Raw genomic sequence first — 72,089 nt, 5'->3', positions numbered from 1 at the left:
TAAATGTGGATACTTGTAAGATCCCTTCCCCAGAGCTCAAAAAATGAATCTTTGCAGTTCCAGGCTTGGTCTTTGTTTCTAGACTCCATGTTTACAATAATGGAGGGCAGAGAAGTAGACGCAACTGCTATGCCATGATAAATCTCCTTTACCTTGATTTGAAAGAACAGACTGCTTATAAATATCTTGCCCATTATGAGCTACCTAAAGTCTCTTATTTCCTTAATTTGCTATTACTTGTCACGTTCTACAACAAATAATTCCAATGAACCTTGGTAATAGGGAACTTGCTTGCCTGGTGGCTCAACAGTAAAGAATCTGCCTGCCAATGCAGGAGACATGGGTTCGATCCTTGGGCTGGGAAGATCCCCTGGGGAAGGAAATGGTAACCCACTCGAGTATTCCCATGGAAATCCCATGGACAGAGGAGCCTGGTGGGCTCCAGTCCATGAGGTCACAGAAGACTCAGACACAACTTAGTAACTAAACAACAACAGGGAACTTGGGGCGGGGGTTGCTGTAGATATAGAGTTTTAAAAGTCAAGATCCAAGGAGATGTTAGGGCAAGGCCATGTCTTGTCCACTATGACGTCACCCTGAGATGGCTTTGTGTCTACAGACGTACATTTAGAACACCACGCAAGTACGTAGAATCAGACCATGTATTTATGAATGAATCGCATTTGTTTCTTCCACTATAGAATCAGTATCAAAGAGACATATGTGCCAGATAAACACCACATAAATGCAGATCTGATGAATAAGTAGAGAACAAATAATGGGTTTTCCATAATCACCTGCAAATGCCCAACAGAGAAATGAAACCTCACAATATTCAACCTGTCATTATCTATTACATGTTCATACTAAGTTGTCACCACTCAGCAATACCTAAAGATCAAATCTTCAGCTTTGGGCAGTATTTAGAACATTACCTTGTACAAAATAGGCGCTCAATAAATATCTGCGGTAGAGGGAAGGAGTGAGTTTGCAGCAGGACACAAGTGAAGCTAACAACTGCACCAATTCAACTACAAGGCAGATAATTCTTTAAAGTTACTCAGTCAGTTTGACTCAGAAAGGGTTTATTAACTGCGCCCTCTCTGGCTTCTGCAGAGTTTAGTACTATTATATGAATCTGAAACACACTGTTGCAAAATTGTCATCACTCTTTTAAGTGAGAAGTTGTTCATCCCTCTATGTAGTGGGAGATACGGTAAAGAAGATGGAGGAAGAGAGAGATAAGGCAAGGTTAATTTCCTGACAAGGAAATACAAAAACCTCATCCTTTCACCTTGAAAGCCCTCTAACTTCAGGCTGATGCTAGAGGCAAAGGGGAGGGAAAGCAGATGAGTGAGCTCAGTCATTTTTGGCACTTGCCAAAAAAAAACTAAATATTTTCCCCAAATGTTTTACGTTCAGTAATACCCAACCAGAATGTGCCAAGCCTGTTTTCTCTTAATTTTTCAAACCCATGTGTGTTCCAAGGGAAATGTAATCCATGTGTCTCTGATTTGCTTACATTTAAATCATTATAAAATGTTAAAGTTTTTTTTAAAGATGTCCAAGATATCTTTTGTTTCTTCTTCATGATCCTCCTTCAGATTCTCCTCAAGAATAAGGCATTTTGAAGAGTCAATGGAGACAATGCTGAAGATAAATTAAACAGGCCTCAAGACTTAAAATCTCTGCATAGATTTTGTCTCTGTATACAGAAAAGCAACAATTTGACCAATCATTAGTAATAAAAGAACAAGTAGAGTTCTTATGATAAATTTGCTAAATTGACTTGTTTCTTTAGAATACCCTTTGGATCTTTACAATTAGGCCTGGCCAACTTGGACTCTTTTCTTTGGGTACCTTCTTTAAACTACTCAAATGAGATACCAAAATAGCATTTGTAAGATAAAACTCTCTTAAGGATATGGAGGAGAATCTGCCTGCCAGTGCAGGGGATGTGGGTTCTATCCCTGGTCTGGAAAGTTTTCACATGTTATGGAGGAACTGGGCCCACGTGCCACAACTACTGAGCCCACACTCTAGAGCCCGTGAGCCTCACTACTGGAGCCTGAATGCTCTAGGGCCAGAGAGCCACAGCTAATGAGGCCCTGTACTGCAACTACTGAAGCCTGTGTGACTAGAGCCCATGCTCTTCAACAAGAGAAGCCACCACAATAGGAAGCCCGTGCACCGCAACTAGCGAAAGGCTGCATGCAGCAACCAAGGCCCAGCAAAGCCAAAAATAAACAAATAAATACAGCAAAGGGTACGTGTCCAAAAAAAAAAGTTCTATGACTTTTGACAGTTGCTAATGAAGCTCCAATACTTCGGCCACCTGATGTAAAGAACTGACTCAATGGAAAAGACCCTGATCCTGGGAAAGATTGAAGGCAGAAGGAGAAGGGGATGACAGAGGATGAGACGGTTGGATGACATCACTGACTCGATGGATATGAGTTTGAGCAAGCTCCAGGAGTTGGTGATGGACAGGGACACCAAGCGTGCTGCAGTCCATGGGGTCACAAAGAGTTGGACACAACTGAGCGACTGAACTGAACTGAGGAGAATATAAAAGATGGGTGAGTATTCATCCACTAGAAGAATTAAGTTATTACCTCAGCTAATATCTCCTAATAATCATAAAAGTCAAGCAATTATTTCATCTAATAATCTATCCACCACAACTTTTATGCTAAAGATTCTAAGGCATAAAGAATTAGAGAATCACACTGTGGAAGCTAAATCAACTAAGTTTCCATGGTATGAATGGGGTGCCTCTAAACCAGGAAGTCCTAAGTTAATGAGAAGTACCTCTAGTCCCCTTTCTGCCATTTCTTTTACTGCAGGCTCTCTCAGTAGCTGAAGGCAATAGGAGAAAGGGTGGCAGAGGATGAGATGATGAGTAAACTCTGGGAGACAGTGGAGGACAGAGGAGCCTGGCATGCTACAGTCCATGGGGTCACAAAGAGTCAGACATGACTTACCAACAATGACAACTCTCTCAGTGGTGGTCATACAGTACAGAAAAAGTTAGGTTCACAGTGAGTCTGCAGCTTTAAAAATAAACACTAATAAAACACTTAAAAAGAAAAATTTTGCATTTCTTATTCCAATTGGAAAATGACAAAGCAATAAAGCAAATCTTGTTTCTAAATCTGTAATTTAAGAAATAAAAGAGCTTAACAGCTATTACCTTAAAGGCAGCCAGAAAGGAGGCGAGCTCCTGCAAAGTGTTAATAGGCAAAGTGAACCTGATGTTTAAGGAGTAAGCACAGAAATAAAAGAGGAGTAGGGGCAATATGCTAGATTAGTGCTTATCTGTTCTCGTTTGTCATTTCATACTCCAAACAAATTGCAAATATATTTCATCAGCTTAATCTAAAGTTGTGGCAGTTTCATCTATATAAAGTAAAGCCTCCATCTTTCTTTTCTATCAATGGTCTACAAGGAGGCAGTGCGTGGTTTGCAAACACTACTGAACCTCATAATGGTTCAGTAGAACTCAACTGGTGGCCATCCACGGGGAGAAGCAAGGGGAAGAGCAGCTTCACAGACTGGCAATAATCTGGACCAAGTTGACTAGATTCTGGCCTCTGATGCAAAGAGGAAAGAGGAAGCTGCAGAGACATCCAGACCCCCTTTCATACACCTAGTTTCTGACCCAGATTTGTGACACTAAATTTATTTTACTGAGAAAAAGAACATCTTCATTGGTTTGCAATCATGTTTAGCCTTATCATGAAAAGCCTCAGATACCCTACTCTTTGGAGTAGCCCACCATTACAAATCATAAAAATCAGACAAATCATTTGTGATAAAGCTAGAAAATACCACATCCTTTCAGGATTACTTAACATTGCTGGATGTGGTCCAGCTAAGGTCTAGCCACATGTTCAGCACGGTCTAGGTAGAACCTGGGAAAAGAAGGCTATTTCATTTGACCTTGACTCTCACAGGCAGGAAATTGATTTTAACAAGGCAAAATTTGCTTCCTTTAAAAAATAAAAAAGAACTAACAAAAGCCCTATTCATGATTTTTTGCATTAGCATCCTTTTTGCTTTTTGTAACACTGATGACTGTTCTCCTTGGAAGTCTTGTCTCCAGGGACACTTTTCTGCTTCTCTTGTTTCTCTTCTCAAGTTCTTCTTTCTCACAACATCCCCATTGCCTCTCCCTGTTCTATAGAGATACACACTGATTGACAGGAAGTATTTCAACAGACTCTCAATTGGACACCTTGTATCCACTCCTTAAGAAATTCATTTGTTCTCTTAGTTTTGATAGGTTGGGGAGATTATATCAGGTCTACAGTTTCTAGGATCACAATTTTCTCTCCAGTTTTCCAGTTATCACTGATTCTTAAACACCAACACTGCATTCTTAGGCATGTATAACTGTTTCATTAAATAGGTTAGAATCAATGAGGTACTGTTGTATAGCAATTTAACTTTCCCCCACTACTATCTTTCATTGCTCTCTGCAGAGGCAGTTCATCTGAAGGAGGCAATACTTTGTAGTAGGAAGCTCAGATCCAAGAGAACCAAACCATCAGAATCCAATCCCAGCTCCTAGCTCCCACAATTAATTATAATTAATGTATACGTTAGTGAATATAATATACATTTAACGAATGTGAATACTTGAACTAATAATTAGAACAGCATTTGACATGTATTAAAAAGTATTATAATGTACAAAGAATAATGTATTAAAGTACTACATAAACATTAGCTATTATTACTGCTATCATTTCAAGTAGATCCTATAATTTTTTGCAGATACTTTAAGAAAAAAAAAAGACCCTCATTTTCTGAATTTTGAAAGTCCAATTACTCATCCAATTCAAAGTACACAGTTAACCTGAGCTTTTACAAATCAGCAGCGGGGAAATCAGACATCATCAATGCTTTTTAGTGTTCTTCTAACTTTCTCTTCAATATTCTTTTCCTATTCAATATTTTTTTTTAATCTCCAGGGTCAGGGTGGGGAGGGAGAATTAGAGATAAACGGGAAAAGGCCTTTTGCTTAGCTGATTCTGACTGAAGTTTCTCCTGGTAGTGAAATGCCCTTTGTCAGGGCAGACATTCAGCTGCCGCCTCTTTCACTTCTGGTTCTTTCCCAGGAATTCTTTAGACTAATCTGGACTTCACCTGATGCTGGGAAAGACAGAGGGCAGGAGAAGAAGGGGGCAACAGAGGATGAGATGGTTGGATGGAATCACTGATTCAATGAACATGAGTTTGAGCAAACTCTGGGAGATAGTGAAGGCCAGGTAAACCTGGAGGGCTGCTGTTCATGGGGTCGCAACGAATTGAACACAGCTTAGCGACCGAACGAAAATAAGCCCACATCTGAGATACCTACATTACATAAAACAATGGTACATTAAATTAGTCCTGGACTGTCATGGGATACACTGTTGTCTCTGCACAATTACTAATAGTACCTCCCCCTACTTTACTCTTAAAACTGCCCTGGTTTGGAAAGCAAAGTATACAGTCACCTTAACACTGTATAGGGCTTCCCTGGTGGCTCAGACGGTAAAGCATCTGCCTGCACTGCAGGTGACCCGGGTTCGATCCCTGGGTCAGGAAGATCCCCTGGAGAAGGAAATGGCAACCCACTCCAGTACTCTTGCCTGGAAAATTCCATGGATGGAGGAGCCTGGTGGGCTACAGTCCACGGGACTGCAAAGAGTTGGACACGACTGAGCGACTTCACTTTCTTTCACTTGACACTGTACAACTGCTCAACTTGTAGTTGTATGACTGCATACTCCTGAGCTGACCTTTCCCACCATGTGGATCCACTATCCTCCAGAGTCTTGTTGGAATCTACCACTTCACCCATCCACCCACCCACCCACCCACCCAATCAGCAAGTTTAAGAGACAAGATTGCACAAGAGATTTTTAGAAGCCAAGCCTGGAATTGGCATAAACCATTTCCACTCGCATTCCATTATCTGTATGATATATAGTCACATGACTCATGCTTCTAACTTCTAAATACAAGGGAAACTGAAAAATCTAATTTTTTGTCTGACCAAGAAGATGGAAGCAAGTTGCTATCTTGCCAGCCTCTTCCACAGTCCACCGTCTGGTCACCAAATACCCATTTTGATCTTCCTCCCACACACAGACCACACCTATCCACTCCCCAGAAGTACAACCCCAAATCCTCACCAGTTACAGATTTCAGATCCAAAATTTCAGGTGATGTTCAATACACCATCAAGTCTGCAAAACATTCCTTATTGACTGATGCCCAATTGACTAAAACAACCTGTTTTCTGCTCTTCCTTTCCCCACATTTACTCGATACTCAATATAGTCAGGGGTAGAACAGAGACAGGATTAACTTCAATAAACACCCCATCCAGAAAGAGGAGAAATGGGGTACATATGGTTGTCACTGGACAGCATTCTACTGGCCACCTGTTCTGTGTTCTGGGGTGGGGCAGAGTTTATTGATTTAATCTGGATTCTGTTCTCTCTGAGGAGCCCCCTCATCCACAGTTCTTCCTGGTCCTTGGCTCTGCTCTGCGGGAGGATGTCCATCTAAAGTGGATATATTGAGGAGCATGCCCTCTGTGAAGGCTCTTAAATAACTGAAGCTATATTTCACTCATGAAAATTCTGGGTTCCAGTGTTTCTAAACTAGTATTGAGTTTTGGGTGGAAATTCATTCCCTCAAATAGTCAGTGGACTTCTAATCACTTTGCTTCCTCTAAGTTCCATGTTCTGCATACCAGTAACCACACCCCAGGTTATTTTCTAGACACAGTACAATGTGGCATTTAAAAAAGACTTTGAAGGAAAAAAAAATCCCAGTAAAATTTCTTTGTTGAATGAAATGACTCAGGGGGAAAATCAAATTAAGGGTGTGGTCCTCCCATTCAAGCCAGTCAACTTCAAGATAGCCAACACTAAGTTGAAAGAAGTCAGGCATACTGACAAAAAATGAAATAAATGAGGCCAGCAAGAGATTTAATTAACTCAAGCTGCTTTAACAAATCCTCTTTCACCTAAATTGCCTCCGTTCCTTTTTTCAGATTTGCTTTGTGGGAACACACGTCTCTTCAATATGCTTACAAACATACCAGTTAGATTTTATTATTCACACGGCAAAAGTTGTTAAATACACAGCTGCTACTCTTGGTTTGAGAAATCCAGGTGTGTCAAGGGTAGCATGTCTGTGAATCTTTTGCTTTGTCCTATTAAGAACATCATCATTCATGGACGGAACGAGGAGGAGGTGTGATATCAGTAATATGTCCCCTTTATCAGGAGATTAACATTGCCAGCTGGTATTTATCAGTCCACCTGTGCTCTACACAGTTCTAGTGGGGCAGTACTTTTAAATGTCTAAGCTTAAATTAAGTAAAGTGGACCTATTAACTAAAACATCAGAATCAGAACAAAAAATACATAGCATTTAATATTTAATAAAATCTTATAATTTGGAAAATTGGGAATGTCAAACAAATTGCCTTGTGTTACAATATGGAAAAGGGGAAATAATTTGTAAATTAGAAAACTTTTACAAATTAATTTTTATCTTCTGTGAGATATTGAAATAGACTGAAAAAAATTTTAAATACCAAAAATAAAGTCACTTATAATGACTTTGATAAACAATACTGGTTCAGTTCCATCAGCTATGGGTAACATAAACATGGGTAACTGTACTAAATCTTGATATATAAGGAAAGGGCTTCCCCAACGGCTTAGCAGTAAAGAACCCACCTACAATGCCAGAGACATTGCAGGGGCCACGGGTTCAATTCCTGGGTTGGGAAGATCCCCTGGACAAGGAAATGGCAACCCACTCCAGTATTCTTGCCTGAAAAATCCCATGGCTAGCTCATGGGGTTGCAAAAGAATCAGACACAACTTAGCAACTAAACATTAGGGAAGGAAGAGAGGTAGGGTCTAGTTTCCTTGATAACTGCATATGGCTAACCAGATTTACATGGTTAACCAGATTCAGGGCTTCCCTGGTGGCTCAGCTGGTAAAGAATCTGCCTGCAGTGAGGGAGACCCGGGTTTGATCCCTGGGATGGGAAGAGCCTCTAGAGAAGGGAATGGCTACCCACTACAGTATTCTGGTCTAGAGAATTTCACAGTCCATGGGGTCGCAAAGACTCAGACACGATTAAGTGACTTTCACTTTCACTTTCTGGTTGAATAACCAGATTCAAATGAGATTAAAACAGGATTTATGAAATTAGCTTTTATGGAGAGCAATTATATGTGACTCTGTCAGTTGTTCAGGAGCAGCTTGACTGTGATTCCTGTGGATCTGAATTTATAGTTGCTTTATGGAGTAGAAAATGCTAACCATAGTGAGGGGAAGGCATGGTGAATATCAGACACTATTCTGGGTACCATTATTTTAATTAGTAGGAACACTATACTTTATTTAGACAATTAACAATACCGCCACTGAATACTGGCAGAAGAAGAATGATGCGGATTCAGATATTAAACCAATAAATTACAAATATAATATCAGTGGCAGGAACTCTCAAATAGTTTCTCAAGAGGTCATTATAAAGCTACTGAGATAAGTTTTACAGGATGAATCAGGTCTACCAGGCAGACATGATAAAGACAGGGACCCCAATGCAGTTGGAACAACATATATTGAGACATGGACCCATGAAAGCCTTACATTTTCTGGAATTACAAGGATAAATGAGATAGTGAATACCACTGGCGAGAGTTGAAGCCTGAAAAGTAAATGACTGGTAAGATTACATATTACCATGGGTGATTTGTAGACTACCAAGACACATTTGTTCTCCAACCAGTGGGCAACAGAGATTCATGAGGGATTTTAAGGAGATGAGTAGCTTTTCTAAAAGTAATTTTGACAAAACTGTATAAGATAATCTAGAAGAAAGTGAGACTGAAAGTAATGAGAACATTTTATAGCTATTTTGTGAGCAAGAGAAGATGAATGCCTGAACTAAATCAGTGGTGGTGGGAACAGAGAAGAAAGATACTCAGGATATATTCAGGAGGCTGGAAAAGTCCAAATTTAAATAAAAATTGAATATGGGTAGAAGAATCAAGGAAGACTTGATGTTGATGACTGACAACTGGTGGATGATGGTGGCATTAATTGAGATATAAAATACTGAAAGGAAATAGGCTTGAAGATTGCAAATAAAAATATTCATTTGAAGCAAATCAAGGTGACTATCTGGCAGACCAGTAGAGGTATCTCTTAGATATCTGGAAATGAGCACCCAGAGCTCAAGAAACAGATGCAGTAGGAGCAAAAGATCTGGGATTCAGCAGTGTGGGGGAATTCGAAGAAGAATTTGAGAGGCTTCTGGGAGACTGGATAAAAGCAGGTATCAAAGAAGTAGATGAAACTTTTCTGAGACATTAGGTAAGAGGTGGTAGTTTGATACTTTTGGTTGCAAGTAATTCCTGAGCTGATGTGAAGAGCCGACTCATTGGAAAAGACTCTGATGCTAGGAAAGATTGAAGGCAAGAGGATAAGAGGGCAGCAGAGGATGAGATGGTTGGATAGGGCTAACGACTCAACGGACATGAACTTGAGCAAACTCCAGGAGATAGTGAAGGACAGAGGAGCCTGGCGTGCTGCAGTCCATGGGGTCACAAAGAGTCGGACATGACTTAGTGACTGAACAACAACAATTACTGAGCTAGGTCTCTGGCCCCTCTCCTTTCTCCTGCTCTCTGCCTACCTGTCCTCACACTGTGCCTCTGCACCTACACCACAAAATAGGCAGGAAAGGGAAAAAAACTGAATCAGTCCTCTTGGGACTACTTAGCAGCTCTTATCCGTGATTTGATAAGAGAGAAAAGCTGAAGCTACTGATTAAAATCATGTCAATCAGTGAACTGTAGGATTCTATTATATTTAGACAGATAATTTAAACTTATACAAACATTGTTTTTAAGATTCATCAAAATCCCACAAAGATATCTAAATCCCTAATTTCCCAGGATAGAAGAATGGATTATTTTTATTTTTATAATATACTACATGAACACTATATAGATTGAGGAAACCCAGATACCAATTTCTTTCAGCCAAGAAATGCAAACTTATCAGTAACTGTCAAGCCTCAGAAAACACACTGGCCATCAATGAAACACCATATCTCTTAAAAGACTTCAAACCCTGGTGGTTTAGTCGCTAAGTCGTGTCCAACTCTTGTGACTCCACGGACTGTAGCCCACGAGGCTCTTCTGTCCATGGGATTTCCCAGGAAGGAATATTGGAATGGGTTGCCATTTATTTCTCCAGGGAATCTTCGAAACCCAGGGATTGAACCCAGGTCTCCTGCACTGCAGATGGTCTCCTGCATTGCAAGCAGATTCTTTACCAACTGAGCCACTAACTGGGAATCTCTTCTATTCCCAATGTCTAGCATACTGCAGATAATATGCAAGAAAAAATGTTTTTATTTACTCTGTTAGGAAAACACCACTCCTGTGGTGAAGTACAGATATTTCTACCTTCCCTGCCACTCTTCTCATTTACCTATTTCTCTCCCTCCTGAATCTAGGTTGATTCTGACTAGTCTGACCAATAGGATGCAGCAGAAGTAATGGTGTGCTGTAATAAATCATGGTTCATGCTTTAGTTCACTCTGATTACTCTTAGAATAGAGCCATTAAATGAGCAGTCCAACTTCTCAAACAGAGCGAGGAGGCCACGTGAGGCAATGCCTGAAGCTAGACTGGATGCTCCAGCTCCACTCCTTCCAAGGTCCCAGCAGAAGCATCACCAAATTATAGGGTGGTCTGTACTGAAATAAAAGATAACTAAGACCTCCCTGGTGCCTCAGATGGTAAAGTGTCTGCCTACAATGAGGGAGACCCAGGTTCGATCCCTGGTTTGGGAAGATCCTCTGGAGAAGGAAATAGCAACCAACTCCGGTATTCTGGCCTGGAAAATCCCATGGACGGAGGAGCCTGATAGGTTACAGTCCATAGGGTTGCAACGAGTCAGACACGACTGAGCGACTTCACTTGCACTTGCACTTTCAAGACAACCTAGATATCCCTTCAAGAAAATTGGAGATACCAGGGGAATATTACATGCAAAGATGGGCTCAATAAAGGACAGAAATGGTATGGAGCTAACAAAAGCAGAAGATATTAAGAAGAGGTGACAAGAATACACAGACGAACTCTACAAAAAAAATCTTCATGACCCAGATAACCATGATGGTGTGATCACTCACCTAGAACCAGACATCCTGGAATGTGAAATCAAGTGGGCCTTAGGAAGCATCACTGCAAACAAAGCTAGTGGAGGTGATGGAATTCCAGTTTAGCTATTTCAAATCCTAAAAGAGGATGCTATGAAAGTGATGCACTCAATATGCCAGTAAATTTGAAAAACTCAGCAGTGGCCACAGGACTGGAAAAGGTCAGTTTTCATTCCAACCCCAAAGAAGGGCAATGTCAAAGAATGCTCAAAGTACCGCACAATTGCACTCATTTCACACATTAGCAAAGTAATGCTCAAAATTCTCCAAGCCAGGCCTCAATAATATGTGAACCATGAACTTCCAGTTGTTCAAGCTGGTTTTAGAAAAGGCAGAGGAAACAGAGATCAAATTGCCATCATCCGCTGGATCATCAAGAAAGCAACAGAGTTCCAGACAAACATCTATTTCTGCTTTATTGACTACGCCAAAGTCGTTGACTGTGTGGATTACAATAAACTGTGGAAAACTCTGAAAGAGATGGGAATACCAGACCACCTGACCTGCCTCTTGAGAAACCTGTATGCAGGTCAAGAAGCAACAGTTAGAACTGGACATGGAACAACAGACTGGTTCCAAATAGGAAAAGGAGTATGTCAAGGCTGTATATTGTCACCCTGCTTATTTAACTCATATGCAGAGTACATCATGAGAAATGCTGGGCTGGATGAAGCACAGCTGGAATGAAGATTGCAGGGAGAAATATCAATAACCTCAGATATGCAGATGACACCACCCTTATGGCAGAAAGTGAAGAAGAACTAAAGAGCCTCTTGATGAAAGTGAAAGAGGAGAGGGGAGAAGTTGGCTTAAAGCTCAACATTCAGAAAACTAAGATCACGGCATCTGGTCCCATCACTTCATGGTAAATAGATGGGGAGACAGTGGCAGACTTTATTTGGGGGGGCTCCAAAATCACTGCAGATGGTGACTGCAGCCATGAAATTAAAAGACCCTTGATCCTTGGAAGAAAAGTTATGACCAACCTAGATAGCATATTAACAAGCAGAGACATTACTTTGCCAACAAAAGTCCATCTAGTCAAGACTATAGTTTTTCCAGTAGTCATGTATGGATGTGAGAGTTGGACTATAAAGAAAGCTGAGCACTAAAGAATTGATGCTTTTGAACTGTGGTGTTGAAGAAGACTCTTGAGAGTCCCCTGGACTGCAAGATCCAACCAGTCCATCCTAAAGGAGATCAGTCCTGGCTGTTCATTGGAAGGACTGATGCTGAAGCTGAAACTTCAATACTTTGGCCACCTGATGTGAAGAGCTGACTCATTTGAAAAGACCCTGATGCTGGGAAAGATTGAGGGCAGTAGGAAAAGGGGACGACAGAGGATGAGATGGTTGGATGGCATTGCTGACTCTATGGACATGAGTTTGAGTAAACTCTGGGAGTTGGTGATGGACAGGGAAGCCTGGTTTACTGCAGTCCATGGGGTCACAAAGAGTTGGACACCACAGATCGACTGAACTGAACTGAAGACAACCTTTGACCGAAATGCTGAGTTAAAAATAAAATGGTTTCACAAAAGGGAAATAAGCATAATTGCATTGAGTCATTTACTTGCAAGCTGGTTTAAACTTTAATATTATTTTCTTTTTTAATGGAGATACTGCTATTCATTAATTCACCCATTCTGCAAGAATTATGAAGTGCTACATCACAGTAGAAATTCTTCTAAGATGCTTGGATATCTAGCTTCGAACAATACAAGAAAGGTCCCTGCCCTCATGATGAAGCTTACGTTCTAGTGAATGGTGGGAAAACCACATAAGTGAACAGATAAATGAAAAGAAGATTTTTAAGTACTGACAAAGCAAGTCATGTGACAGAGAGTCAGGGAAGGGACCATTTTAGCCTTCTTTGAGGCTTGAAAATGGTTGAGAATAGGGTCATTTGAGCTGAGACCAGAATAACAAGAAGTTATTGAGAAAATCTATATAAGAAGTGATGAGAAAATCTGAAGGGGAGGAAGAACAGAAGACAGATATCTGAACAGAAGAAACCATTCATGCCAATGCACTACACAGGAATGCATTAGGCTTACTGGAGGAATAGAAAAGCCAGCATGTCCATAGCAAAAAGATCAAGAGGGAAAGTGGTAGAAGATGACGTGAACAGCAGGCAGAGGCCAGGGAAATCATGCAGGGATCTTGTGGGCCACAGAAGGTAGTCTGGGCTCCATTCTATGTGAAATGGAAGACTGTGGAGGACATCACTACAGCTGTCTTTAATTGACTAAAAGAGTGGGCCCTTGGAAAAACTTTTCAACTCAGAGGCTAAGGACCTATTTCAAGGATATCCTCAATTGACATGAAGGAAAGGTTACAAAGAACTAAGACAAAGAAGACACCATAAAGGAACTCAGCTCTTCCAACTAAAGCAGCCACTATAGCAACAACAGAGCAGACAGAATGCTAAGGTAAACAAAAACAACATAAAAAACTTAAGGAAGAAGCCAAGTCTGCCAATTCTGTACTACCAGTGATAATAGAGGCTTACATCTTTGTAGCACCGAAGAATTGATGTTTTCAAATTGTGGTGTTGGAGAAGACTTTTGAGAGTCCCTTGGACTGCTAGGAGATCAAACCAGTCAATCCTAAAGAAAATCAACTCTGAATATTTATTAGAAGGACTGATGCTGAAGCTCCAATAATCTGGCCCCCTGATGTGAAGAGTTGACTCATTGGAAAAGACCCTGATGTTGGGAAAGACTGAAGGCAGGAGGAGAAGGGGGTGACAGAGGATGAGATGGCTGGATGGCATCATTGACTCAATGGACATGAGTTTGATCAAACTCCAGGAGACAGTGAAGGACAGGGAAGCCTGGTGTGCTGCAGTCCATGGGGTCACAAAGAGTCAGACACGACTTTATGACTGAACAACATCATCTTAGTATGGCAGAGACTATACAGGACTCACATTATTTCACCTGATCCGTTCAGCCACTCTGTGAGGAAGGTGATGGTATTATCCCCATCTTAGAGATGAGAATCAAGATTCAAGGAGGTTAGGCCATTCCACCAAACCACACAGCCCAGGATAAAATGCAGATCCTATGTTCTAGCCCTTGTTCCTCTTGTTAAATCACACCATCTAATCACATCCTAAGCAAAGTACACTTTGATCCTATTATGTCACTCTCTCTGGCCTGCAAGGTTTCTGCAGAGAAATCAGCTGATGGCTTTACGGGGATTCCCTTGTACATGACTCTTTGCTCTTCTCTTGCTACCTTTAAAAGTCTGTTTATCTTAGCTTTGGTCATTTTAATTATGATATGTCACAGTGTGGGTCTCTTTGGGTTCCTCTGTGCTTCCTGTATCTGGATATTTATTTCCTTCTTTAGGTTTGGGAAATTTTCAGCCATCATTTCTTCAAATATGTTTTTAATACCTTTCTCTCTCTCCTCCTTCTGGAACCTCTATAATGCAAACACTGGCAATTTTAATGTTATATCAGAGAGCTTGTATGTTGCTAATGTTTTGTTTTTGTCTGTCTATTTCAACTGTGTGATTTCTATTATTCTGTCTCCCAGATCACGTATGAATTCTTCTGTAGAACTTGGTCTGCTATTCATTCCTTCTATTGTGTTATTTCAGCTACTGAATTCCTTCTTATTGGGTCTTTTTTATATTTTCTAATTCCTTATTAAAGAGTTTACCGTGTACATCAACTCTTTTGCCTAATTCAGTTATCATTTTATTACTGATGCTTTGAATTCTTTATCTGGTAAATTGTTTCTTTTTTTTTTTTCCTATTTTTTCTTGTTCTTTCAATTCAGAGTAGTTCCTTTGCCTTTTCATTTTGTTTAACTTTATGAATTTCAGATGAAACCTACTGCAGTCTTGAACAGGCAACTTTATGCGGGAGCATCCCAGTACAGACTGTGTGTGCCCAGGCCTTTGGTGGGAGAGCTGGATTTGATGTTGATTGAAATTAAGTCTTTCTTTAGATATACTGGCAGCTACCGCCTGGATAGAGTGAAGCAAAAGCTGGCACCTGATATGGCAGGACATCCTCTCTGCTCAGTGGCTGCCACAGTCCGGTTGGGGGTAGGGTCTGATCCTAAGTTGCTGGAACAAAAAGCCCCAAGCATCAGCCCAAGCTGGCTCCCTTCTCTTTGCTGTTGTCGTGTTAGTTGCTTAGTGGTGTCTAACTCTTTGAAACCCCATGGACTGTAGCCCACCAGGATTCCCTGTCCATGGAATTCTCCAAAGAATATTGCAGTGGGTTGCCATTCCCTTCTCCAGGGGATCTTCCCGACCCAGGTCTCCTGCATGGCAGGCAGATTCTTTCCCAACTGAACCACAAGGGAAGCCCTAATACACAAAGTGACTCATTGTGACCCCGTGGACTACAGCCCTCCAGGCTCCTCTCTCCAAGGGATTTCCCAGACAGTACTGGAGTGGATTGCCATTTCTTTCTCCCCTTCTCCAGGGGATCTGCCCAATCCAGGGATCAAAGCTGTGTCTCCTGCACTGCAGGCAGATTCTTTATCATCTGAGCCACCAGGAAAGGTGTGCTTTACCCTCTCTCCACACTCGACTCTTGCCCCAGAGGTGAGGTGTGATGAAACAGTGGGGGCTTTAGCAGGCTTTCCGTTCAGGACCAGATGGTCCCTGTGCCCCGTGGTCATCTTCGCCCCTGTTACGGTTTTCTCAGATCCAGGTCCATGCTGTGACACAGAGGGAGCGGGGCCAGAGCCTTGGCTCAGCTGCGGCTAGGGAGAGACAGTCGTGGGAAACCCACCAGCCACCAGGGCAGACCCCTCTCTGTCCTACTTTTTGTGCAAGCCATCGCACACGTGCACCTCACAAGTGCAGTCCAAGCTTCCCACAGCCCCTCTGCTGATCTCAGCAGTCCTCCCAAGGGTGTGTCTTCTCCGGGTAGGACCTTGGGATTGGGGCATCCCATCTGCAGCTTAAATCAGTCACTCCCCAGGGCTGGTGTCTGCCAACATATTCTCCCTTTCTTCTGAGTCCCCTCAGGGGCAGACATCCTAATCTGATTGATTTTCCCTCCTTCCGAGCCGATCATATAAGTATCTTTCTTACAGCCTTGGTTGTACAGGAGTCCCTCCACCAGTTAGTTTTCAATAAGAATTGATCCTCATGTAGGTGTATTTTTGACAGGTCTGTGGGCCCCACATCCTCTCACTTCTCCATCTTGATCCAAAATCCTCATGTGATTTCTGAGGCAATTTCTAGACAATTCTTTGTCCCTCAAGAAATGCTTAATGAGCAGCCATATCTGGGCAATGAGATATTTTTTAATACTGAGGTTACAAACATCCTACACACCAAAATATGTTTAATTATATAGCAACAATATATGTTGTGAGGGAATCCATATCATATATTGGTATAAAGCTTATTATGTATTTTAAAAGCAATAAATCTTAAAATGCTTTTGTCTTATAAAATATAACAGGGTATTTTATTCATAACCTGACAACATAGTATAAAAATTCCAGTCTATGTATCACTGGGTCACTTTCATAATAAATTCTTCAAAGCTCAGGGATTCAAAGCTATAAAAAAAAATGTATTTGCTTTTCTATATAACAAACTTTTCCTCCCTAGTGGTATTTAACTAGTCTCTACAGAATTCACAAAATGATATGGCCTCAAAATTTTAAATTATATCCAGAAAGACCATGATACTTATTTCATCCCTGTAGACTATTTGTTTTTGACATGATTCAACTTGTTTTGTTTTCTAGTGTTGAAAGGGGTGGAAAAATTGATCCACTTAATGAACATTTCTGAAACATATTAACACAAAACAAGTGCAAAGGAACATGCTTTTAAAAGTTGAGGACTGGAAGAAACAAAGCCAGCTGTTAAGGGCAGGAGAGTGGGGGAATGAGTCTACTGAAAACATGAACACAGTTTTGCTTCAAGCATTAATATTTTCACTCTAAGTAAGCAATAAAAGGCCACTTTGGAAAACATCTGTCAAATATTTGACACTGATTTGAAAAATAAAGAAAATAAGTTCTGGGGAAAGGAAATATAGAGTAACCAACCAGAGTAATATTATCAATGTCACCCAGAAGCCCGATGTGTAAGGCACCAGGGAGACTGCAGAAAAGTGTGTGCACACGAACGACCAGGAAGTCACCTGCAGAAAGCACAGTTAGGAGGCCAGGTGGGACAGAGAAAAGATGTGATCTCAACACACGTGAGTTCTCCTAGGCCTATCACTAATGAACAGAAAGACTGGGGCCGCCCATTCTCAATTCCAAAATGGAGGAAGCAGCACAAGATGACCCCTATAGCACTTTCTAACTCATTCCGTAATATCACGAGACAATACACAGAGGAAGTAATCATAAGGAGGATAAAATAGTGATATATCAATCACCACAGGTTTGAGAACTTTTAGGTTGAAAGTTGAGAGTTGAGAAGTTCCCTAGCAATAATACGGCCCCACATTATAGCTCAACCTATAATTACTGGCATTTGAGTCCCTCCTTATTTCTAATCATTACTATTTGGTCACCAGAAAATTTATTCCTCATCACTAGGCTATCCAAAAGTGTTAATATAATAACACTCACTTGAGATGTAGCAAAGAAGATTTCTACATCTGCAAGCAAGTGCTGGCACTTTACATGCAGTTTCTTCCTCAACAATCCTGCAAAGAAAGCATTATCACCCTAGTAATGCAGATGAAGAAGGTGAAACTCAGAAATTCACTCTGCTCCTGAGCAGAGTTTTACAGCTGGTACACCTCCCCCATACCATCATTTACTGCCATCACAAAAATTAGGAAAACACTTAATTGATGGAAAATATAGTTTACACTACATGTATATAAATCATCGCATCTTCAAAAACATTCAAGAAAATCTAATTTGAAAACTTAATTTCAAATCTAATTTGAAAACTTAATTTCAAATCTAATTTGAAAACTTAACTACTCAATTCGTAGTTATTTGTTTCTGGTTCATCTGCTACTGCTCCCCAACAAAATGAAATTATCTGTGCTGTTTGTTCCACTGAACTAGAAGATGATTAAAGACAGGATATGTGTATGATTCCTGTACATATTTCCAACCTAGTGCTCTGCCTACCAAACAGTAGAGTTTAACAAATGTAGACCTAATTAGAAATAATTAGGACTAAATTTATGGAGTAAAACAGTAGTATTAAGAAGATGCCAGGCATGATGTCAGTTTGTTTCATGTATTTTCCTTTTGTCCCTTTTTTGTTTATTTGTGAATTAGAGAAAAGTAATTTATCACCCCTTTTAGTGATAAACCATGTTGAGTGGGCCCACTATGTTGAGTGGGCCACTAGGATTCTCTGTGAGCCTAGGTTGAGAAATAGTGTTCAAAGATAGAAATAGAATCTAGGTTAACATCCTCCTTCAAGATGTAGTGAGTCTTGTCTCTGGAGGACAAACCAGAGTGAAGGCTTGTTGATCCCTACTTAGTTTGTTTTCTTTTACACGTCATGGTGTGCGTTACTCAAATACATCTCCAGCAATGGCTTTTCACGTTCCCTTTTCTTCCACATTCTCAACCCCACCCCCACCGCAAGACAGGAGGAAATTAGCTCTTCGGATGACTAGCTAATCTCATGTCCCCTGGGACACATTAGGGATTCTCAACGGGGCAACAGTAGTGAATCTGGCTGATGATAGCTGGGTTGAGTAGTTAGTTGACCTACCTGCTGATGAGCTCATCCCCGAAGCCATTCATGACTCTAACAGATGTTCAGGCTTCACTGAGTTCTATCTTCTTTCCTCAGTCTCCAAAGCCAACCAGGATCCCATGGAAATCTGTTAAGGAATGCGGCACACACAACTATAACACGGAGAACAAGGAGAAAGACATCCAGAGGACCTGCTACTGTGCAACATCCTCACACCCAAATCACACTACGGTAGCTGCACACGCCTTTGCTGAGGAAACAGCGTGCACAACTGCATGCGCTGTCTGTGAGAAGAATGAAGACAGAGGAAGATTTACACTGAGATCAAAATGTGCCCACCTACATGGAGGGAAATTTTCATTATAGCAAATGATCGTGGTGATTCTGAAAGAGCTAAATTGACAGTTGCATAGACCAGTACCCCTTCTTTATCTACAGGAAAAGTATTATCTATGAAGCTAGTTGTCAAAGCAGCTCTTAAAACCTCACTGGAGCAGTTCTTTCTTCCTCCAAAGATAAGCGGATAGCTCACACATTCTGGTGCACAGACACCAACTGTTGCATAGAAATTAAGATACAGTTATCAGGCTTTGGTGGCACTGGATGGGAGCTTGTAGACATTCTGCCAAGATGAACTACTGATGTATTTTAATCCCTTAATTATAAATTATATTATTGCTGAATTTGAATGTATTATTGCATATACAAATATATATATGCTTACACAAATACCTGTTCATTTTGAGTTAAATCTGGAGATCAAAAGCTAAAAAACTCTGTTCATATCCTAATATCTCCCTCATCCTGGTTAATGATTTTCTAGGTACTTTGCTCTGGTCCAACTAAAAAGAAAGCCATATATTCCTAGATTTTATTTTTATCTTCTAAGAATATTTTCCAAGCACACTTATCAGTATTTGTAAACCAAGAAGCAATTATTATACTACTGTAACATGTGATTTAGAAACTGTACAACTGTGAATAGTCTATAATCCTAGCTGAATATTTCAGTTTTTATGGATACCGTAAGTGAGATACAGACCAACTACATATACACATCTAGCCAGACATGTGTTTAATAAGAAACTTTTCTCCAACAAAAATGTTTAGGTAGTCTCTTGCTTTGAGGTTAAAGCTCCAATGATTTCCAGTCTTGTTTTTGTCACAACCCAGTGAGTTTCCAGATTTTCAAATTGCATTACAATTTTTTTCAAATAAAATATGAAATTTGGAAAAGCACTCATGTTTTTTAATATTAAAAAGGAATATGTAGACTCTAGATTTTAGTGGGTGAAAGGTTATAAAATCAGACAACTCCTAAAGGTTTAGAAAAAACTGGACAAGAGTCTGAGGGCATGCACCCTTTAAATCTTCACAACTAAAACAATGAGACAAAAAAAAAGAAAAAGAAAAACCAAATCCATCAATAGGATTGCTGCTTAGGTCAAACAAAAGCTTATTCTTTTAGGTATAAAATACTTTCTATTCTGATTATTATTCCTAATCCATTCTCCATGTTTCTTTAAGTAGAGCAATTTCCTTTTAAGTGGAAGTAGTTGCATCTTCACATCTATTTGAAAATGCAATTAGATGGAAATATAATACACTACAGCTGGAAAATGAACCATCCATTTTTCCTCTTCCCAGACAAGGTCACATTGCTGAGCACACTCAAGTTAAGCGTGATACAGAAGTTAAGCCATAAATCCAATGAGATGGGAAACTTTGGCACCCAAGCCACAGTAAGGCCCAGTGTCAAAGGGGCTCACACTTGATTCTGTCAGCCTCGTTTAAAAACTCTCATTTCTTATTAACAAATAATCCCTCTCTTAGAAAAAAAAAAAAAAAGATACAGCATTTTACAGATAAACAAAAGACACTGTCATTTTTAAACCAAAACATATTTAGGGGAAAAAATGTAAGTGAAACTAATTTGCTACATATGTTTTATACATACAGTACATAAGGGGGTTTCTCCAACGCCATATGGAAAGCATCTGAACTTGTAAGACAATGACCTTCATAAATCACTCTAGGCTCCAACTCCAAATTATGTCTTGTTCCCTCACTCATGGGACAGTCACTATATCTCATATAAATTCATTATGTTATATGTGCACAATAATCTATCTCTACCTTTATAAGGAATGATGTCATAAGACACAGGCAAGGTTTTGTACAAAAGGGAACAAGTTCCCCCACCAGATGGGCCAACATACAGTACCGCTTCTGCAAACACAGTATGTTTCATAATGCAAAGTTATCCACTTCGCTCAAAGGAAATACAAATTAATGGAGAAAGAAATGAGCAATCTAAGAACAAAATTTTTCTGAGCCTTCCTAGTTTCCTCTTATTCTGAGGTAAATGTAAAATAAAATACTGTATATCATTTCACATACTTTGCTTTTACCTATTGCCCATGTATATTCATTAAAAGGGAACCTATGTTCTCTATAGTAATTTCTGTGCATATTGAATCACTAGCTATGGTACTAACAGATTTTTCTCTAGGTAAATGTCTTGCCATGACCAAGGCAAGAACTTAAATTTAAACTTAATTTAAAGCTTAAGGGAACAGCAAGTTTTTGCCCCCAACTGATGGAAGAGAAAAAGAAAATAGGTCTTCTCTACCCTCCAGCCTCTTTTCCCATAGAAAGATGCCTTTTACTAACTTCCTTTTTTATTAATTCTTCCATGAGTTGAAGAATGCAGGTCTATCTGTTCCCTTATTCAGTTCCAGTCTCTTGGAGAAATAAGTACTAAGTTCAGACAAATACAACTGCTTCATTCTTCTTCTTTAAGAATTAAGAATATTAAATCCATAATCTGAGATGAAACAGGAACCATGTGTAAACCTAGGAAAGGACTACTTTTCAGTCCTTTTAATGGTCTCATTCTCCATCTAGCTCTCTCTCTTACTCTAGACCAGGGATCATGCACATATCGTAAAGGCATGAAGGGGACAGGCCTAAGGCCACAAATACACCTCCTGGATGAAAAAAGTGAACATTAACGGCTAGAATGGGGAGCTATTATGAGAATGACAACGTGGAGAAATGATGCTCCACATAAAGTGGGCAGCTCTAAAACACTGTTACAAGTCAGAATTGCTTTGGGGGTGGAAAAAACACTATATGTGCCAACCATGCACAAGTTGAAATATTATGTCTATGGGCTTGTTCAGGCCCATAAAACAAAAGTATATGCCCTGAGTTAGAAAGCCATATTTGCTGAAGGAAGAAAGTATAGCTGGAAACACAAGATCCCAATTAACTGGTCATTAAATAATGCTAGATGTTGTTAAAAATATCTGAAAAGATCAATAATGACAAGGCAGTGGACTATAATAGCATAAAAATATGAGTAATTTTTACCTTTAATATTCAAATTTTCCATGAGACTATAAGGAGTAAAATATTTAATACTAAAAACTCATGGTTGGATTTATCATCTACTGTTTTTAAATATCAGATTAAGGCATTTACAACCCCTAATTACAGAAAGGATCCTGAAAAGCCTGCAAACTCATATGATTACACACACAGAGTACTAAATGTAAGGAAATGCCATGCAATCTGTTTTTTTTTTTTTTTAACTGTTATAATTTTGCTGGTTCTCTTAAAAAATAAAATGTCTAAAAAATAAATGTTCTTAATGTCCTTGTTTTGTTCAATCACTTGCCAGAAATTCAGTACTATTAGGAAGAAACAAGTCTGTGCACAAATGCTATATTAAAAATTATATAGATTCCGGCCCTATTAGGAGGAATTTAATAGTATAATTACATTATATCATAGAATATCATCATTTCTTTTTGAATAATTTTATTTTAATCACTGGGTATACATTTATAAGATCAGGTCACTCAATGTATATAGCTTAGGGCTTCCCTAGTGGCTCAGAGGGTAAAGCATCTGCCTGCAATGCGGGAGACCTGGGTTCAATCCCTGGGTCGGGAAGATCCTCTGGAGAAGGAAACGGCAACCCACTCCAGTACCCTTGCCCAGAAAATCTCATGGATGGGAGAGCCCAGTAGGCTACAGTCCATGGGGTCACAAAGAGTCAGACATGACTGAGTGACTTCACTTTCAATCCTATATTTTACTTTACTTTCACAAATTGCTACCACTTTTAAACATTTGATAAAATCACTGCATCCTCCTCCATTATAGTCTTTAGGGAGTAATAGGGTTAAGAATTATTACACCTTCATCATAAATAACTAGAAAGTTAGACAAAATAGTGAAACAACTGTTTTCAAACAAGGATGACAATGTAGGATTCTGATTCCTTAGAAAAGGGAAACAAAGGAGGTGATCTTACAATTTTCCGTATTTTGACTGGGGACAATTTTCAGACCATAGACTAGGATGGCAGAATGCAAACAAGGCATGAGAGTCTTGCTGAATTAAGGAGACAAATCAGAGTTCAGAGAAGCTAAAATATCTAAAATGTAGAGGATAGAATAGAGAAATTTTAAAGTTCTAGAAATCTAATTAAGAGTTCCCTAAGACTTTGACTGAGAAACACATTTTGGTGCCTACCAGACTGATGGTCATCATGAAGAATTCCACAATTCAGAGTGAAGAGACCTCATTACATACATGGGAATTGAGTAGACATCCCAAAGATTACACCTCAATAGAAGGGCTTAACTAGCCACAGAATAAAGTCTACTTCATACTTGCCCTAAAGACTTTAAAAGCAACCCTTGAAGGAATCAACAGAATCCACAGGTATCCTGTCAGCCAGAACAAAGTCCAACAGTATTTAAAGACCACAGAATGGTCATCATTAAAATGCCTAAATATAACAAATGCTGGAGAGGGTGAGGAGAAAAGGGAATCGTCTTATGTCCTTGATAGGAATGTAAACTGGTGCAGCCACTATGGAGACTAGCGTGGCGCTTCCTCAAAAAACTAAAAATAGAGCTGCCATATGATCCAGCAATCCCACTCCTAGGCATATGTCCAGACAAAACTATAATTTGAAAACATGAATGCACCCCAATATTCATAGCAGTATTATTTACAATAGTCAAAACATGGAAACAACCCAAATGTCCATCAACAGGTGAATGAATAAAGAAGATGCAGTATATATACACAATAGAATACTACTTAACAGTCAAAAAATGAAATAATGCCATATGCAGCAGCAGGGATGGACCTAGAGATTATCATAAGCAAAGTCAGAAAGATAAAGACAAACACCATATGATATCACATATGTGGAATCTAAAATATGACACAAATCAACATATCTACAAAATAAAAATAGACTCTAGACTCACAGAGAACAGACCTGTGGTTGTCAAGGGAGAAGGAGGGTGGGGGAGGGAAGGATTGTAAGTTTGAGATTAGCAGAGGCAAATTTATACATAGTATGCATAAACAACAGGGTTATATTGCATAACACAGGGAACTATATTCAATATCCCGTGATAAACCATAATGTAAAAGAATGTGAATATATATATAGCGATATATATATATAACTGAATCACTGCTACATAAAAGAAATTAACACTATTAATCTATAGTTCAATAAAAAAATATTTAAAGGTCACAAGAAAATTAAGCAGTCAACAACAAGACTCCACAATGTCTGGCATCCAAAGAAAAACATTTTTAGACATGGAAAAAGAACTTCTAGACATATGAAAAAAATCAACAGAAACATAAGCAGACATGAAAGAGATGACAGAATTAGCAAACACAGTTAAAATGGCTAGTTTCAATACTTTCAAAGATTTAAAAGAAATTATGGCTACAATATGCAAACAAATGAAACATGAATAGAACTTCTAGATATAAAAAGTACAGTATCTAAAACAAAAAAAAAAAATAGACACAGATGAACAAAAGATGAATAAACTTGAAGAAGAAACAATAGAAACTATCCAAGTGAAATCCACAGAGGAAGAAAGACTAGAAAAGGAAGGTAGTGGGGAAAGCCAAAGTTAGTTTCCTGAACAACAATATCAACTGTTCTAATCTATGTACATCCGGAAACACAATTACACAACAAAGTAGGAGAGGGGTGGAATAGATGAAAGACGAATGGCTATACACTATTTTCTAATTTAATGAAATCTAGAAACGCAAAATTTCTAGAACTCAACAACTCCTAAACAGGATAAGCACAAATAAAACCATCAAGCCACATGATCAAATTGTTGAAAAGCAGACATAAAGAGACAATCTTAAAGTAGCAGAGGGGGAAAGGGGCGTATTACATACAGAGAATCAAAAATGAAAATAATTACAGAATTCTTGTTGCAAACTAAGCAAGCTAGAAGACAATAGAAGGGCATCTTTAAAGTGCAGAGCCAGGGCAGGTGGTAGATTCAACCTAGAGTCCTATACTCAGCAAAGTCATTTGAGAGAACTTCTTACTAGAGAACTCTCACTGCAAGTAATTGTTAAAGGAAGTTTTTCAGGCAATAGGAAGATGATATCAGATAGAAACTCATGTCTGTGTAGGTGAATGAAGGATGCCAGAAATGATAAATATGTAAGTATAAAAAGACATTTCTCATTTTAAAAAATTTCCTTAAAAGTTAAAATGATTATTTAAGGAAAAAATAATGTACTGTGTTGTTTATAAGATATATGGAAATAAAACTATTAGAATAGTAGCACAAAAGATAGGAAGGGAAATAAAATACTTGGAGATACTGCAGGTTCAGTCCCAGACTATTGCAATAAAGCAGATACTGCAATAAAGTGAGTCACATGAATTTTTTAATTTCCTAATGCATATAAAATTATGTTTTCACTATATTGTAGTATGTTATGTGTGCAAAACCATTATGTCTGCAAAAGAGAATGCACATACTTTAAAATACTCTAGTGTTAAAAAAATGCTAACCATCATCTGAGCCTTCAGGGAGTTGTAATTATCTTGCAATAATAACATCAAAGATCATTAGTCACACCATAACAAATATACTAATGAAGAAGTTTGAAAAGTCTGAGAATTACCAAAACGTGGTACAGAGACACAAAGCAAGCAAATGCTATTGGAAAATTGCACCAATATACTTGCTTGAAGCAGGGCTATCAGAAACCATCAATTTGCTTTAATAAATACAGGCATTATCTACAAAGTACAATGAAGCAAGGGGAAATAAAATGAGATATGCCTATATACAGTTATAAACTTCCTGCATAATATATAAATTGATTTAGTATTTTTGAAGGAAAACTAGTAAGTTAAAGATGTCTATTATAAATCTGAGAGAAACTGCTTTAAAATAAATCAAGATACAGTTAATATGAAAATGGGAATTAAAAGAGTATTAAAAACATGGAAAATCAAAAATCAAAAGAGGGAAGTAATAAAGAACATATGGAGATGAGATATATAGAAAACAAATAGCAAGGTGGATAACTTAAACCAAATTATATTAATAATTACATTAAATTTAAATAATCTTAAACCTTCTAATTAAAAGACAAAAAGATGGTCAGACTGGATAAAATAGAAAGACTTGGCTGTATGCTATCTCCTAGAAACCCGCTATAAACATAAAAATACAACCATTCTAGAAAAAAATTAAAGGATGGAAAAGGATATAAAATGCTGATGGTACTCATAAGAAAACTACAGTAGCTCTACTAATATCAGACAAAATTGACTTCACAACAAGGAATGTTACTAGGGGTAAGGGGGAGGAGCCTAGGACTTCTGGAGGTCCCCTAGTGTCTATTCAGACAAAAGCAGACCCTTCCATCACACACCCAGAAGGGGCAGCAGCAGTGACTGTTACTGCAGCATTAGCTGCTGGAATCAAGATTGCCAGGAGAATTGTCAATAACCTTAGATATGCAGAAGACACCACCCTTATGGCAGAAAGTGAAGAGGAACTAAAGAGCCTCCTGATGAAAGTGAAACAGAAGAGTGAAAAAACTGGCTTAAAACTCTACATTCAAAAAACGAAGATCATGGCATCCGGCCCCATCACTTCATGGCAAATATACGGGGAAACAATGTAAACAGTGACAGACTTTATTTTCTTGGGCTCCAAAACCACTGTGGAGGGTGACAGTAGCCATGAAATTAAAAGACACTTGCTCCTTGGAAAAGAAACAATGACAAACCTAGACAATGTATTAAAAAGCAGAGACATTACTTTGCCAACAAAGGTCCATATAGTCAAAGCTATGATTTTCCAGCAGTCATGTACGGATGGGAGAGTTGGACAATAAAGAAGGCTGAGTGCCGAAGAACCGATGCCTTTGAACTGTGGTGCTGAACAAGACTCTTGAGAGTCCCTTGGACTGCAAGGAGCTCAAACCAATTAACCCTAAAGGAAATCAGTCCTGAATATTCATTGGAAGGACTGATGCTGAAGCTCCAATACTTTGGCCACCTGTTGTAAAGAGCTGACTCATTTGAAAAGACCCTGATGCTGGGAAAGATTGAAGGCAGGAGGAGAAGGGGATGACAGAGGATGAGATGGTTGGGGCATCACCAACTCAATGGACATGAGTTTGAGTAAATTCCAAGAGATGGCAAAGGGCAGAAAAGCATGGTGTGCTATAGTCCATAGGGTCGCAAAGAGTCAGATACGACTGAGCGACTGAATAACAACAGCTGCTGAGAAGGACAAAGAGCTTCCTTTCTGGTTCCTATTAGCTGCAGATGTGCTCTGTTGGTTCACTCTCCTTTGTTCAAAATTTAAATGAATACTTACACAATCATAACAACTGAAAATTTGGTTACAATTTTAAGTCTAGAAGCTTTGCTAACTTATTGCTACTTAGAGGACCATCTAAGGAGAACTTCTTATCTGGGACTTCAACCAGGAAAAAAATTAAACCCCAGGTCCAGAAGGATATTTCCAGGATTTCATCCAACAAAACTCTTCACTTTTAGATCTTCACCAAAATGATTTCCTTGCTCACACCCCAACTACTTTTCATGGAAACCACTTTCACATTTCAGTAGTGGACTCTTAATTGCTAAAGTCAATGACCGGTTTTCAGTCTTCATTCTACTGCTGCTAAGTCACTTCAGTCATGTCCAACTCTGTGCGACCCCATAGACGGCAGCCCACCAGGCTCCCCCATCTCTGGGATTCTTCAGGCAAGATCACTGGAGTGGGTTGCCATTTCCTTCTCCAGAGCATGAAAGTGAAAAGTCAAAGTGAAGTTGCTCAGTCGTGTCCGACTCTTAGCAACCCCATGGACTGCAGCCCACCATGCTCCTCCATCCATGGGATTTTCCAGGCAAGATTACTGGAGCGGGGTGCCATTGCCTTCTCCATTCATTCTACTAGACCCCCTTCATAAGTCTCAGACCATCTAGTTCTAAAAACACACACCTCTATTAGCAGAAGTAGACTGATCACAGAGATAGCAAAGAATAAGCTTCAAGGCCCTCCACACTACAGAGTAGCAGCACGCTGGGAGGAGCCCTAGTACGGTTTTCACATGATTGTATGTTTTCCTACTCAAAAAAGTGAGCTATTTAACCTCAGTTAAGATTACTGTCTCTAGCCACACTGACTCCCCCTCCAAAAGATCCCCCTCATATTAGGTGGCATCTGAATAACCAAACATTTTGGAGATCCAGCTAATGAGAAATTCAGTTGGAAACATATTTTGTTTAGGTTTAGAAGGATGTATTTTTGTGGTTGGCAATCAGTTTAAGGTATAATTAGTTACTGATGCCGATTTCATAGACTAGTAAATGGTAGGGATAGGATTTAAACCAAAGATTATCTGACTCTAATATTAATCTTAACCAAACAGAATATTACTTTTCAATTCCTTTGTGATCCATCTTCAGGTCCCTTATTCTTTAACTTAGTTTTCCCTGTTTCTCATCAGAATCTGACAGTCTATTCTCAGACACATGCTAAAACGTGATACCTTTTCCCTCATCTTTTCCTCATCTTTTCCAGGCCTCAACACAATTTTCCAGTTTTATCACCCACTGCCATCCTGTGCGTTCACTACTGTCTATCCAAATTCATCCCCTATCTTTGCTAGGCCACATCTTTGCTCACGTTCTTACCCCAGTCTGAAATGTCCTTGTTCAATCACATCTGTATTCTTTTTTTTTAAATTTCCTGCTAATTTAACAGGAAAACTTAATTTCAAGGAAAATAACATAAAATAATATGCCACTACAATGAGGAAAACTTTGACAACCAACTGGTAAATGTATGTCAATTCAAGCAGTTTAAGATTGGTATTTCTTCATGTTATTCATTGTTGTGTAACAAATCATCTTAAAACTTACTAGTAGAAAAGAGTTTTTTTAATGTGGATTAGGACCATGAACTGGCACAGCAAGGATATCTGCTCTCTGTTCCACCATACATGGGAGCTCAGATAGAAAGATTCAAATGGCAGGGGCTAGAATTATCTGTAGGCTCCTTTATTGTATGTCTACCTGAGATGGGATGATTTCAAAGCAGGACTCATCTGAGAGTGTTGAAGAGCTCATGCACCGCTTCACCACATGTCTTGTGAGTTTCCCCAGAGCACAGAGCCTTCTGCGTAATCAGATTCCTAACACTGGGGAATAGGACTCTAATATCAAGTATTCCCTGTAATCAAGCAGGGAAGTGCATGACCTTTTTTGACCCAGTGGCAGAAGTGACATAGCTTCATTTTCACTGTACACTATTGAATAAAACAGATACAAAAGCCTGCCCCGATTCAAAAGGAAGGAACATATAACTCTACCTCTAAATGGGAGATGAGATAAAGAACTTGTGCCCATGTTTTGAAATTGCCACAGCAGGTACATAGGAATACTTTAAATGCCCTGATATATTCGTCTTCACATGTGAAATAAACTTTACATATGAAAGAATTCCTCCCAAATTTAATAATTCTAAAAATGTATTTGCCATTATGAATAATAATAAACTGAAATTCATAATAAAAATCTCTAAATCAATGATAAATCATTGAAAATAAAAACTGAGGTTTTATTAACCATCTTAAAGGAAAGACTGAACTATTTCCTTCTCAGCTAGAGAGCAGAGAAGGCAATGGCAACCCACTCCAGTACTCTTGCCTGGAAAATCCCATGGACAGAGGACCCTGGTAGGCTGCAGTCCATGGGGTCGCAAAGAGTCTTGGTACTTACTTTCTCTTTATAAATAAATATCTACTTCGTACCTAACTTGTATTAGTAATTAAATAAGCATCAATTATTTATAACTGAATAAACTTCAGGCTCCTTAGAACCTGTATCTTCCAGATTTCATATTTCCATGATATTAACATAACTCTCTTTTTAGCTCTTTCCACCTCTGTGGCAATGTCTGCTTACTCGCTACATTCCTCTCCCTCCACCTCCTTATTAATATTGGTAACCCTCGGGATTCTGAGGTAGACCCTCATTACCTTATCCAACAACCCATTGCTAGCAATCCCATGCTATTATTTAAACTACCCTCTGTAAGCTAAAAGGTTCCTAAATGTACATTAACCAAGGAGCACTCCTGGGGTATGACCCTGTGACAGCTTTATGTTGGCATCCCTTGTCACCTTCTCTGTGGGTGGTGATAGCCCTTACCCTGTCTCTGATGGGAGCTTCAAGTCTTCAAGATTTTTTAGATCACATGATCAAGATTCAGAAATTAAGAATCTCAGACCAATCGAACTCAGGACTCCAAACTCGATCTCTGAAACTATTCCTCTTCCCCAGCTGGGAACGGCTATACATCTGTCACTTGCCCTAGAAAAACAGGGCCTTTTTCGTCCTTTCCCAGCGGAGTATGTCCAGCAGGGGTTAGAGGGATAGGAAATACAATGACCTCTGTCACTGTAAGAGGTATCTCGTTACCCCCTGGACCTGGCAGATGCTCACAGTGGACTCTTTCTCTCATGTGTACTTTGCTGACTTCTTCCAACACTTCTGTTAGGTCTTGCAAACCGCACTCTTGTAATAACAGGCAATGCTGTCCTTCACGTGGCTGCCCCAGACATCCTTGGCTTCAGTCTCTACAGCCTCTTACTAGGAAGCCATTAGCCCAAGAGCCTGCTCTCTTGGTCAGGATTTCTTTCCAAAACACCCAAGGCTGCCTTTTCCTACCAAAGGTTACACATGTTACCATCCCTGGAATACCTCTGACCCTCCATCAGAGGGAAATGCAGTGCCCAAATGGTTGGCTGGCGGGTATGAGCTATTCCAACTTCCTCAAGATCATGTCAATCACTGCAACCCTAAGTTCCCCATTTTCTGGGCACTTACGGAAGCTCTCCATGTGGTCCCAGTGAAGCCCCTCTCACTGTGTATTTAGTTTAGAAGTAGCTCCCATCCCCAACTACAATGCTAGGTAGAGAGAGGAGCAAGGAGGGGAACTTTATATTACAGCTCTTCCCCAAAAAAATCCTTCCCCCATAAAAATCCTGCTTTCACTTTCTGAATCTTTTACATATCTTTAAAGTTTGGGCATATGGTCTAGCACCCTTTTGGAATGCAACATGTTCACTCTCATGATTCAGCTTCAGCTAAAAGTTACGAATATGCTGCAGAGTCCAAAACTAAAATCAACTCCTGACTTGTTTGCCCTACCATGTTCCCTCCATTAGTAGTCCAATCTAGAAACCTTGATCATGCTAAAAGCCCCTCCATCACCAAAACTCAATGCTTACATGTCAGAAGTGTAAAAATGTGCACACTTTTTCCTTGCTTTGAAATTAGGAACCGATATCCTCTCATCTGGACTACTGCAAACAACTTGGGCTCCCTCTTAATTTTTTGTTCATTTGATAAACATCTGTTGAGCATCTTCTTTAGTCCATGAACTTTGGACAAAAAGATTAAAAACGTAAACCTGCACTCAAGGATTTAACATGCTAATGAAGAAAATGATAATCTAACACTCGCAATATATTATCATCTTACAGAACCTGAGGGCAGGACTTTTGTCTATTTTGCTCACTACTCTATATCCAAGACTTAATAAGACATGGTACATAGTAAAAATGAAATAAAGAAGTAAACTGGCATTTGGACATTTGGATGCTATCAGAGTACACAATCAAGGCTTGTACATGAGATCTCACAATGAGACAGAAACCAAGGAATGAAATGCTTCAGCTGGGTCTGAGTATAAGCTTCCATTCCTGGCCAAGCAAATAGAATATACAAAGGCAAAGAAATTGGAAAAACTGCAAACAGTTCAGTATGATGTGTGTGTTGTGAAGGGAGGAAATTAGGCTTAAAGATTTTTGACAAGAGTCAGATCATAAAGAACATCCTGTGTCATGCTAAGGAGTTTGAATTGTAACTTGCAGGTGGTAGAGAGTCACTGAAGGGTCTTAGGCAAAAACATGCCCTATCAGATATCTCAATGAGAAAGCATACTCTGAAAGCCATTTTGAGGTTGAATGGGAGAAGGACAAGTCTGCAGATTCAGAAGCCAGCCTAATAACAACGGTATTTGGGCGTTTTACATAATGAAATATTAATAAAGATGCTACTTGTTTCTCCTTTCAAAAATTGCTCCTGAACCACAAAAAGAAATAGAAACGCAAACACCATTTCAACAAAACTGTATATAACTTTGACCACGGTATAAGACAAAGGCTCCCAGATGCAGTGAATGTGACGATGAGGGGCTCTCCAGGGGAAAGACATGTCCAGCTGTACCTCTAACAAGGCCACATAGCGATATCCTCCAAAAACAGGTGATACTCCCTAAGGGGGAGCACTAACGAGACCTTATTTATAACGATGGCAGGTGTGTGCATGGACTGGCAGAAGGACTTTCTCTGGACCCAGAAAAAAAAAAAATAGGGAAGAAGGAGAAATCACACAAACATGCTACTCTCCCAGGAATGATCTACTGGTGAAGCAGAGTCAAAGAGCTGGATTCTGCATGGTAAGCGGTCTTGCAGAGGCTGAGCTTTTTGGCTGGAGAGAAGAAAAAGACAGAAAGAAATCACAGAAACAACTTGAATCACAAGGAAACTGAATAAGTATTGACACGCATGTGTGCTCACTCAGTCGTGTCTGACTCTTTGTGACCCCATGGACTGTAACCCGCCAGGCTCCTCTGTCCATGGGATTCCCCAGGAAACAACACTGGAGTGGGCTGCCATTTCCTTTTCCAGGGGATCTTCCTGATCCCAGGATAGAACCTGCGTCTCTTGCATCTCCTGCATTGGCAGGAGGATTCTTTACCACTGAGCCTTCTGGGATGCCCAATAAGCATGGACACCCATGTACAAAATACAATCGATATAAGCACAACAGGATAATTATTAATAGTCAAAATTGTATTTTGCCCCTCTCTCTGTCCATAGAGGATTAAGTGGACAAAAAAGGTAAGTATAAATAGGAGTGATCTAAATAACATAAATTACTAAGGTAACATAATTGTTACTCTATTGACAAGTATCAAACTTTATAAAAACCAAAGAATGTATTTTTCAACGCTAGTAGGACATTGTCAAAAATTAACTATACATTACACCACAAAGAAACCTTTAATAAATTTCAAGAAGTAGGAAGAATAAAGTTGAGTCTCTTATCAAAAGCAATAAAACTAAAAACACATAAGTAAATGAAAAACTCTACCAGTTGCCTGTATAATTTAACACAAAATGTAAAAGCAGTAATACGGGCAAAAAGTTATGGTGGCCTGAAATAAGACACTGAGAAAGAGGAAACATCCAATTGATAGAACTATGCAGTCATCAGAGATGGGTGCTGAAGAAGCTGGGGGTTCTTCAAAAACGTCTAGACTTTTCACTTGGGAAATGGGTGGAGCACATTGCCAGTCACTAACATCAGGTACAACATGTTAGGAGAAACAGATTTTGAGGGGAAAATGAGCTCATTTTCAGCCAAGTTGAGTCTGAAATGCCAACCAGACCTTAGTGGGTCAAGTTAGAACAGGCAGCTGTCAGTCTAAATCTTGGGAGAGAAAGAGAGCAAAAGATGCATGTTTGAAAAACAGTCTATACTGGCTGAGTGACTTTGGATTTAGGTGAGATTCCTAAGAGAGGTTTTGAGTGAAACTGTAAAAGGACACAGGAGAAAACCCTGGGGCTCACAGATGCTTAAAGTAGAAAAAAGGATTTAGGCAAGGAGCTCCAGAAATATGTTTCTCCTTTCATAACATTTATCACACTTGTAATGATGGGTTTCATGTCCATATTTCTTGCTATACTCTAAGCTTCATGAGGATTGGGATTCATTCTATAATAGTCACTGTTTTGTTCTGAGTCTGACAAGGGCCCAGTAAATAGTAGGTGATCAGTAAATATTTGTTGAATATGAATTTTGAAGTCAAATAATACATTAATCCAAAGTAATGCCTCCATTTGAACCCCCTTGTCCCTCACTTCCTATAGTGAATCTGATCTTTTATTCTTCTCTCTCATACATCTAGCTTCCCTCTTTTTGTTAGCTCTTCTCTTGTTCTGTGCAAGGCCTTTAAGAAGAATAAAATTCATGAAATATTAATATTTACAAATACAGTGACCAAACAATAAACTTGAAAACTAATACTGGGTGCAATGGGCTTTGATGGTATACTCAGAATTGCTATAAGCAGAGAAAACCAGCTTTGAATATTCATTGGAAAGTGATGCAGAAGCTGAAGCTTTTGGCCACCTGATGCAAGAGCCGACTCATTGGAAAAGACCTTGATGCTGGGAAAGATTGAAGGCAGGAGGAGAAGGGGACAACAGAGGATGAGATGGTTGGATAGTATTACTGACTCAATGGACATGAGTTCAAGCAAAATCTGGGAGATAGTAAAGGACAGGGAAGCCTAGCATGCTGCAGTCCATGGGATTGCAAAGAGGCGGACATGACTGAGCAGCTGAGCAACATCAAAGAAAACCAGAAATTCTATTTTCATGTCATATTACCAGAACTACTATTACCAGAACTAAAATTACCAGAACTATTTTCATGTCATATTACATAGAAAATAATGGCACCCCACTCCAGTACTCTTGCCTGGAAAATCCCACGGACGGAGGGGCCTGGTAGGCTGCAGTCCATGGGGTCTAAGAGTCATATACGACTGAGCGACTTCACTTTCACTTTTCACTTTCATGCATTGGAGAAGGCAATGGCAACCCACTCCAGTGTTCTTGCCTGGAGAATCCCAGGGATGGGGGAGCCTGGTGGGCTGCTGTCTATGGGGTCACACAGAGTTGGACATGACTGAAGTGACTTAGCAGCTATGGATAAATAGAGGTGTCTGCTTGTGTGCCAAGAGGAATCTGCCAATAGACTGATAAAATCTATGTACAAAAAGACCAGTTAAGCTTGTAATGCACAGGTTTGGAAGTTCTACACAGCCTTCCTTTCAGGTTTGCCCTGCATTTTGAATATTGCTGTTTCCAGAGTTTTATGAGGTCTGTGAGCAGATGGTCAGGCAGTTTATTCTTGTTAGACAATAAGGGGAGGGTTAAGAGAAGACTGTCGGGGTATGAATCTGGCTTTGCAACTTGCTAAGTGTGTGACCTTGGACAAGACACTTATGTATGTCTCTCAGTCTCCTCTTTTATAAAATGGGATAGTGATAGTGCCTACTGCATATGGTTGCTGTGAAAATTAAACGAGTAAATGAGTTAATATATTTGAAGTGCTTAGAACAGTGCTTGACAAAAAAGAAAACACAGTATTCTTAACCAGCTAATTAATCACTTAACAGGAAAACTTCATCTTGCAATAACTCACAACAAGAACCTAGACCATACTGATATTCTAAAGGGATGGGCACTCTCATTTAGGGATGTTCGTGCATGAAAATTTACTTGATATGATTCATAAATGAAGGAAACACTACAGCAGCTCTGTACTCAAAAGATAATTGGAAGAAAATACATAATATATAAGCCAAAATATTCACTGAAACAGTCATTCTAATTGGTGTTCATAAACCTAAAAATAAAAATGTTTTGTAAATATGGAGGAAAGAAGATAGCAATTCACTATTCAATAAAATTAAAAGTCAGTTTTCAAAGTATTACCTTTGACAATGCAAATGCTGTTTAAATTATTATTAAAATTTTTAATATAGAGAATTCCCCGGCAGTCCAGTGGTTAGGACTTGGTACTTTCATTGCCAAGGACCTGAGTTCAATCCCTGGTCGGGGAACTAACATCCCACAAGCCACGTGGTGTGGCCCAAAAAATAATAATAAATTAAAAAATTAATATAGCTATTTTTCACTATTCCCCTTATTCTTATCTCTATAATTTCTTTGTTAAATGGCCTAAAAATGACCCTTTTTAATAAAAGGGTCCATTGGGCCCAGTAGATAAATAATAATGACTCAGGATTAAACTAGAGAAGGCAATGGCAACCCACTCCAGTACTCTTGCCTGGAAAATCCCATGGATGGAGGAGCCTGGTAGGCTGCAGTCCATGGGGTCTAAGAGTCGGACACAACTGAGCAACTTCACTTTCACTTTTCACTTTCATGCATTGGAGAAGGAAATGGCAACCCACTCCAGTGTTCTTGCCTGGAGAATCCCAGGGACGGCGGAGCCTGGTGGGCTGCCGTCTATGGGGTCACACAGAGTCGGATGCGACTGAAGTGACTTAGCAGCAGCAGTAGTAGTAGGATTAAACTCAGGATTTAAAAGAAAATAGAAGCATTTTCTCCTTAGAGTTCACTGTATTGCTGTATTCACTGTATTAAACAATTTGAAGGGCTGAAGAAAGCACTAAAAATAAATCTAAGTTAAGACAAAAAAGAATAAATCATCAGTTCAGAGACAAAGCTGAAGAATATGAAATGACTGAACATAATATGCCAATGATGGCTGAATTATGATTCCATAATTCAGATCTGTCTTTGTAGAGACAACTAAGCTCATGAACCCAATTGAGCTTAAATAGTCTGAGCAAAGAGAACTCAGCCTAGGGATCTGACCAGAGGCCATCACATTGAACTCTGATAATATTTATTGACGATGTCATAGGATTAAAACTCATGAGGTTTGTTGCATGTAAAACTGCATAAGATATATAAATTACCTCTCTGAAATGAGCATTCAACAAGCTTTGTAACATGGAATTCTAATGTTAAAAACTAAATTTTATCCCTTCCCTCATTTAAAGAAAGATATATCTACCTGCCAGTGTTCTTCATTGTAATGATAAAAACCAACTTTGTCTAAAGGAAAGGGAATTTATTGGAAGGGTATTGTAGGATAAGAGTGTGAACGAGAGCCTAAAGAAGCAGGTTCTAACTTTCACCAAGGTGATAATCAACAATGTAGGGAATAAGAGGAGAGGATTCTTGAAATAAAATTAATATGCTCTCCAGAAAAAGCCAGTATTAACTAAAAATAGAATCTATCATGTTAGAGGAGGAAAGGAATGAAGATTAGTCAAAGATATTCTAAATATGGAATCAGTAATTTCGAGAGACCATAATGCAGGTCTTCAGGATTTCATAGTCAGACTCATTAGAAGCAAACTACAGAAAGCTTGGCTCTTTGCTATTACCATAGCAGGTGAGCCAAGAACACCCTAGAGTTCAACGAGAATGAACTCCACATGAGTGAGTGAGTGAAGTCGCTCAGTCGTGTCCGACTCTTTACAACCCCATGGACTGTAGCCTACCAGGCTCCTCCATCCATGGGATTTTCCAGGCAAGACTACTGGAGTGGGTTGCCATTTCCTTCTCCAGGAGATCTTCCTGACCCAGGGATTGAACCCAGGTCTCCTGGATTGTATGCAGATGCTTTACCGTCTGAGCCACCAGGCAAGTCCACATGCATCACTCTTAATTTCCCTGCTGAAGAGACCACGAGCTCAGGCTAATTATAATTAGAAAATTCACTTGGAAAATAATAATAACCCCTCCCCTTGTACCTACAGGCTTTTCTATGTCACTGAAAACATCTCCATCCTTCTAGATATTCAAGCCAATTTGTGGAATTAGCCTTGATTCCTCTCACTCTTTCATACTCTGCATCTCATCTATCAAAATTTCTGCTGACTACCCCTTCAAATTATACACACAAGACCACTTCTTATCACCTCCACCGACCACCTAGGTCTAAGGCAACATTGTGTCTCAACTGCAACATCCCCTTAACAGTTCTCTCTGCTTCTATCCTTGCTCCCACCCTGCCAACTCCGTGGCCTCTTCTAAACACTGTAGTCAAAATAACTTTTAAAATTTGTCAGAATACTTTCTCCCTGCTCAAAACCCTCTAAAGTGCTCCCCCCTTTCACGCAAAGAAAATACCAACTTCTCACAATGGCCTCATGAGTCTTACATGCTGCTCGCCATTACTTCTTCTCCTATAGCTTTGTCCCTTGCTCACTCAGCTCTCACCACACTGGCCTCTGTCTCACACATACCAGGAATGCTCCCGTCTTTAGGTCTTTTCTCTAGTTGTTCTCACCGCCTGGAATGCTCTTCCCAATATCTGCGTGGCTATCTCCTCACCTCCTTCAAAGTACTTCATTCTTTGCTGCAATGTCATCTTCTCAACAAGGCCCACCCTGATCACCTTAATTAATACTGAAACCAGTCTCCCACCCGCAGAGCCCACTTGCCCTGCTCCACTTCTGGGCTCCACCATACTTCCTAATCTATAATATGCTCTGTTACCTAATGTTGTTCTATATAGTCACCAACTCCACTAGAAATTAAATCCTGGACAGGAGAGATTTTTGTTTTGTTCACCATGTGTCCCAAGAAGAATATTTCAATTTATTGTATAGATATGATTCTCAAAATATTTGTTGAATAAAGGAAATAGACAGTAATGGCATGTAGAGCAATGTAAGAAGGAGTTATTTAGATCTTGGGTTTCCCAGGTGGCACTAGTGGTAAAGAACCTGCCTGCCAATGCAGGAGAATTAAGAGACACGAGTTCGATCCCTGGGTTGGGAAGATACCCCGGAGAAGGGCATGGCAACCCACTCCAGTATTCCTGACTCAAGAATCCCGTGGACAGAGGAGCCTGGCAGGCAACAGTTTAGATCTTGGGGTAGGGTTTAAGGAGTGGATAGTACTTGTCACAAACTAAGGGTAAGAACACAGATGAAGGAATGTGAGTAAAGAGTGAAACTGAAGTATAGGGTAAGGTGCAAACAGACCATCTTTCTATAGGAAGGAGTATCTTTGTTGCTATACAAAGAAGCTTAGATTAGTTTTTTCAGTCTTTCTCAAGGTAAGAGGAGTGATTTACCTAATCCATGAGTTTGGGGGGAGGAGGGAAGCAGACATGTTAGTTTCCTTGGACTGCCACAACAAATCTCCTCCAGGTTCCTCTGTCCTTGGCATTTCCCAGGCAAGAATATTGGAGTGGGTTGCCATTTCCTTCTCCAGGGAATCTTCTCGACCCAGGGATCAAACCCTGTTCTCCTGCATTGCAGGCAGATTCTTTACCGTCTGAGCCACCAGGGCCTTTCTGGCTTTGAAAAACGGAAATGTGTTCCCTGACAGTTCTGGAGGTCGGAAGTCCAAAATCAAATCGAAGTGTCAGCAGAGCCACTACAGTCTCTCCCTTTGCGAGCCCTAAAGGGAGACAGACCCTCTCTTGCTTCTTCCAGCTTCTGGTGGCTCCATGGTGTCGCTGGCTTGTGACGCTATCACTTCTCCTTCTGCTTCCTCCTTCACATGGCCTTTTCTTCTGTATTTCTGTCTTTGGCTATTTATGTGTTTGTCTCTTAGAAGCACACTTGCCCTTGAACTTGGGGCCCACCCAGACTGTGCAGGATGACCTCATCTGGAGATCTTTAACCTACGTCTGCAAAGATCCTCATCTGAAATAAGTTCTTATTCACAGCTTCTAGGGATTCAGACATGGACCTATCCGATAGGGAGGCCACCATTCAACCCACTACAGTGGACACACTCAGGGCAACATCTTTTGTCTTAGGATCTCTCCATCTAGATAAAGTAGAATCCGGCCAGGAGGTAACCCTGGGGTTTTCATCCAAGCTAACGACAGAATAGCTCCAGTAGACACTCAGAGCCTCACTATCCATGGCAGGTAAAAAAGTATTTGCTAATTTTACTGTTTCTCAGCAAGGTTTATATACATTACATGTTAAGTCATAACATAAAATATTAATATTTTACCTTTTTTATGTGCTTTATCTGTAAAATCCAGTGTATATTTTGCACTTAGAACACATCTCAATTCAGACTGACCATATTTCAAGGGCTCTGTCGCCACATGTTAGTGACTTCCCTACTACAAAGTACAGGCCTACAGCAATGTCCATCACATGGTCAATACTGAATAGACAGTATTGAATAAAGTATCCTATCTGATGCCAGTGCTACACAGAATGAAACCTTTAAGGGAGCAGAAAAGGAGAATCAAAAAGGGGATTTGTGCTGACATCCAAAGACCAGTGATAAGGGACTTTCCTGGTGGTCTAGGTGGCTAAGATTCTATGTTCCAAATGCAGGGAGCTCAGGATCAATCCCTGGTCAGGGAACTAGATTCTATATGCCACAATTAAACATCCCACATGCCACAATTGAGACCCAGTGCAGCCAAATACATTTATTTATTAAAAACAAAACTAAAGGCCAATAATAAAAAACCACTAGAACACCCATCTCATAAGACAGAAAGGATTTAGAGAAACAGGACTGTGTCAAATTCTCTGAATATTATTTCCTTGGATGGAAAGCCAAATATAGTGTCATAGTGGTTTGGAATTAAATAATAGCCTTACTAGATTTTTGTTCCTAAAGAATGACCAGATTTTCACCCTATAATGTCTTCTAGAGACTGAAGTCACAAAATATGAGAATTTGACTCTTGCAAATCTGCAGTCACGAATGTGGAATTAAGAAGCTTAACCCAACAAAGACTGTGGCCCAGCTGTTAGGCGAATCCCGATGCTTTACAACATTTTTATGTTCTTACAAAAAACAAGCCAAATGAAATGCATGAGATTGTATGACAGATGCTGGAAAACAGCTTCTGCTCTTAGAAATGGAAGGCACTGCTGCAAATTAAAACATGAAAGGTAGTCCATGTCTTTACGGCCTTGATTACCACTCTGTTCATCCCCCTTGTTTCTTGTATGGCCATTTCATAGTTTCCCAAGCCTGCTGTGCTTGCTGAGTGCTGGGAACGTGATTGAATAAATTAAGTTCTCTGACACAAACACACCATTAGCTCCTTCTAGTCACTGATCACTCATAATTTATTGTACATGAATGTTATACTGCTTCTTAAAGTGCCAAAACAAACTGTCAACAGTTTTAAAATACAGCAGCCCATTAATCTCTTTAAACCAAGTTCTAGGGTTTTTCTTTCATTGGCATTATGAGCGAGGAAGCAGCTTCACTTCCTAAACGCTTGTACTGAGTGGAGCCTCTGCCTGGAGCAGCTTGTCCAACCTGCCTCTTCTTTCAATATGGCATCTGAACCCCGACTTTTAACTGAACTTAGGTTTGCTGGCCAAAAGCCCCTCACTTACTGTAATAAATGAATACTGAGCTGTGTCAAAGCACTTCTCCTTTGATATAGCCTTCAGAGAAAGTATTTTGCAGAAAATTCTGAAGTCTGAGATAGCCTTCTCCTACAAATAATTTCTGTTATGATATTATAAGAACTCAGTACAGACTAATGAACTGTTCAAAAGATTAACTATCAGCCCTTGTCCTGCCTTCACATTTAACATGGGGAAAAAAAATGTTTTTGCACAGTTTAATTTTTCTTCTAAGATCAATGAATGTATTTACCTCTTACAGCTAGTATAATAAAAACCTTACTTTTAACTCTTCTAAATCTCTCCTTTGATGAAAGATGTGGGAATACAAAGAGAATATAAATATTAAACCCTCACCAGCAAGTCTAAATCTCATTGGAATACAATTATGCCCGCCTCAAAGCTTTTAGGCTTCCACAATAGCCAGCTGCAGGGCAGATCCTTTCAAATAAAACAGCCTAAAAGATGATGACTTTATAAATCATCTACTGGTAGCAGGGGCTTCCCAGGAGTCTCAGTGGTAAAGACCCCGTCTGCCAATGCAGGAGACGCAGAAGACACAGGTTCGATCTCTGGGAAGATCCCCCGGAGAAGGAAATGGAAACCCACTCCAGTATTCTTGCCTGGGAAATCGCATGGACAGAGGAGCCTGGTGGGTACAGTCCATGGTGTTGCAAGGAGTTGGACATGACTGTGCACACCAGTAGTGGCATTATGTTTAACGTGATCTTCATTTTCTTTGACTTTCTATTTTTGCTTGGAGTCTGAGTCAGTGCTCATATACAGTAAATATTAATGCTTTTTTTTTCATTTATTTTTATTAGTTGGAGGCTAATTACTTTACAATATTGTAGTGGTTTTGCCATACATTGACATGACTCAGTCATGGATTTACATGTGTTCCCCATCCTGAACCCCCCTCCCACCTCCGTCCCCATCCCATCCCTCTGGGTCATCCCAGTGCACCAGCCCCGAGCACTTTTTATTACTGGGAAGGCAGAGTTTGGGAGGCATTCTGACTTTAGGAACACTTCCTTCAAAATAAATATATATCTCAAGCAGTTTTACTTAATTCAACTTCCATATTAATGTAAATTCCTTAAGCATTTTCTGAGGGGACCTGAGACACTCAAACTTTTGTTCTTCTCAAATACAGTAATTTTACTGTTAATTTTATATTTTATTTCTATCTGTTTAAATAGCTATCTCTTCAAAATGTTTTCCTCCAAGCTCATTAACTCTGTTTCTCTGTGGACAGTTTAGGATTATATAAGTCATTTCCTGCACTTTTTAATTTTTATATTATTTATAGCTAGAATGGTTTCATTTTGCCAGCAAATTATTATCTGAAGAGAATAAAGTATCTTATCAAAAACTTGACAAAAATACAAAGTTCTTTTATGGGCTTTTACTTATAGCCAGATATATTCCAGAAGCAAAATACCTGTAAGAAAGAGGAAATTTTGCAAATTTGAGATAGATTTAAATCAAATGGGTATCTAGTCTATAAGGATATTTTATGGTATGAGATTTGAACTGCAATATCGTATATTTTTTGAGAATTTATCATCTTTTCTTCTAGAAATAAAATTTACTTTCAAAGCATTGGTCACTTTAATAAATAACAGTGATATATAAATATATATTACAGTAATATATAAGCATGTCTATGCCTGCATGTGCTAAGTCGCTTCAGTCACGTCTAACCCTTTTCAGCCCCATAGACTGTAGCCCTCCAGGCTACTCTGTCCATGGGATTCTCCAAGCAAGGATACTGGGATGGATTGTCATGTGCGCTCCTCCAGGGGATCTTCCAGACCCGGGGATCAAAGCAGAGTTTCCTGTGGCTCCTGCATTTCAGGTGGATTCTTTACCACTGGGCCACTGGGGAAGCCCCATATATATATATGTTTAGTGGCAAATATCAATAGACTTACTTATAGCAACTGCTCTGCACCCTCATTTCTTTCGTCCTTTATACTCTATTCCCACTCCTTTCACTCTCTCTCACTTCCTTGCTGTGTAGATTGTTTTACCCTCCAGTAAATTTCATCATATTTCACATCAAAAATGTCTAACAGTCAACCTAGGTTTGAGGAGCTTATAAAATTATGGATTCCTTTTGATAGTTTGAGGGAGAAAGGAGAAGTTTGTAAAGGTTAATACACCTGAGCTAGGAAAGATTGAGGGTAGGAGGAGAAGGGGGCGACAGAGGAGATGGCTGGATGGGAACACCGACTCAATGGACATGAGTTTGAGCAAACTCTGAGAGATAGTGAAGGACAAGGATACCTGGTGTGCTGCAGGCTATGGGGTCACAAAAAGTCGGAGATGACTGAGCTACCAAACAACAACGACAACACTTAAAACTATATTCTACAGAATTCAGAAACCGTGACAAGCATTATTTTGAGACAAAATAGAGACAGAGGTGGAGAGTCTGAGAATCCTTCTCTGTAGAAGTTAAATTTGAGCTGAGGCCCCAAAAAAATAAGCCAATTTCTTGTCTATATTCAAGATCCTCACTACTGGAATAACAGACCAGTAAACACAGTGATTAAATGTTCTGGCAACTGACTAAGAAAATGACCCTCATAAGTTTATTTTCAGCATGCTACATGTTCCTTCAGAGATCCTCCTGGAATAAGGCAAAACCTAACACACTGTTGGTTCACAAACTGTTAGTAATATGGAGTTGCTGATAGCTCAATATTTTTTACCTCTAACAACCAAATGTAGGGAAATGAAAACAAAACCTCTCCTTACAGTCCATTTACATGTCTTTCATCCCCACATTAGTGGTAATTGTAATACCAGAGCAGTTTGTAGAAATTCTTTGCCTTGTACAGTCTCCGAAAAACACCAACTTGTCCCACCGCCAAAGTATACAGTGTTCAACAGTGACCTATATTCCAGAAACAGTTCAGAGTTCAGAAAGGAACTTCATTCATCACCTGGGAGAGAACACATTTTGCTGCCCACTTAAGTTCAGGATAGTAAGTGACATTCAGAAAGTCTGAAAAAGGAAAAGTGTTCTCTCCAATAATTTTTGTAATCCACTCCCAACATTTTCCTTTTTAGTGTTCAGTATGGACAGGTTTTAAATGTATCCTTTAGACCACCAGTTCAGCTCAGTTCAGTTCAGTCACTCAGTCGTGTCCGACTCTTTGCGACCCCATGAATCGCAGCACGCTAGGCCTCCCTGTCCATCACAAACTCCCAGGGTTTACTCAAACTCATGCCCATCCATAGGCTCCCCTTATAGCTCAGTCGGTAAAGAATCTGCCTGCAGTACAGGTGACCCAGGTTCGATCCCTGGGTTGGGAAGATCCCCTGGAGAAGGAAATGGCAACCCACTTCAGTATCCTTGCCTGGAAAATCTCATGAACACAGGAGCCTGATGGGCTGCAGTCCATGGGATCACAAAGAGTCGAACACAACTGAGCAACTAACACTTACTTACTTAGACCATACAGGGAAACAACTCTCAGATTAAGAATATTACCTACTGATCGATCATCCTACTTTTCCATTTGGTTAACATTTGGAGAGCTCTAGCAACAAAAATTAAAATGTGCACAGATAAGAATTCTCCTTAGAGATATACTAGCATGAATCAGCCTACTCTGTAGATACAAATGAGTGTAACAATGTAAAGACTTGAATGAGAAAGAGTGTTTCTCTTAAACTCTCTTAATGCAGAGCTTACCTTGAAAACTCAAGTAGCCACAGGTAATTTTGATAGTATTTGCTTGTATGCACAGAAGTGTTTGGTTCCTCCCTATAGCTCAGACGGTAAAGAATCTGCCTGAAATGTGGGGGATCTGGGTTTGATCCCTGGGTTGGGAAGATCTCCTGGAGAAGGGAATGGTAACCCACTCCAGTATTCTTGACTGGAGAATACCATTGACAGAGGAGCCTCCTGGTCTACAGTCCACGGGATCGCAGAGAGTCAGATACGACTGAGCGACTGACACTTAATTACTTACAGAAGTGTTTGAAACTAGTTAGGTAATATGTTAATGCTTCTTATATTCTCTAGTAGATCTTATTTTACGGAAAACTTCGCTAAACATAGGATGGTAATTAGCTACCACCTACCACTGGGGTCATGATAGACACAGTACACGCCTAATCTGGTTTGTGTATAAACTAAATGAAGACTGAAAAGGGAACCCTCTTACACTGTTGGTGGGAATGCAAACTAGTACAGCCACTATGGAGAACAGTGTGGAGATTCCTTAAAAAACTGGAAATAGACCTGCCATATGACCCAGCAATACCACTCCTGGGCATACACACTGAGGAAACCAGATCTGAAAGAGACACGTGCACCCCAATGTTCATCGCAGCACTGTTTATAATAGCCAGGACATGGATGCAACCTAGATGCCCATCAGCAGACGAATGGATAAGGAAGCTGTGGTACATATACACAATGGAATATTACTCAGCCATTAAAAAGAATTCATTTGAATCAGTTCTAATGAGATGGATGAAACTGGAGCCCATTATACAGAGTGAAGTAAGCCAGAAAGATAAAGACCAATACAGTATACTAACACATATATATGGAATTTTAAAAGATGGTCACGATAACCCTATATGCAAAACAGAAAAAGAGACCCAGATGTACAGAATAGACTTTGGGACTCTGTGGGAGAAGGCGAGGTTGGGATGTTCTGAGAGAATAGCATTGAAACAAGTATACTATCAAGGGTGAAACAGATCACCAGCCCAGGTTGGATGCATGAGACAAGTGCTCAGGGCTGGTGCACTGGGAAGACCCAGAGGGATGGGATGGGGAGGGAGGTGGGAGGGGGGAACGGGATGGGAAACACATGTAAATCCATGGCTGATTCATGTCAATGTATGGCAAAAACCACTACAATATTGTAAAGTAGTTAGCCTCCAACTAATAAAAATTAATGAAAAAAATAAACTAAATGAAGACTAAAGCCATTTCCTGAAAACAATGAATACGTGACAGAAAAGAGAAATGACTAAAATAGCAAGACTTTTCTTGAAATGCGCACACACACTTAAGTCTTTAGGACTTACAGTCTGGCATCTCTTCCTCAAAGCACATTAAAAACAATAAACAGTATAAAACACTTATTTGAAGATAATAATGATTATCCCTACTTAGTATCCTTCCTATAAAACACAAAGGCCAAATTCTCACCGTGAAATCTTTCCAGTGTCCAAAGTCATTGCTCCTCTTTTACTGCATAGTGATAATGCCTAGAGTTTTCTTTATATTAAGAGTGCTGCCACTAGACACAGAGTTAGGGAAATCTAATTCTAAGATATTGAAAAACCTCAGGCATATCAAGACTGAGTTATATCACTCTTCATTGTTATGGTTTTTATGTTAAAAATTATAATCAAAGCTGCCATTATTTAGAACTAACCACATGCCAGTTAGTATGCTAAGAATGTTACATATGTTAACTCATTTTATTCCTCAAACAGGTCTGTGATTTGGGTGTGAGTTTTCCTATTTTACAGATGACAGTAAAAATCTTAAGAAATTAATGATCTTACCACAAAACTAGTAAGTAGTAAAGGAAGGATATAGAATCACTCCATTATACTACCCCTGAAAAAAGGTAAATCATTTATTGAGCACCTACTTATTGGGTATCCGTCATGTACTACATTGCCTCTCTTAATACTCACCCTACCAAATACACTTTAGTAACCCTATTTGAAAGAAATGGAAACAGATTAAAGGTTAGTTAAGCAACCATGCTAACATGACTCTGAAAGGGGCAAAGGAATCACTATTGCAAATGCAAGGAGCTCACTCCCACCCTCATCAATGCCTCATTCATCCATCAGTCATGAGGACATTTATTTATTTCCACGCTTAATCTTATTCCCAGTACTTTAGAGGTAATTATTTGTCCCCTGTGATCATTATAAACAGCTTGATATACAATTACCAGTGCTTTGGACCGTTTGCTATTGAAATATTCCCAAATACCCAGGGACTTGAGCCCTCTCTTTTAACTTTTATATCACTAGCAATTATTAAAGTGAGAGTCAGAGTGGGTGTTTCAATATAAACAGCCTCACTGACTGTAAAATTACCAAAGCAAAAGCTCAGATTCCAACTACGAGAGGAGACATGGGCTGTGCTAAGAATAGCTCTGATCACAGCCAGAGAGAGTCCCTTGAGAGTTTTTGATTTGATATATGATATGGCAGTTTAAGATACTATATTTTTGAGAGTTAACTTATTTATTTCTTCCATGTTCCAAACTTAACTTCTGGTTTTAATTTAAAATCATTATATATTATTTATAACTTATCTGAGAAAAGTCAGTCCTAGGTCATAGAACAATACTTTGGTTTTGTTATAGGAGAGGAAAAATGAGTTCAGAGCATCAATATAAAAGACCATTTAGTATATACACATATCTTTCTCCCCATCCTTGACTCCCAAAATGGAGAAATTTCTTTGTCACATTAGCTTGTATACACAGTAGATCCAATTCTTATAAAGACTTATTGGCTTTAACATAGACTCTCTGCCTAGTGGTCAAGCTATATGACTACTGGAACTTAATGTGAACACTTCCCATCCATGACCCACAGTCAATCTCTTAAACATATGTGAATTAGGGAAATGTTAAACCTGAACTCAATATATGACCAGTTTTGAAATAAAGTTTTTTGTTTTAATCATTTTTGTTTAACTGACAGTTATGCATTATTCTTCCAGAGGCTTAAAATGAAATCAGAAGAAAGATACCATACCATATACATTTCACCAATATTGTAAACTGAATTCTTATAACATCTCCATTTCTAAAAATCAATACTACATCCCAGATCAAAACTTTGTATTTTAAAGTTAAAAAAAATTGCATTAGGATGGGGAAAAAATTACAAGGAGCAGAGTATAACATAACTCAGGATCTAAAAAAAAAATTTTTTTTTTAGCCAGAGACAAGGGATACACAAATTTCGGTAAAATACTTATTTGGATGCTTTCAAATGTGGTGGGGTAAGGAGTGTGTTATTTATTAATACAGGCACATGTTGGAAATATTTCAGGTTTAGTTCCAGACCCCACAATAGAGTAAGTCACATGAACTTTTCATTTCCCAGTGCATATACTATACTGTAGTCTGTTAAGTGTGAAATAATAGTGTTATATCTTTAAAAAAATGTAAAAAATACTTTATTAATAAAAAATGCTCATCATCATATGAGCCTTCAGCAATCCATGGTCTATTTTCTGTGGAGAATCTTGCCCCAATATTGAAGGCTGCTGACTAAGCAGGATGGTGGTGCAAAAGGCTGGGGTGGCTGTGGCAATTTCTTCAAATAAGACAACAACAAAATTTGTTACATCAATTGACTCTTCCTCGCATGAATGATTTCTCTGGACCATGCAATGCTATTTGATAGCATTTAATCCACAATAGAAAATCTTTCAAAATTAGAGTCAATCTTCTCAAATCCTGCTGCTTCTTTATCAGCTAAGTTTATGTAACATTCTAAATTCATTGCTGCCATTTCAACAATCTTCACTGTATCTCACCAGTAGATTCCATCTCAAGAAACCACTTTCTTTGCTCATCTGTTAGAAACAACTCTTTATCAGTTTAAGTTCTATAATGAGATTGAAGCAATTCAGTCATATCTTCAGACTCCACTTCTATTTTAGTTCTCTTGCTATCTCTACCACATTGGCAGTTATTTCCTCCAGTGAAGTCTTGAGCCCTTCAAGTCATCCATGAGGGCCAGTATCAGTTTCTTCAAAATTTCTGTGAATTTTGGTATTTTGGTTTCTTCCCGGAAATCATAAACGTTCTCAATGGCATCTAGAATGGTGAATCCTTTATATAAGGTTTTCAACTGACTTTACCCAGATCCATCATATGAATTGCTATCCATGGCAGCTATAGCCTTATGAAATGTATTTCTTAAATAAGGAGACTTGAAATTCAAAATTACACTTTAATTCATCGGCTGCAGAATGGATGTTGCGTTAGCAGACATGAAAACATTAATCTCATTGTACATCTCCATCAGAGATAGACATGTATGCTTGGGTGATCAAGTACATTGTCAATGAGCAGTCATATTTTGAAAGGAATTTTTTTTTCTGACCAGAAGTCCTAAACAGCGGGCTTAAAATACTCAATAAACCATGTTGTCAGCAGATGTGCTAACATCCAGGCTTTGTTCTATGTAGAGTACCAGCAGAGTAGATTTAGTATTATTCTTAAGGGTGCTAGGAGTTTCAGAATGGTAAATGAGTACTGGCTTCAACATCAAGTTGCCAGTAGCCAGTAGCACTAGCCTCTTATAAGAGAGTCAGCCTACCCTTTCAAGGCACTGACTTCTCCTCAATAGCCATGAAAATCCTAGATGGCTATTTCATCCTGGAAGGTTGTTTTGTTTACATTGAGAAGCTGTTGTTTCATTAGCCACCTTCATTAATGATCTGAGCTAGATCTGGATAACTTGCTGCAGTTCCTACATCAGCACTTGCTGCTTCACCTTGCACTTTTATGTCATAGAGAAGGCTTCTTCCCTTCAACCTCATGAACCAACCTTCAAACTTTTCTACGTGAACTTGCTCACTTCTCTCTGCCTTCACACAATCAGAGAGAATTAGGGCCTTCCTCTAGATATGGCTCTGGCTGAGGGAAATATTGTGGCTGGTTTGATCTTCTATCTAGACAACTAAAATTTCTCCATATAAGGAATAATGTTGTTTTGCTTTCTTATCATTTGTGTCATTATGGTAGCATTTTTAATTTCCTTCTGGAACTTTTTCTTTGCATTCACAGCTTGGCTCAGTGCTTGGGGCAAGAGGTCTAGCTTTTGGCCTATCTCAGCTTTCGACGCACCTTCCTCGCTTAGCTTAATCATTTCTGGCTTTAAAGTGAGAGATGTGAGACTCTTCCTTACACTTGAACACTTAGCAGTCACTGTTCAGTTTAGCTGTTCAGTCGTGTCTGACTCTTTGCGACCCCATGGACCGCAACACGCCAGGCCTCCCTGTCCATCACCAACTCCCAGAGTTTACTCAAACTCATGTCCATTGAGTCGGCAATGCCATCCAACCATCTCATCCTCTGTGTCCCCTTCTCCTCCAGCTTTCATTTTCCCAGCATCAGGGTCTTTCAAATGAGTCAGCTCTTCGCATCAGGTGGCCAAAGTATTGGAGTTTCAGCTTCAGCATCAGTCCTACCAATGAACACCCAGGACTGATCTCCTTTAGATGGACTGGTTCGATCTCCATGCAGTCCAAGGGACTCTCAAGAGTCTTCTCCAACACCACAGTTCAAAAGCATCAATTCTTTGGCACTCAACTTTCTTTATAGTCCAACTCTCACATCCATGACCACATGGACTTTTGTTGGCAAAGTAATGTCTCTGCTTTCTAATATGCTGTCTAGGTTGGTCATAACTTTCCTTCCAAGGAGTAAGCGTCTTGTAATTTCATGGCTGCAGTCACCATCTGCAGTGATTTTGGAACCCCCCAAAATAAAGTCTGTCACTGTTTCCATTGTTTCCCCATCTATTTGCCATAAAGTGATGGGACCAGATGCTATGATCTTAGTTTTCGGAATGTTGAGTTTTAAGTCAACTTTTTCACTTTCCTCTTTTGCTTTCATCAAGAGGCTCTTTAGTTCCTCTTCACTTTCTGCCATAAGGGTGGTGTCATCTGCGTATCTGAGATTATTGACATTTCTCCCGGCAATCTTGATTCCAGCTTGTGCTTCATCCAGCCCGGCATTTCTCATGATGTACTCTGCATATAAGTTAAATAAGCAGGGTGACAATATACAGCCTTGACGTACTCCTTTCCCTATTTGGAACCAGTCTGTTGTTCCATGTCCAGTTCTAACTGTTCCTTCCTGACCTGCATACAGGTTTCCCAAGAGGCAGGTCAGGTGGTCTGGTATTCCCATCTCTTTCAGAATTTTCCTCAGTTTGTTGTGATCCACACAGTCAAAGGATTTGGCATAGTCAATAAAGCAGAAGTAGACGTTTTTCTGGAACTCTTTTGCTTTTTCGATGTTCCAACAGATGCTGGCAATTTAATCTCTGGTTCCTCTGCCTTTTGTAAAACCAGTTTGAACATCTGGAACCTCATGGTTCACACATTGTTGAAGCCTGGCTTGGAGAATTTTAAGCATTACTTTACCAGCGTGTGAGATGAGTGCAATTGTGAGGTAGTTTGAGCATTCTCTGGCATTGCCTTTCTTTGGGATTGGAATGAAAACTGACCTTTTCCAGTCCTGTGGCCACTGCTGAGTTTTCCAAATGCTGGCATATTGAGTGCATCAGTTTCACAGCATCATCTTTTAGGATTTGAAATAGCTCAACTGGAGTTCCATCACCTCCACTAGCTTTGTTCGTAGTGATGCTTCCTAAGGCCCACTAGACTTCACATTCCAGGATGTCTGGCTCTAGGTGAGTGATCATACCATCATGATTATCTGAGCCATGAAGATCTTTTTTGTATAGTTCTTCTGTGTATTATTGCCACCTCTTCTTAATATTTTCTGCTTCTATTAGGTCCATACCATTTCTGTCCTTTATTGAACCCATCTTTGCATGAAATGTTCCCTTGGTATCTCTGATTTTCTTGAAGAGATCTCTAGTCTTTCCCATTCTATTGTTTGCCTCTATTTCTTTGCACTGATCACAGAGGAAGACTTTCTCATCTCTCCTTGTTATTCTTTGGAACTCTGCATTCAAACAGGTATATCTTTCCTTTTTTCTTTTGCTTTTTGCTTCTCTTCTTTTCACAGCTATTTGTAAGGCCTCCTCAGACAGCCATTTTGCTGTTTTGCATTTCTTTTTCTTAGGGATGGTTTTGATTTCTGTCTCCTGTACAGTGTCATGAACCTCCGTCCATAGTTCATCAGGCACTCTATCAAATCTAGTCCCTTAAATCTATTTCTCACTTCCACTGTATAATCATAAGGGATTTGATTTAGGTCATCAAATCAAAGCCACCTGAATGGTCAAGTGGTTTTACCTACTGTCTTCAATTTAAGTCTGAATTTGGCAATAAGGAGTTAATGATCTGAGCCATAGTCAGCTTCCAGTCTGTTTTTGCTGACTGTATAGAACCTCTCCATCTTCGGTTGCAAAAAATATAATCAATCTGATTTCTGTGATGACCATCTGGTGATGTCCATGTGTAAAGTCTTCTCTTGTGTTGTTAGAAAAGGGTGTTTGCTATGACCAGTGCGTTCTCTTGTCACTGTAGGACTTTTAATTGGTATAATTTTAATATTGTTGTGTCTCAAGGAATAGAAAGGCCCAGAGGAGAGACAGAGATGAGGAAATGGCAAGTGGCTGGAGCAGTCAGAACACAAACATTTATCCATTAAGTTCACGTTCTTATATGAGTATGGTTACTGGTGCCCAAAACAATTGTGAAGTAACATCAAGTATCTCTGATCACAGATCATCATAACAGATACAATGATCATGAAGAAATCTGAAATACTGTAATAATTACAAAGTATGACACAGAGACACAAAGTGAACAAATGCTGATGGAAAAATCGTGCTGATAAACTTGCTCAATGCAGAGTTCCCACAGATTTTCCATTCATCAAAAAAAAAAAAAAAGTTTCTGTAAAGCACAATAAAACAAGGTATGCTTGTACACAAAAATTTTAGGTCCATATGTAACTAAGAAATGCAAAAATCTGTGGCAAAAATGAGACACTCTAATCCTGACAGATCATATAGTCCATTAGGAAAGATAGAATTTTTATTAAAAAACACAAAGTATTTAAATAAAACTGAAACAATGTAAAGTTCAGGGACTTGTGAGAAGATGCAAAGAGAGAATCTGACCTAGCTGGGTTGGCAAGGGGGTGGTGCCTCGCTAAGGGTGCGCTTGTCTGAGGATGTCTTCAATGGAGAGGAGTAGTAGATGTGCTCATTCATGTTCAGTCTTTGCGACCACACAGACTGTAGCCCGCCAGGCTTCTCTGTCCATGGTGATTCTCCAGTCAAGAGTACTGGAATGGGTTGCAATTTCCTTCTCCAGGGCATCTTCCTGACCCAGAGATCAGACTCAGGAAGCAGCTAATTGAACAAAAGGAGATGGAAAGCAAGGTGTACATTCTCCTGCAACTTTGTGATGCATTGACAAAGGAACAGTTTAAACAAAATTCCCAAATCCAGACTTATTTTGGATCAGTGAAAACAATTATTCAAAAATCATGACCACAGAAAAACAACTGATCTGTTAATTCCATCAGCATGTTTTACCATTGGTCCTATATTTTAACCAAAAATATAACCTGTTCAATCTTTATCAACTGTGCCATGGTGATTAATTCCTCTTAAAAGACTTTAGCTAATTTGCTCAACTTTCATCTCAGCAAGTGGGTACAACTCATTTCCCCATTTACATTGCTCCTGCCCCCCTCACTTCCTCACATGGGATCACCAGCCCCCGAAACAATTTGGCCCCTACTTCCGGGCAAAATCTCCACACCCACATGCAAAGGCTTTTCTTTTCCCTGGCAATGAGTGCTCACCTGTGAGCTTTTCCTGACTACTTACTCACAGTAAAGAGCATAAAATCCAAAGAAAGAACAAATGGCCTTTGTGTAAACAGGTCACATCTGTCACATCATTTTATGTTCCAAGGCTATTAATTTGGTTGGAATTTGCCTATATAAATACATATTTTATTAAATTGGAAACAGAAACTTGATAATGATGCTTGGGCCCTAGCATGAATGAAGGATTATATGTTCCTGTCCGTGAAAGAAATAAAAATGACTGCAAACGACAAAAAAAAATTATAAACGTTGCAAAACATTCTTTTGGATGTTAGAATAGGAACTCAAATAATGATGTCTTATATGAAGTTGCTTCAGTCTGGCACATGCAATATTTATTTCTTTGTATATTCATCTTAATAAGCATGTGATAAAGAGGTAGAAAGTGCAAATGACCTATACTAAACACCTCTACTCATTTCCCGAAATAAGAGTATTAATAGCAACACGTTTTTCTTTCTAGTACTATGGGAATTCATAGTCCTTGAATCAGTGATATTTTATCATCTTATTTAAAACTGGCATAAAGTAGATAAATAGGAAATTATCTCTGTAATTTTTAAATAATAAAAAAGGTGGAGGAGCATTATTTTAATAGTTGCTCAGTCCACTAAGCTTTATTAAATAATTGAAAAAGACTTGTCATTCTCCTCCAGTCTGCCCTCCAATCACTGATAAAGAGCGATACTCTTTCTCAGTGTTGCCTGGAAATACCATTTGAGTTTTCAATCTTCATCTTCAGGAGTTTGATCACATTTAATGTTTTTACTTCCTTTCCCACATTTTTTTGCCTTTCAAATCCCTAACAAGAAACAACTTTAAAAAAAAAAAATTTTCAAAAAATCACTTTAGGCAAGTTTTGTAGAATTCACCAAGTACCCATATCACATGAACAAGGAGGAGACCCTTGATATGATCATCTTTTGGCACTACCTAAAACCAACTGCAAATTCAGATTTAACAGAGAATTGGAAGACACTGGCTTTTACCTAAATCTTGAAATGAATTAAACATTCCTGAAGATTGATCATTTTTCAAATGAAGTCTTTTATAGTTACCTATTTCACATATATTGTTTTTCCTGGAACTAGAATAAGGTATGTGAAAATACCAGAAGAAACACTTTTATTTGTGATATTTCCAATCCAGTTGGCAGGAAAAAGTAAAGACATCATAGGAAAATTTACTCTTATGAGATTTCCAGCACAACTTTGCATCCTCCAGAAAAACCCAGAAAAACATTTAAGCTGGATCCTCCAAAACTTTTGCCATTCACCCCTCACCATGGGACCGTATCCTCTGTCACTTTTTTACACTTTTGTGTTTAATGGGCAGATGGATATTACACAACAAGAAACCTCAAGAATCATCCTAACCAAAATTGATTTTAAAAAAATCAACACAGATCCAAGTCAATTTTGTCAACTCAGGTTAAAAGGTTTTGGTTCTGCGACACAGCATGTCTTAAAATGCAAAATGTAAAAAGACGATGGCTTTTATCCATCACTGCAAATCATCACTGCTTCCCCTGACAATAGTTCAAGTACCTTATATTGATTTTTTTTTTTTTTTTTTGTAATCAAGTTTAGGATGAGACCACAAAATTGAGTCTTTTCTAGGCTTACAACTTCCCTGATGAATCAGTCTGTATCAGCTCATTATATTGACCATGGACTTTATATCCTGAGATAACCATAATTCATTTGTTTCATTTACTCTCAACACACACTATTATTGAACATATACTCTTATGCTAGGTCTTGTGCTGTTGCTTTATAACTTGCAAATTTTTACAGCTTTCATTCTCATCTTGTTAAGAAGAAACACTAGCTGCTAACAGAGATATCTCCATTGACATCACACACTATCATTGACTTCACACACTATCATCTCCTTCCTAGGACCAGGCTACATATTTCCTCTTGTTATCCTCTACACTCTGTTCTCTACAAATTGATCAATATTATATTTCTCAAATGCAAACCAGATCATATTTTTCCTGTTGAAGGTACTCTAAATCAGTAGGTCTCAACCATGGACAGTTTTGTTCCAGGGATATTTGATGACATGTGTAGACATTTTTGATTTTCACAACTGAGAGTAAATGCTACTGGCATTTGTGAATGGATGCCTAATGCTCCTTAACATCCTAAAAATCACAACACAGTCCGCATGGCAAAAAATTAAAAAAAAAAACATCTGGCCCAAATGTTAATAGCACTGCAGTTGAGAAACCCTGCTCTAAATCCAAAAATTTCCCCCCTGATTTGCAAAATCACGAAGTCTTGCTTCTATCTCTCTCTCTTCTGCCTTCCCTCTGGTCACAGTCTTCATTGCTCATTATGCTCCAGCCCTGCAGGCTGATTTTGTTTTTCTCAGGCAGACCAAGACAGCCTGTACCTCAGAACTCTAACTTGCTAATCCCTGGATCCTCTCTCTGTAATGTTCTTCTACAAAATTTGGCCTGCCTGCCTTCTTCTCAACATTTAGATCTCTATTCACATGTCATCTAAAGTGACCACAAGCATTTCACCCTCACAAATCTCAGTGCCATCCTGGGTTTTTGCCATCTACTCTGAATTGACCTTATTCTTTTATGTGATGTGCTCCTCTTAGAATGTAGTCTCCAAAGCAGCCAGGCTTATTCACTGTTCTCTTCCCTAGAATTAGAACTGTCACATCTGTCACTTCCACTTATAACCTGAAAGGCCAAGTTATAAAATCAAAACACAAGAAAAGCAATAGGGGGGAAAAGGGGAATCACAAAACTGTCAAAAAGTGAAAAAAAGAACATGGGTGCAAATAGACAATTCTAAACTCAGTGGAAGTGGTAGCAGGTAACTTTAGCGCTTGCTTCCTTTTCATTTAGGGTACTGTTTTACGAATTTTCAGTGTACTAACTTATTTAACCCTCATGTGCCTCCAGCCCTAAAAAACTATGTTAGCACTATTATTATCCTGATTTACACATCAAGAACGGTAGCACAAGAGGTTTAGTAACTTGCTCAGACTCACATAGCAATTCAGCGGTAGTGCTGGAATTTCAGCACAGACACTGTGCCCCTTAACCACCATTCCCTGGGTCAGGCAGAAAAACTACCAGCTCAGAAAAATAAACACAGGGGACCTAATTAAATTTAAAAGTTTTGCACAGTAAAGGAAACTAAACAAAATGAAAACCTACCAAATGAGAGAAAACATTTGCAAATGAGGTGACTGACATGGTGTTCATATCCCAACTCTACAAACCCAGCTCATGCACCTCAGTATCAGAAAACAAACTTCTCAAAGAAAAAATGAGAAGACTTGTATAAATATTTTTCCAAAGAAGACACACAGATGTCTAACAGGCACATCCAGAGACATTCAATATCACTAATTTTTAGAGAAATGTAAATCAAAACCACAATGATGTATAACATCAAACCTGTCAGGTTTACTACCATCAAAAAGCCTACAAATAATAAATGCTCATAGCATTTATGAACATATAAACGTTCACAGCAGCACCATCTACAATATTCAATATATGGAAGCAACGCAAGTGTCTGTCAAAGGAAGAGTGGATTTAAAGACTTAGTGTAGGGAAAGTTACACTCGTTCATATGTAAGCTAGTACCAACGCAAGCTTAAAATGTATGTGAAAGAAAACTTCCTGAAAATATGAGAAATACTATGTCGTGGTGATGCAGTGGTAAAGAATCTGCCTGCCAGTGCAGGAGACACAAGAGATGGGGGTTCCACCCCTGAGTTGGGAAGATCCCCTGCAGTAGGAAATGGCAACCCACTCCAATATTCCTGCCTGGGAAATCCCATGGACAGAGGAGTCTGGCAGGCTACAGTCCCCGGGGCCACAAAGAGTCGGACAGGGCAGAGCAACTGAGGACACACACGGGGAATGCCAACCTTGATGCCCATACTTTGGTACCAGTTTCTATGGAACGTGCTTTAAGATGAGATTCTAATGAGCTTCATTACATTATTCTTTTTTAAAAGATCCTGGTTTTCTTTGAAGCAAAGAATCTAATAAAGAGTCTCCACCATGTTTTGAAATGAAAACACACATTACACATCTCCCAACAGCACAGAGCACAGTGGCAAATGAATAAATGTAAGTATTCTCCTTTTTCAGATTCTTTCTTTTCATTCTTAAAACAATGAAATATAGTATTTATTAGGATGTCCCTATTCCAAGGTTCCAACATACTATATTTAAAACACGTGTGTTTATTTGTCAGGGCTCATCATATCCTCCCTTCATATTAACAGGAAGCAGGGCTCAAAATCTCTGATCCCTGTAATATTATTATGGCTGGAGGAAAAACCTGGGGAAATAGTTCTTCCCCCTGTGGTTGCAGGACCACATATTTTATTGTGCAAATATTGGCAGTGAGTTCAGCTTACCATTCACAGATAATGTGTATTGAAGCCACCGCATTAATGATGAGGAGACATTGCTTCCTCCTTACACACAGTCCACAGTTACTGAGGGATTTGTTCCTGAAAGGTCTATTACTTGAACTTTACTGTTTCAGCATAGCAGCTCCCTCAGCACCTTTCTGTCTCCATCTCTAAAATTTAAAACAATGTTTCATCCCTTTGATAAGCTACTCAGCTACCAACATTGCCAAAAAGTGGCCAAGAGGGTCATTTTTAGTCTACTGATGTGTGTGTGTGATGACCAGTACTGATTTTTGAAATACTGAATGAGCATAAGGTACCTCAGCTAACACCTCCACTTCAAAAATACCTTAACTCTAGAATGCAGTAAATAAAGAAGATTCCAGGCTGAGGAGATAGAGAACACTGTCTCACTACTAAATAAAATCATTGCAGTTTACCACACTTGCAGCTAGAGTCCTCCTAAAACCGGGATGCCAATAGAAGTTTTTAAATGATTAATAGGTAAAATGGCTCTTATGCTAAAAGTTAGTATTAATAATATAAAGCTCTGCTCTGGGTCTTCGTTGCTGCATGGGCTTTTCTCTAGTCGAGAGGCACAGACTTCTCACTGCTGGGCCTTCTGTTGCAGAGCATGGCTCTGGGGCATGCGGCCTTCAGCAGTTGCCACAACATCCCTGTGGCTTGTGGGATCCTCCCGAATCAGGGATCAAACCCATGTCTCCCTGCGTTGGCACACAGATTCTTTACCACTAAGTCACCAGGGAATCCCCTATCGTGAACTTTTATGTAATCTAGAAACATTCCATGCCAAAATATAAATGTTCGTATATGCATATATACATGCACAAAACACACATATGTGTGTATATCAAACTTATACATGTAGTCATGATTCACTTTTTAAGCACTATTATTTTGATGAAATGGGCTTAATATTTTTCATGTTAAACTGAAACATTTTCATTCCTGATAATCTCTAGTTCTTGGGGAAAGTAGAACTCATTCTCAAAGAAAGAAGCTCTTATAGACGGAATGTTTGTCCCTCTGCCCCCATTCATATGGGGAAACCAAGGTGAGGGTATTTGGAGTGTGGGGGTGGCTTTGGGAAGTGATTAGGTTGTGAAGTCCGGGCCCTCATGAATGGAATTGGTGCTCTTAAAAGAGGGACCCTACTTATAAGGGCTCCCTAGCCCCTTCCACCATATGAGATTATAGTGAGAAGCAGATCCTCAAAAGCCACCAAGTCTACCAGCACCTTGATCTTGGACATTCAGCCTCCAGAACTCTGAGAAAGAAACACTGGTTTTTTATAACCCATCCAGCCTGTGACTTTTTGCTAAAACAGCCAAACAGACTAAGACAGAAGTCAAATTTTATGTCTTTGTTTTCTTCAAACAGCTGTCTCTTATATAGCGTATATGAACTCAGATCTTAAGCCATAGGATAGCACACAAAGGCAGCATGACATAGATAAGTCTTCACTGGCCATGGAGGAGAAAGGAGCCAAGAGAAAGAGAGAGAAAGGGAGAAAAAAGTTAGATCAGTGTCCTTGTTTCCCCTTACTCGGACTGGCATGCACCTCTGATGGAAAGGTGTGGTCGAATTCAAATGCACTTGGGGGAAAGCCCAAGGTTAGCAGCTCATCCCCGACTTCCTAGAGGAAGCCTCAGAAACCTGCTACCTCTCTGAGAGGCCAGCCTTCAAGGGACACCATGGACAATGGACTCACCGCTCTCCACTGGGAGAAGGAAGTAACTCCAGGAGGAGTCTGGGCAATCAATTCCAAAAATCTCTGAAAACGAAAGTGCTTTACAGAACTCATTTGAAGGCAAAGTATGACTAAGCTAACAAAAGCTATAAATTGGTATCAAGTATCCTCTTACTTCAATATGTCTGATTACACTATGGTGTCTATACATAATATGGAAATGATATACAGCCTTTCTAAAATCTGAAAATATGTAAAAATTTCAAACTATGTCTGGCCCCAATGTCTTCAGATAAGAAAGATGGGACTGTATTGAAAACTGAGTGATTTTACAGGTTCTTCTTCCATAGCACCTGTATACATTCCTGACAAACTTTGCATCCAGGAAAATTGCTCTCTAGCAATAATAGGCGCATGGGGAAAATAAAGCTGCAATCCATCAATCAAATGCTATGCAAGTGTGTGGACAGGAGTAACAGAAGTAATCATTGCTACCTTATGACATAATTGCGAAAATAATAAACTACTATAAACATAAGTAACTTATGATCACAGTAGGGTACAGGCTGCCTCAATGGATGCTGAAAGTACACAAAAACACCCAGGGAATACAGAACATGGGAGCTCTGAGAGCAAAGGGCACTGCAATTTGCTGGGAGCTCAGAGTTCTGCAAATCTAACATAGCCCTCTCTGAGGCGGGAGCCTACGATACAAGAGCTCATTTTGAATTTTCATGAACCAGAGCTGAAAGGGCTCCTGTCTACAAAAACTGAGTTGATGGATTTCTTTTCTTGCTTAACGTTCTAATTTTACTTCCATTGTTCTGGCTCCTTTTGCCATAGGAAAACTATAACACAACTTTAATAATGTCAACATAATCTCGGACACGACTGAGAGACTGAACTGAACTGAATCTGACATTACTCTGTTATTTACCAATCACAGACTCACCTGTGCTTAAGATCACTGCCTTTGGAGTCAGACGAACTGGGACTGAACCCTACCTAGCTGAGCACAGTAAAGGACAAAAGAGGTATAAAAACTGCTCACAACATTGACCTCAAAGGGTTCACAATCCAGCCAGAACAAGAGTTCAGTTAGATGCTACACTAGAACTGATGGTAAGTGACAGCTATGAAAAATGAATGAAAACACCTCTCTAGACTAGGACTATGTGAAGCTTTGACCAGATCAAGAAGCATCAGTAAGCCATAATTTGTAGTCCTTTTTATAATGGAACAGCCAAGGTCTAAGAGGAAGAACATTGAATTTGTACTTTATCAGTGGCTTCTCCTTGGACAAACCATTTAACCTTTCTAGGCTTTTATTAGCAAAAGCCACTTAACATTTTGTAGTGAAATTAAATCAAATGAGATGCTGTATGCAGAAGCACACTGAGGAAAGAGCTCCACGAAGAGGAATAACAAAGCTGACATTTACTGAGTACTTTCTAAAGCCAAGTTCTTGTCCAAGTACTTTATCTAATTGGTTGCTTTAACCCTCTGTTAGATGTGTTTTACTATAAACCTGAACTTTCACAGATGAAAAACTGAGAGAGAAAAAGTTTAAAAGGTTAAACACATTGGCCTAGCTCAAACCATGAGTGTAACCCCAAACAACAGCCCAGGAGGGGTATGGGTTAGGAGCCCAGATTCCTAAACAGCCACTAGAGTAACATCCTGGCTGTAGGGGATACTACATCTACTTGAAAATAACAAAATTGCTTTTAAAATTACCTTCTCTTACTCAAATCACTTTAATGATTCAAAGAACCTTTCTCCTTTCTTTCAAAATACTAAGATTTTCCTATTTCTACAGCATTAATTCCCAGCAGCAATCACTCTCTCCTGAATTGCTCCACTTGCTGTCATTAATTCAAAAGCTAAATACTGTATCGGCACCCTCAAAGCCAAATGACCAATGGCAAGGAGGGGTCATGTTTGATCTATGATTTTTACATACCGTGAACTTTCCTACATAAGGTTTGAAACCCTATCCCACCTTTCACACCTAGAAGGGCATCTTTCCTAATGACATGATAAAGGTTGGGACCCAGGTGTTAACATGATTAGGTCCATCCTCATCATGGGGGTAAAGGCGGGGCTTTAGCTGCAGCAGCAGAAGACTGTGCAGGTGGGACCAGCTGAGTCTATGATGAGCAGGCCCCAGGCCTCTGTGTCTTGCTCACATCCCTCTGGGGAGCCGAAGGCATCTTGGGGAAGCTGTCTTGGCAAAGCAGCTTGAGTGCAGACATCACCTCTATTGTCACCCTCACCACGGGGATCATTACTCTCTGATTATTATCTGTCACCACTGGAAGATGAACTTTTTAGGGGTAAGAGCTATGAATGAGTCACCCTTGCATTCTCGGCACAAGCACAGTGCCTGAGATGAAGTATCTACAAGTGCTGAAAATGTAGACACTTACACTGTCTGCAATAAAAATATTTACCTTAATACTTAGTGTTTTCATATGTTATATGATCACAAATCACAATAACTGTAGTAACCAGATGGCAGCAAGATGAAACGATCATTTCCATAGATTCACAGTGCTTGAAAGGACATTGGGAGATCACAACTTTTTTTCCCACAGATGTAGGCTAGGTTAGGTGATTTACCCAACAGCAAGAAGTCTAGCTAGATCTTGAAATTTCCTATCTAACATTTTATGTTCCTACTACATCCTAAAATAAGAATGTAAGTCATTTGGCTAAAGAAGAATTTTTGCAATAAAGTCAAATTGGAGACATTATCATTGGAAATGTCCAGAACTCAAAAGTGTATGTGTATACATTTTTATGTCTAGACAGATACAAGGGAAATCATCAGTGGAAGAAAGCAGATTGTGGGAAACAGTCAATAAAGGAAGGCATAACATATACAGTCCTTGATCTCTCTTTGTTACAGAATATCTAGAAGGTTCAGACACAGGAAAGAGCAGTGTTACCCAAATTTGCATGTATGCTTACATGAAAATGGTTGTATGATATTGAGGTAATGGACAAGTCATCTCCAGCCCAAGGTGACTGCCCCTGGGGCGCCAACCATCCTGAACCACCTTGAGGGCTAGGACTGGCAGTAGCTTGTACCCCAACAACTCATTCTTTCCAGCTAGTCTACTATGGAGGAGAGTAAAATAGAGCTTTAAGGAATTAAGGCTTGAGTTCAAACTAAAAAAAAAAAAAATTTGCATAAGAATAATAAACTGGCTGCATAAGCTCTCATGAAAGGAATCCCACCTCCCATCTATCATTCATGTACACTGCTGACCAAAATTCATCCCGACTCATGAGCCGACTGTCCCATCACTTAAGCACTTAATCTGTCACTTCACCAAAAAAAAAAAAAAAGGCTGTATTTTCTAAGAGAGTTTTTTTGGTCACATGGAAGAGTTTCTGAACAAGGACATTCCTGGATCAGTCTGAACCCACAGGTAACAATGAGTGATGAATATCCTTGGCATGAACACCACATATCCCATTGCAAGCTTTTTATTTTGGAAGCTGTCTATACTGCAGCGTGAAAACTTCTATTAGAGTCCCCAGAGCCACGAAGCAGGTAGAAGATTTTAGCAGCCCTGACCACGAGGCAGCCCACAGAAATATGGATTCAACTACAGGAAATAATAGACAGTCACCATTGTAAAGTATTTTATGCCTGGAGCCAACCCACAAAACTAATGCAATAATAGAGATTCTAAGTTAAAGCTGGAAATTGCTACCCAGGTCAGGCCACTCCCTGGAGCCCAGATAAGATTACTTTGGGTGCCTGCTGGAACCCCACAGCTGGTCTAGATTTTCATTGTCTCATATAATGAACTTTCACTACTTCCTTTAATAATCCTCAACCCCCTGCCTTGGATTGGATAGTCAGTCTTTCCAATTTATCCAAAGATAAATTGGGAATTTATCTTTTCCCAATTTTAGTTTTTCATTACTCTTTTATTTCAGACAAAGCTTAAAAAAAAAATTCCCATGTCCCCATGGAGTTATACCTAAATTCTCCTACTTGGCTCTTATCCTTTTGCAGCTCTTGTCTTTGCTCCTTTGATACTCTGCTCACTTTTATCTGAAACCTGGCCAACTTGTCAAGTTCCCACAGGTAATTCTAAAATCTAAAATAGATGTATTATGATAGAAAGAACAGTTGATTGGTCAGGGTGCTGGAGCATAAGTGAGTGAGTGAAATTGCTCAGTTGTGTCCGACTCTTTGCGATCCCATGGACTGTAACCTACCAGGCTCCTCCGTCCATGGAATTTTCCAAGCAAGAGTACTAGAAGTAAAGTGAAGTGAAATGAAGTGAAGTAACTCAGTCGTGTCGGACTCTTTGGGACCCCATGGACTGTAGCTTCCCAGGCTTCTCCGTCCATGGGATTTTCCAGGAAAGAGCATAGGAGTGGGTTGCCATTTCCTTCTCCAGGGGATCGTCCTGACCCAAGGATCGAACCCAGGTCTCCCTCATTGCAGGCAGACGCTTTACCATCTGAATCCCCAGGGAAGCCCATAAACTTGCTCTCTATTAAACTATTCACGTGTTAATTAAGAGAAAGGAAATGACTTGGTGCTATATGTCTTGGTTTTCCTAGTCATAATATCTAAAATACTTCTGTGGTTTCTACCTGCCTCCTATAACACTAGATTTTCTCCCAAACAGAAATGATTTCCTATTAATCTGACACTCTGAGGATTCAGACTAATTTCTTGCTAGCTGTATAACACTGTATTTGTCATCACAAATGAAGTAACAGTATATTTCACCTTTATACTGTCTTTTAACCCCACCAACTCACATTCCTGTGCACTGATCTTGAAGAATTTGCTATATCAATGGCCGGAATTGCTCTGATGCAACTGTTCAAACAACTGAGGTGAAACAAATCATCTTCCTCACAGAAAGAAAGAACGACAATGCCTGTAAATAAACTATACTCCAAAACAAATTGTAAAAGTGTTTTTAAAAATCCCAAAGGAAAGAAAATAATGGTCAAGGAAAAAAAAAAAAAGGAGAAAAAAGGACAATGCTCATAGCCTGACCCAAACCAAGGAAATAGTATTGCTGACTATGGTGGTTTCAATTTTTAATGTATATGTAATCCTTATCAGTGCTAGAAATGAAATGTCCACTAAAAGTTGCAGTTACCAAGGAAGAAACACTATGCAGGTGAATGTAACAGAATGCCATATCTTATACAAAGTAATCTTAAACCCCATTATCCAGACCCACTGAAATAATAAAAAATCCATTTTTGATGAGAGATCATCCCCTAGTTAGAATCAAATGTCCTAGTAAGTAAAGCCAATTGTTGAAATTTTGCTTTTAGAGCTGTGTTAGTTTGGGTTCCCAGAGGCACACGGGTCCTCTGGAAAGTGTGTACAGAGATGGCATGAGATGTGTCAAACAGGCAGCCTCTAAGACGGCCTGCAGGGATAGCTATCTCCTGGTGTTCATGCTGTGTAATCCTTAAGTGTGGGCTGGCCAAGCGACTTGCTTTTAACCAACAGAATTAGAAAGATAATGAGATGTCATTTCTGTGGCTAAACTATAAAATATTTGACTTCCATCTTGCTAGAAGTCTCTCTTTTTCTCTTCCTGGTTGTAAGGAAGAAGTCATCATGGTGGGAATACTCATGCAGCAAAGGACTAAGGGAGGCTTCCAGGTACAGGCAGCAAGAAACTGGGGCCCTCAGCAGAAAGTCCCACAGACCTTTCTGTAATCAAGCTTCAGACAGGACCCCAGGACTGGCTGGCACCTTGATGGCAGCCATGGGAGAGATCCTAAAGCGGAGGACCTGGCTAAGCCACATTCATATTCTTGACCCACAGTAAGTGTGAGATAATAAGTGTGTGTTTTTGTAAGACAGTAAGTTTGGGGATAATTTGTTATGCGGCAATAGATGACTAATACAATGTACACATAATGTATTGGGGAAGGAAGCAAAAGAAGGCAATGAGAGCCTTCTGTTTATGAAATGGGTCTGACATCTGATAAAGGATAGAGAGAAGGAAGAAGAATTGGGCTGTAAGAGTATAGTCCTAGGCAAAGTTGCCCACTGAAAGAGTTGCCCAGAATGATCCTGCCTTAGTACCCTTAACATGTTTAGTCACTACTAAGAGCAGTCTGAAAGAGTCACTGTCCTGACATAAATGTGGTGGTGAGTCCAGAAGGGTACCATCAGGAGCCCCTGTCCATCACCAACTCCCAAAGCTTGCTCAAACGCATGTTCATTGAGTCGGTGATGCCATCCAACCATCTCATTCTCTGTCATCCCCTTCTCCTCCTGCCCCCAATTTTCCCCAGCATCAGGGTCTTTTCCAAGGAGTCAGTTCTTTGCATCAGGTAGCCAAAGTATTGGAGTTTCAGCTTCAGCATCAGTCCTTCCAATGAACACCTAGGACTGATCGCCTTTAGGATGGACTGGTTGGATCTCCTTGCAGTCCAAGGGACTCTCAAGAGTCTTCTCCAATACCACAGTTCAAAAGCATCAATTCTTTGGCACTCATCTTTCTTTATAGTCCAACTCTCACGTCCATACATGACTACTGGAAAAATTCATAGCTTTGACTAGACAGACCTTTGCTTTCAAAGTAATGTCTCTGCTTTTTAATATGCTATCTAGGTTGGTCATAACTTTTCTTCCAAGGAGCAAGCATCTTTTAATTTCATGGCTGCAGTGATTTTGGAGCCCCCAAAATTAAGTCTCTCGGTGTTTCCATTGTTTCCCCATCTATTTGCCATGAAGTGATGGGATCAGATGCTATGATCTTAGTTTTCTGAATGTTGAGTTTTAAGCCAACTTTTTCACTCTCCTCTTTCACTTTCATCAAGAGGCTCTTTAGTTCTTCTTCACTTTCTGCCATAAGGGTGGTGTCATCTGCGCCTCTGAGGTTATTAATATTTCTCCTGACAATCTTTCATTACCCGCACTGATATCTCATCAGTTGAGTCAACAACCTCTAATATTTTCATTTAGAAATCTCTTGCTTTATGGAGTAGGGAATATAGGCTGGATGCAACCTCACTTAAGTGTGTCTTTTAAAAAAATGTTTCTTTAAGGGCAAAAATGAGTGGAGATGGAGGGATAGAAAGAAAAACTTGACTTTATTAAGGAATGATGAGGCAAAAGTGCAGACAGGGAGAAACAGCAACTTGTCTTTTATGCCTTTGAATTCAGCACATTTCAGTAAGCATGTGACTGTCTTTTACTTCAAAATAAGACAGAAATTTATCATGTATATGAGGAGGCTAAATATAAGTGTCAACAACATTTCAATTAATTTTGAAGCAAATATATTAACTGGCAAGTTTTAAACTGAACTAGTTCATAACCAAAGTTTTAGACCCACTGTGCCAGACTACCATAAAAGAGTATTACAGAAAGGAACTTCTACAATTGAAGACAAGGAACTTCAAAGAAATAAAAAGATTATAGTTGATGAATTACATGAAATCAAAGAATCTACTGGTTGACTGTGTTCCCAGGAGGGACTAAACGACCTTCCTTTCACTGAGGCTACACTGAGAAACTCAGAGATATTGTTTTCTGTGGGCCAAGAGTGACTGCAGGGTATGTTTCCATGGGACTCTCTAATGTCCATATGTATGACACGACTTCAGAATAGCAAAGGCCAGATTTCAGCACTCAATAATTAGAGGCAACATGGATATAATTACTGTAGTAGGTAGGAAGACCAGAGCAACAAGCAGGATCCCTTGACCACTGGAACCTGTATCAATGACTAAAAGACCATACTGCTTCCAGAGGCAAGATAGACGGGCATCCAAAGAGAGTGTTTCTCAACATATGTAAACATAAGAGATCAAGAGTTGGTGAGCAAAGGCCAGCGTCAACCAACTTTTGGTTCCTTGGTTCCTCACTCATCTCTGAATCTAAACCAATTCAAAACCAATCAACTGAAAGGACGTCAAATTCCCCTGAGAAAAAACTCCACTTAAAGTTCACTCAGCTACAAGCCAAGAGAAATTTTAATATATATAATATGTATTACATTATGCATAAAGGGACCTGCAATCAAGTTTCAGATTGAAACATGCTAGCATAATGGGTTCGTAAAAAGAGTGCTCGTAGGGAAATAGGGAAAGGAGTACATCAAGGCTATATATTGTCACCCTGCTTATTTACCATGAGCACATCATGAGAAACCCTGCTTATTTACCAGAGTACATCATGAGAAACCCTGGGCTGGATGAAGCACATGCTGGAATCAAGATTACAGGGAGAAATATCAATAACCTCAGATATGCAGATGACACCATCCTTATGGCTGAAAGCAAAGAAGAACTAAAGAGCTCTTGATCAAAGTGAAAGAGGAGAGTGGAAAAGTTGGCTTAAAGCTTAACATTCAGAAAACTAAGATCATGGCATCTGGTCCCATCACTTCATGGCAAACAGATGGGGAAACAGTGGCAACAGTGTCAGACTTTATTTTTGGGGGCTCCAAAATCACTGCAGATGGTGATTGCAGCCATGAAATGAAAAGATGCTTGCTCCTTAGAAGAAAAGCCATGACCAACCTAGACAGCATATTAAAAAGCAGAGACATTACTTTGCTAACACAGGTCCATCTAGTCAAAGCTATGGTTTTTCCAGTAGTCATGTATGGATGTGAGAGTTGGACCATAAAGAAAGCTGAGCACTGAAGAACTGATGCTTTTGAACTGTGGTTTTGGATAAGACTCCTGAGAGCCCCTTGGACTGCAAGGAGATCCAACCTGTCCATCCTAAAGGAGATCAGTCCTGAATATTCATTGGAAGGACTGATGTTGAAGCTGAAACTCCAGTACTTTGGCCACCTGATGAGTCAGAAGAACTGACTCATTTGAAAAGACCCTGATGCTGGGAAAGATTGAAGGCGGGAGGAGAAGGGGATGACATAGGATGAGATGGTTGGATGGCATCACCGACTCAATGGACATGAGTTTGAATAAACTCCGGGAGCTGATGATAGACAAGGGGCCAGGCATGCTGCAGTCCATGAGGTCGCAAAGACTCAGACACGACTGAGCAACTGAACTGAACTGAAAAAGAGTGCCCATGGTGTCAGTGCTATGTTGCTCATGGAAGCAACACAGAAGGAAAGGAAATACCCAGATCTTTCAAAACAATTGTATATAGACTCATAGCTGACACTAATACTAGTAGACACAAAATGCCGTAAGAACTCCTCTATTAAACTGAGGGTAATCGGTTCAAAGAGTCTATGAGTCGACTCCTGGCAATTTCCCCTGTCCCTGAGTGCAATATCAGAATAGATATGTTTAGCAACTTTCAGAACTCTCATACTATTTTCTGACCTGTAGAGTAACAGCCAGAGTGGAAAGGGTCAAGTGAAGCCCCTAATACTCTCCCCAACATCCAATATAGTAAATCAAAAGCAATACCACATCTTTCTTTGGAATTTCAAATACTGTTGCTAGCCTCAGAGTCAAAAGATTCAAAGTTGCTTCCTGTTTGTGCCCCTATTCAGATAACCAGTGTATCCTTTCCAAAAGAGAGCGACTAAAAGGATACATCACTGTAGACCTATAGAGGATGAGAAAAAAGGGTGTCTGAGGCATACAGACAGACCGACAGAAGTGGGGACAATTATACAGATCTTTGCGCCCCACTCATGCCTACCAGAGAATATCTGCAACAGAGAAGATGCTAAAAATCCTGAGGAACAAGATAACTTATCCAGTGAAAGTAAACCAGCTTTTGTCCTTAGCCATTCCTACTAGTGAAATGGGTTCATAAAGAGAGTGCCCATGGTGTCAGGGATGGAAGCAACACACAGATGCATCACCTTGGGACCAGCTTCAACAATGAGTACTGTGGCTTATTCTGCTAACATTCTCACCGAAAGCATTTTTTTGGAGGTGGGGAGGCATTGCTTGGGGTTTTGTTTGCTTTATTTTATCTTTAAGAAATTATGGCCAGCCACCACCCTAAAGTGTCAATAACAGAATGGAAAATAATATATGGGGTATGAATGTATCTAGGTAACACAATAGATGCTTTGCTGTAGACACTGTTGATTCTCTAAACCATTCCCCCCAGAGCAAATGCAATGGAAGAGAATTTATAACACACTGATAGCGTCCCTTGCCAGGTGCTTATTCTCTTTCCTTCTCTACCTAAATATTTTCTCTAGCACCCTAGAAGCCTTCTCCACTATAAGGAGGTATAGCCTACAAGTAAGGAAGAGTCAACACTCTTGGGGCAACTCTCCATCAGTAAAGCTCTAGGGCTGTTTAACCACCAGCAGCCATTCCCCATCCAACATTCATGGGATGATTCTGACATGTGTCCCACACAGTTTCTTTATTGAATAGTACTGAGCCACAATTGCCTATCATAGCAATCAAATCATTGACACCGGCTTTATTCTCTCCCTTCCTTTTCTTATTTCCTATCATCCTTTCTGAGATCACCGCCCTTATAGACAATCTACTCCCAAATTCTCATCCTAGGCCTACTTTTGAAAGAATACCACCTAATACAATATTGATGGTTTAGAACAATAATAATAGTATTGCCTTGTGTAGGTTTAAGATGTACAGAAATAAAGTACACAGCAATAATAGCCAACTTCAGTGGATTGACAAATGAAATGTTCTATGATTTTTACTAAGAAAAGCATAAAATTACAAACCAACTTTAAACTTTGATAAGGATGTATGTTATAATCTTTAAAATGATCACTGAACGTTAATAAAATAATGTAGCATAGAGGAAAGAAATCAAGATGGTGAAATAGAAGGACATGGAACTCACCTGCCTCTAAAAATACATCAAAAATATGTCTACGTGTGGAATAATTCTCACAGAATACCTACAGAATGCTGGCAGAAGATCTCAGGTGACCAAAATTGCAAGAAAGATCACCACATAACTGGGTAAGATAAAAGAAAAAAAAAAAAAAAGGAATTGAGATGGAACTTGCTCTCCTGGGAGAAAGCTGTGAAAGAGAAACAGTTCCGTCACCCTGGGAAGTCCCTTCAACAGATGAGCCTGGACAGATGCGGAGCTTCAGAGGCTCAGAGGAGACTGCAGCAGCCAGCTGTGGCAGGCGGAACAGAGAGACACCAGTAAAGATGGCCCAGGTCACACCTCGCTGTATCCACCCTGACAAGGGTCTGCTGGGACGCGCAGGGGCAGCATGCTGAAACTTGGGCTCCAGCGGGAAGACGTGGGGAGAGGGCTAAGGTTGGCCACCCAGAGACAGCCCAGAGAAGCTCAAGTGTGGCCTGAGCCATGACTGCGGGGAAGCAGGATGGAGTCTGGGTGTGCCACAGAAACCCCATTAGTAACGCACTCCACCCCCCTTCACCGCCTCATTCTCAGGGTGCTCAAGGCCAGCGCAGCTCCATTTCTATGCACCCTGAGGATGCACAAGAGCCACTGGCAGCCACAGGTGGAGGCAGGGCTGAAATCAGAGTCAGCCCCCAGCAGGGCTCCACTGGGGATTGGCTCAGACAACGACTGAGCTCACACAATGACTGTGCAAGTAGGGCTAAAGTCTGAGCCGCGGCTCAGCGGCTTTGGAGGATTTCTGCAATGGCACCTCGTGAGCTCAGCCCTGCAGGACACCCAAGCAGATTACTTGGCTGGGTGGGTCTGGTGTGGGCAGCTCTGTGGTGTGGACCTGCGTGTGCAGAGGCCGGGCTGGGGGGTCTGGGTTGACCCCGCGGCTCCCTGGGCAGTTCCACGTGCCTACCTTCCTGCAGCTCTGCTGGGTCCCACTGCTTGGCTTTAGCAAATCTGTGCCAGTGGATCTGCACCGCTGAATTTGTGATCACAGTGCCTGAGCGACAGCTGAGATGACTGCCAGTGTTCACAAGGCTGAGACAGGGCAGTGCCAACAACAGTGAACTTCCTGAGACCACACAGCGGGTGACAGGTGACTGCAGAGTGCGCTGGCCAGGGGGCAGCTCCTGAGGAAGGTACACAGTGACTCCTCTCCTCTCCCAGCAGAAGCTCTCCAGTCCTGACGGCCTCACACTGCAGCTCAGACACTTATTTGCAGACTTCTAGTCCAACAACTT

At 39.8% G+C, this 72,089-nt stretch overlaps 1 non-coding gene across 1 annotated transcript; it reads left to right on the top strand.

Moving 5' to 3' along the window:
* Positions 1 to 35,956: 35,956 nt before the first annotated feature.
* On the top strand, positions 35,957 to 36,029 carry TRNAE-UUC. Its single transcript has one exon. It is a non-coding gene; the product is annotated as a tRNA-Glu (tRNA).
* The last annotated feature ends 36,060 nt before the right edge of the window (positions 36,030 to 72,089 follow it).

Source organism: Cervus elaphus, chromosome 17, assembly GCF_910594005.1.
Source record: "Cervus elaphus chromosome 17, mCerEla1.1, whole genome shotgun sequence".
Taxonomy (NCBI): domain Eukaryota; kingdom Metazoa; phylum Chordata; class Mammalia; order Artiodactyla; family Cervidae; genus Cervus; species Cervus elaphus.
Note: the sequence above shows the minus strand (reverse complement) of the source record. Positions and strands in the feature narration are given on the sequence as shown.